General features: G+C 45.5%; 3 protein-coding genes across 3 annotated transcripts; all 3 read right to left on the bottom strand.

Annotated features, from left to right (window-relative positions):
- Positions 1 to 2,475: 2,475 nt before the first annotated feature.
- LOC149333414 (neprilysin-1-like) lies at positions 2,476 to 8,958 on the bottom strand. The gene is made up of 3 exons (XM_089557719.1): positions 8,530 to 8,958; positions 4,784 to 4,870; positions 2,476 to 4,542 (listed from the first exon to the last, which is right to left on the bottom strand). Exons 1-3 carry the CDS (start codon positions 8,956 to 8,958, stop codon positions 2,476 to 2,478), a joined length of 2,583 nt encoding a protein of 860 aa, XP_089413845.1.
- A 5,520-nt stretch (positions 8,959 to 14,478) lies between these two features.
- LOC149333413 (pancreatic triacylglycerol lipase-like) lies at positions 14,479 to 39,761 on the bottom strand. Its single transcript, XM_089557718.1, has 6 exons — positions 39,705 to 39,761; positions 21,938 to 22,233; positions 19,922 to 20,181; positions 19,261 to 19,449; positions 17,076 to 17,106; positions 14,479 to 14,728 (listed from the first exon to the last, which is right to left on the bottom strand). Exons 1-6 carry the CDS (start codon positions 39,759 to 39,761, stop codon positions 14,479 to 14,481), a joined length of 1,083 nt encoding a protein of 360 aa, XP_089413844.1.
- A 6,164-nt stretch (positions 39,762 to 45,925) lies between these two features.
- On the bottom strand, positions 45,926 to 68,530 carry LOC149333412 (pancreatic lipase-related protein 2-like). The gene is made up of 7 exons (XM_089557717.1): positions 68,475 to 68,530; positions 67,753 to 67,825; positions 59,519 to 59,661; positions 58,271 to 58,576; positions 56,429 to 56,681; positions 53,226 to 53,414; positions 45,926 to 46,179 (listed from the first exon to the last, which is right to left on the bottom strand). Exons 2-7 carry the CDS (start codon positions 67,820 to 67,822, stop codon positions 45,926 to 45,928), a joined length of 1,215 nt encoding a protein of 404 aa, XP_089413843.1. The 5' UTR covers positions 67,823 to 67,825; positions 68,475 to 68,530.
- Between the last annotated feature and the right edge of the window lie 2,793 nt (positions 68,531 to 71,323).

Below are 71,323 nucleotides of genomic sequence, written 5' to 3'. Positions count from 1 at the left end.
ACTACGGTATGAATGATCGACGAGTGCTCTAGGGAAGCTACACATCATTTTAATACGAATAATAGTGCATCAGGACACCAGTTAACTCGTTCGCGAAGGGCGAGTCAACGTACTGTGCACCATGAAATTGCTGTCGAGTAAAGATTTACCGTGGCGTCGTGGCGTTCGGATGTTGCCTTTACTGTCTCATCATTTACTGAGCTGTGCCAACTCTAACCAGCCAGCGATCTGCCAATTTAGAGAACAGAACTCGCAACATATACGCACGAAACTGCCGCTGAGCTCAAAATGTTAGCATATATAACTATTGAAAAGCATTACCACTCGTCCCAAGTATAGGCGAGAGATAGCGCACTCGGCTCGCAATGCAGAGTTTTCCGGTTCGAATCCTCCCTCTGGCGCAGCTTTTTCTCGCAGCCATTCGTAATAAAGGAGTGTTTCTACTCCTGCAGAGGGAGTGCGCCTAGCAGGAGTGCGGCGACTCTGGAAAAAGGAGTGAAATATGGGACAAGCGTATACTCCATCGAAAGGAGTTCCCCGCACTCCTTTTGTTCTTAGAGTGCATGGTTTGCTTCTAGCTAGTACACTAGAGCCCTTACTGCTTCCCTGAAGCTGAAATGGTCGTTAAAGGTAAAGACGGGGGGTCTTCTTACGTTCCAACATCTTTTAATGTTTAAGAAAGTCACAAGAGCTCCACTATACAAGCTAGAAGCAAACCATGCAGCCTTGTTACTTTTGACAAAGACGGTACATATCTGTGTTTACTTGCAACGTTTTTCGAGTGTTTTGTGCATTTATTCGTTTTGGTGTTGGTATTCGTAATTACTGTATTGTTTCGCTTTTTCGAATCATGTATTTTCTTGCAGCTAGTTTCATTTTTGCAATCATGCATATCATTTTTTGTAGGCATGTCTATGTATGCGTTACCCCCCTTTTTGTAACGGTTTCATTTTATATTTATGTACTACTCCACTCAATAATGCCCTCTGGGCCATGAGGGCATCGGAAATAAATAAATATTTTTTATCCATTTAGAAAAGTCTGCACACGTAGCCTTCAAGGTTTTAATTTAGGCAGCTGGGAGGTTCAATTCTTAAAACCGTCAATACAGCTCGCGAGAGGTAAGGCTAGAATACAGCCAGTTTCAGCGTCTGTGCTGTCAGCTACAAAATCTGCATTGATTCAGCCAACAGCAATCTTGACCATGTGTCGTAAGCAGAACTTTTCTTCCTGTAACTGCTTCCAGGAAGCGTTCCGTGCTTACGTGTGCTATTTGAATATCTTCTTGTATTTTACTATCTAAATAATGCACTCCAGCAATTTCCAGCACGCATACCTGTATCAACAAATAGATCAAGAACCATCGAATGCTCACCACAATCTATACTATACGGCACTCAGCCTTGCTCGTTGGCATGCCTCAGTGCACAACAGGCTCTATTGTTCAGAGAAAGTGGGTCTTACCTGGACCACCAAAGAATTCACCTCACTTAATGATTCTTTCCTCTGTTGCTTCCTTGTACAAATCTTGACATCTTTTTCCACGTATGCGGACCTTCATTTTTTGTCTAATTTTTTATATTGATAAAGCAGCCAAAAGCCTTCATTACGCCGAAGCTGGTATTAGAACGCCTGATCGTAAGTCATGACAAATCCTCCAAGAATTCAGGAGGCAAGCTACGGGCAGGTAAATTTTTATTGCGCCTGTATGGGTACGCAGGTGAAGATTGAAAGAAGGTTATTCCGAACGGGAATGACTGATGCATACCCTCGACGCCTAACGAGGCTCATCCCAGCCAATGCCTCAATCCTAGGAATCAACAAAAAGGGCCTGAAGCATCAAGTGGATATTGTATGGGGATCATGCGCGACTTGAGTAAACAAGGATTTCAATTTTCGTAAAATTTTAGTGCTCTATACTGTACTGTCTTTCGATAAAGAAGCTCTGCGCATTCTTGTTCTCACTATCAATAGTACACAATGCGTCTATAGTGGAGCGATGCGGAACGCGACCCATGCTCTACTGCTGGTTGAGATTTACGCAATGGAGTCATATGTCATCGCTAAAGGTTAACTGAAAGCAATAGAAGAGCATTTTTAAATGTGACACCCACGAACAGGCAATGCCGACCACACTCAAGAGAGAGAATGAGGTAGAGCCGTCTCGTGCTGAGCTCGCCTAGCGGACCCAGCCGGGTTTAATCGCCAGTTGTATCAAGGCCATTGTGTGTAATATCGCGTAATAGTTATTTAATAAGAAGCCAGGGGCAAAAATGTTTTGCGCGTATAAAACGGAGCAGGTTCCTAGCACCAGGACATGACATAGGGCTGCAAAAGACGGCTGATGAGCACCAGCACACTCATACTCTAAAATATTCCTTTCTAAATAGAATTAAAAAAAAAACATTTGGCTAATTCATCCTAACGAATATTTTTAAAAAATCAGCGCTGAAAGACAACTGAGCTGTGCGTTAATTAATGTCTGTTTTGCGTGAAAAACGTGCATTTCTTCGCAGGGTTCATGGGCGAGTTTTTGGGGCACTTAAATGCAGCGGCAAATGGCGGAAAGTTCTTCAGCGGGACGTTGCACTCGTCGCCACCGGTCTGTGGTCGTTTGGCGCACATTGTGTAGCAGTACGTAAGAAAGAATATCTGTTCGTCCGTGAAGCCCTCTAGATGAGCCACCTTTAAGTCCTCGAGACCGCGGTAGTCACGAGCTACGGCGGATAAGTAGCCCTGGAACGCTATCTCCAAGCCGGGTATGAACGGGAACAATCTCAGCGGCCGTGAACCCGGACTGCCCGAGTAAGCGCGCACGTCGCAATGGGTCTTCGCGGAGTAAGTGGTTGAGGGATCGTTCCTGAGCCAGATGTTGTTGTTCCCCATTTCGTCCACCGTTGCGCCCAACTCGTCGAACGCTTTGACCATCTGACGAGCCGCGAAAGATCCCAGGCCACCGTATCTGATCGCCAGAGTAGCGTTGTTGTAAAACACGGGCGCGTCAAGGTTTCCGAAGGCCAGGTTCATGACGTTCGACAAGTACAGGTAAGACTCGCGGCCAAGGCGAGAGAACATGCGAAAACTGTAGACGTCCTCAAAGTGGTCGTGACTGCGGAGCTCCCGATACACATTGGACGCGTTCAGCAGGTTTTCCATGAACGTTTTTCCGGTCATGTCGGGAAACACGCTGTACAGCTCCTCCGTCTGCTCTTTGTTGAAGAATCTGCTGCCGGGGAGTATTACTCGAGTCATTCTGTCCAGTTTGAGGAAGGCCGTCCGTTTGCTCTGTTCGCCCACCCAGGTCAGGTCGTTGATGAGGCGCTTGGCGTTCTCATTGACTCGGTGCAAGAAGCTGGAGATGTGCAGCCGATTCGCGGCCAAGCCAAAGCGATCGTTCATCGTCTTCCTAAGGCTGAGCAGTCCGAGGCGCGACTCGACGTATGCCACACATCCGTGGCGCTTCAACTTCGTGAGGTCATCGGACATGCCCTCGAATCTAACTGACGGCTCGCCGTAGACCGCCCAGAGGTGAGTCTGAATGAATATCCATGACAGGCCAATCAAGAGCTTCTCGTGGCCGAGGCTCCTCAGCAACTGTTCTAAGGTCTCCAGTATTTTAATGTCTTCGATTATGACGATGCTTTCCGCCATCCATTTGAACTGTCTGTCGTGTTTGGCGAGCAAACTGAGCCATAGATTTGCCGGTAGTCCCCGTGTCTTCGTTCCAATTGCGCCAAGGCTGAGCCATTCTTGAAGAGGTGCATCGTAAAGGAATCCGATTTTTGCATCTAGGATGGCTCTTTCTATACTGAAAAGCTCACCCGCCGATATGTCCATTTCCGCGTCGCTAACGCCAAGGATTTCGATGTGTTTTTCTAAGTAAACCTGGTAGTGCTCGGGCGACCTCGGCTTTCTCATACTCAGCTCCCAACCGCTGTCAAGTGGGCCACGAGAGACGAGCAGCGCGGTCGAGTTGCGCATGGCCACGGTACTCAGGTCAAAGAAGAAGTTCATATCCCAGTTAACTGCGAGATTTATCATGACGTCAAGTGGGTGTATGTTCTGAGACTTGTGTTCTGGCCAGAACAGACCGACGGAATTGCGCAGCTCCGCGAACGCCTTGAGGTTTTCTTTCTTGTGCAGGTTCGCCCGGATACAGCTTTGATAAAACTGCGTCGCCTTGCTGTGTTGCGCCTTGTCGGCTTCGATCTCGTTCAGCGCCAGCTCGGTAGCGGCGCGCATCATACGAGCTTCTGTGGACTCTTGGCGCTTTGGATCGTCCCAGGCGCCGCACACAAAGCTGTGGAAGTCTTCGCACGGGTTGGCGGCGTGGTTGATGGCTGCGCTGACCTCCTTGCCGAAGTGACGACAGTCAACTGTTAGGCACGCGGCCACTTGCTTGGTTGGAGGTACCGGGTAAAAGATGTACCACGCAAGCGCCATGAAGAGGAGGAGCAGCAGGATAGAGATGACAATCAACAGCGCCAGCACTTGGCCGCGGTATCTGGTCTGGGCCAAGACTGCTATCATCACCTGTATGTACTGAAGAATAGAAATCAATGAGTGCGACTGTGAATCTATTCTTCAGGTTGGTTGGGCTTTGAGCTAAAAGTTCAGTTGATTCATTAGGAAACTGGAGATAAGCTATACTTTCACGTGCCGTTTATTTTCGAGGCTAAAATTTCTTTTATATTGCTGAATCCGGACCGTAATTCTACTTCCTCAAATAGTCTAGAATTGCCTATGAATCGCATTATTTTAAATAAATAGTAAAACGGCATACCCTGCTTTTTGTGCCGAAGTCCTTAAGAGTCCAGGGCTTTTTGGAAGTCACAGGAATGCTGGCAGATTTTTCTCCTGGAAACAAAACCTGCGAAGAAAAGAAGGATATATTTAACATCTTGGACCTATAAGTGTATGTTATGCCTTTTAATAGCAGTTTTATTTCACATGTAAACAAGAAGGAAATTATCTGTTTTCTTTGCAACCTAACGGCATCAAAACAGCTGAGCAGAAAACTATCTATCTGGGCTGTTAGTATTGACTAATGCACTGCAGTGAGGAAGCTTGGCTTGAAAGAAGGCAGCAACGAAGAGCACCGCGCACGCATTGATTGCTTTGCTGATTTGACTTTAGCAGACAAGCTCCGTCTGCAGTAACTACTTGCTTCGACCCCAAGCGCTTAATGATTGATCGCTGATTCAAGGTGGAAGAATAACGGGCTGTTTCTTTTGGTTGTAGGATCCTGTTCACTTGTCGTGAAACCTGAGTTCGCTATTATTCTCCGAGTCTTTATTAAAATTGCCATAACAAAAGCCAGTCGGAAGAATATGTTCGTTTGTGTGTTGTTCCTTGTGTTAGCATTCGGCTCTCGTGATTTTGTAGGATTGAAATTAGCAGAACAATGTAAAAATATCAGCCAACACGAATGAACTTCAAAAGAAACTTAGGTTCTTTCCGGTATATTCTATCCGTGAAGTAATCCTTTAAAAAAGCTGAGAAGCGAAAGGCGTGTATTCTTATGGTTCCACGTTCTCATCAAAAAGGGATCTCTTACAAGTTAGAGACTACCAAAACGAATACAGGTACCGTCATCACGGGAGATTTCAAGGGTATACTGGTTGTTTCGACACCAATATTTCGCCGCCAGTACCAAAGGCTACGCTATATCACTATTCACTTGAAAACGGGAGCATTCAGTCCTTTTCAGTGCAGGCGTCGCGACATCAGTGGGGAATTTTTTTTAAAATTCAATTGTCTTAGCCTCAGATGCGGCTCTTAAAAATAGGCGAAGAAAAAGTTTTTAGTAAGGAAAATATTTGAATGGAGTTACCTTTAGTGTCCCATTAGCAATGTCGGGCATCTGGCCAAGTCAGCATAAGAAAAAGGGCACAAGAAAAAAAAACACTACCCTGCCTTCCCCGTATTTCATATCGACTCTGTATTGTTGGTTTGGTCGAAATTTTTTTTTTACCTGCTTTTACACTCCTCTAGGAACCTGCCAGTTTAGTGACCCTCCGGTTCCGTACTCCTTGCCACACCCTCTCATTTTTTTTTCTTTCTTCTGGACTCTTCATAATTTCATATCACACACTTCATAATTTTTTCGTCCTGCAATGCTGTTTTGCATGTTTATTGCACTATTGCCAATTGAATCCGACTTTCTACCTACAATGCATGTGTCGCAGCCTCTGTGCCTTCCCAAAAGCTATGTCAAGTTCACTTTCGCCGATTCCCCATGCAAAGGCCTATGTAACTGGTTCCAATGATGGACACACCTGCCCACACGAAGTATCCTTGGCGAAACATAGTCTAGCGGTGTGAGTTTTTTCCTCGGCCCGTGCTCAATTTTCGCTAATTGTTCCTTCCTTTTTTTTCTAAATGGCACTTTCCTGTCGCACATCATTTTCAGGCTTCTAGTACACACATACCGCTATGAAATTTATTTTCATCTGCCGAGGGTCATTTCACTGTTGTCGAAAAAGTTATCTAACCTGGTGGCACCCGAGATATAGTGTTATTCCAAAAAGGATAGCACTAGCACCAGCGTTATTCCGTAAGACTGAAATGCTCGTCATCGGCCGCAAGGCACGTAAACATAAGCAGAACTGTCAATTTCTGCTTCAACACGGAACTTCAGACACGGTAAAGTTGCGTGAAAAGCACACAAAACTCCGCGTGCAGAGCGAGTACTCGCCCTGTACCCTGTCTTTTGCCTGTTATTTCGTGCAACTTTACCACGCCTGAAGAATTGCACCAACTAGCCTGACAACATGTCGTACTCAAAAAAAACGAAACTTCCTGCGTTTTTCTCACCTACACGCATTTTACAAAAACTTTCAGGGTGGGTTCTCAGGAGCCTTCAGGTCTTTTGTGTGAAATTTACCACCTGGGCGCAGTTTTCTTCCCACCAAAGAAATCAATTTTTGCCCTTACATAGCCCCTATACCGGCCGATTTCTACGGGCAAGACTGTGTGTGTCACGTCGTTAGCTTCACGGCTGTGGTTATTACCCCTAATTTTGCTGAATAAAAAAATTTCAGGTTTGTTTTTGGCAATATGAGGCAAATAATGACCGAAATGGTCACTCGTAATCGTCAGTCTACCCAATCAAGCCACACAGGAAATATTTTGAGGCAGTATCCCTTCCGCGGCAGCTTTTGAGCAAAGAAGTTGTTTTACATCCACCTCACATGCGGGAGGTGGGGGGCTCGATCCCCAGTGCGGCCGGTGTTCACAGGTGACATGCACAATCAGTACAAGCTTTTGCAGTATGTTTGTGGGATTTAACGTCCCAAAACAATTCAGGCTCTGAGGCATGCCGTAGTGGAAGGCTCCGGAAGATTTCGACCACCTGGGGTTCTGTAACGTGCACTGGCAAAAAAAAGAGCACCCGGGCCTCTAGTATTTCGCCTGTATTGAGATGCGACACCCCCGGCGATCGAACACATGACTTTCGGGTCAGCAGCCGAGCACCATAATCACTTAGCCACCACAACGGCTTCGTCTTGTAGTGTATTGCTTCATTCAATTGCGCAACGTTCTACATGCGTACGCATCTTTTTCTTCGGTAATTACAGCACTATTATCCGTGTGTTATTTTCACCGTACCTCGTCTTTTGTGTTATCTATGTAAGTTCATAAATCATCCAGACTCAAGCCCACTTCAGTGCCTTGCCTTTTGGAAATCACGTTGATAATATGAAGCTGTGTGTGTGACAGTTTTTTGCCGTAATTTCATTCGGATTAGAGTTGTTGTCTACTGTGCCGTTTCCTTCGGTCGGCAGCTAATTAGGCATGACCAATGTCGCCTGTCGGCAGTCAAACATCCTTCCGCGCATGGGCTGGATTCGTTTGTCACTCCGCCCCCTCAAAACATATGGAGTGTGAAGCACTCGGCAGTTTTTCCGGATTAATTACAGCAGCGGGGAGAATCTTCTGGTTTAAATTCTCCCGGCTTCAATGATCGACTACCTTGGACGTTGTGAGAATGTTTCTGCTCTTTCCGTGGCCATGATTCTCCTAGAATATTATATTTTAGCCGTAGCCAAGCGAAGTACCAGACCGACCGGGCTGTTACCTCTGTCCCGTCTGCTATTTCTTGCCCTAATTCTACGCTATTCAGAAGTTCGGAGCACTAAGCTTAAGAGATACGCCCGGCTTGACACAGCGAAAAGAGGACGCAGTGCACAAGAGCTTCCAGCTAGTGCTACTCAGGAAGATCTTCAAAACGGAAAAATAACTCGAATTTTAAAAGTGCTGGTTGTGAGGGTGAGGGAGCGCCTACGAGAGGAAGGCGAGGGAATTTTACGTAATGAGGGTGAAGGTGAGACGATTTAATGGTGACATTGAAAGAGAAAAGGCAAAAATGAGGGTATTTACATTCTCGAAGAAGCGCTGCTTTTTCAGCAGAGATTATGTGGTAGTAAGAGAGGATATAAGACCGCAGCTGTGGCAGTAAGAGAAGATGTAGGACCGCAGCTGTGCTTGCGACATTTTAAACAGAAAACCGAAAATTTCCACACTGACCTTTTTGGTGACTTCATGAATGCTAGGGGACCTCGAGAGCTTGCTTTTCTTTTGCTCGACATCGTCTTTGGAGGGCGCTGACTCGAACGACATGGCGGTTGACATTGACTTCACGGACAGTGCAGACATGCTGGACTTCCTGCGCCCTGGCTTGTCCAGCATCGCAGCTGAGTCCGACTTCGCGGACGAGTCAGCGACGATCGATGCCTTGGGTCTCCGCTTGTCCACATTAGCGGATGATGGCGTAGTCGTGGACGAGGGAGACGAGCTCGACTTCTTGGACTGAGGGGTGTCGATCTTGGCTGTCGAGGTGGACTTCTTGGAAGAAATCGACGCCCCAGACTTCCTGCGCCTAGACGGCTCCACGCTGATGGTGGAGAGCGACTTGTCCTTCGCTGAGGAGAGGCTGTCCTTCCTCGGCTCAGCCATGCCGAGATTATCTGCGTCGTTGAAGGCGTGGTTCTAAATTGAAGGACAGGGGTGGACCGCGAGGAGACAGCGTCACGACGGAACAAAGTAGGATCTTCTTCTTCAGCTCCAGAGACATCACGGGCGAAGCCCTCGTGCTACAAAAAGCATAGGCGGCTTTGAACAGTAATATAGAAGACAGTAATAAAGTAGCAGAAGTTCCCATGAGCACTCCGTAAAAACGCTGAAACATTTTGGAAAAAGGAGGGCTCTAATGACAGCTTGTTTTCGTTAAGAGAACAACTGTCTATCTGAAATTCTCAGTGTTTGTTATAGGTACTCTTATGAGTCCTCGTTTTCTTCAATTGTACGCCTCCGTCTTTTTCGAAGCAGACACGTTATCTGTGAGCGAACAACTCTTTATTATTTGCATTCGCTGTTTGTTTTACCCTCCTTTAAAGAAGATCAGAAATGCTGATCAGTGGTGCTTCTGGAGTTTAGGTGACAAAAATACACGTTGAAAAATTTCACTGTGAGCAGGCTGTGTATAGCAGAATAGAAAAATGTGGCATTTCCGAGCCGCACAGAAGGCATAGAGTCCTCCTCTGATCAGAGTTTGTGTTCTGTATTTACGCTAAAACGTGCTTTGCCGCCCCGCGCAAATCACGTGAATTCGCTTAGTGTTTTGGCCTCAACCGTGATATTTGCTGTTCTTGACTCTCAGTTTTTAGACAGGTCCACAAGGGGACGGGAACCATGTGACTTCGGCTTTACTTACTTCATAAAACTGCACAACGTATAAAAGAAGCGTTGAAACTGTCATATACGCGACGAAACTTGCTTTTATGGCTGGCGCGCCTGAGCTTGCGTTGCCAAATATAATCTACAATTTTCCCCAGCGATTCGGGAGTTTACAGATACCCTCCTTATGCGAGTGTTTTCGCTAATATGGCAACGTTTTTCAAAATCCCGTCAGACCTTTATTTCCATTAGAAAGAAACTGTATCTAGACATTCATTTCACGCTTTTTTTTTTTGAAGTCTGTTGTGGTGTAACCGCCCAGAAGTCTTCGTTTGTTTTGTTTTGTTTTTGGGGGGTTTTACGTCCCAAAGCGACTCAGGCTATGGGGACGCTGTAGTGGAGGGCGTCTTCCAATACTGAATATTGGTGGACATCAGAATACTGTTCCGTGGCTGTAACTGTCAGAGGTTGTGCGTGTGATTTGTCGTTCCTCACTTCCCAACTTGACGAATGATAATTGATGCTGCGGCTGTTGACATCTCGGTAACTGCGCCACTTCCACCAGCACTGGATATACGTACTTCTCCGGTGGACACAACAGACGGTCCCCCTTGAAGCATAGAGTTTCTTACTATTACCTAGAAGGAAAGCTGGCAGCCCGTCTATGGGAGTTTGCATGGAGACCCCTCGAGACCACTTCAGCCACCATGGGCGCTCAAAGCATCATGGGGCGGTGAGCTACTTGTTGCGGAACTACAACTTTTGGCCAAAAAATAATGCAAAAATAAACGCTATTCGATAATCAAGGATGTCCTAACATTCAATATCCCGTATGCAAATTGCAACAAACGAGCAGAAAAGCATTTAAGTGCAAAGTTCGCCCAAAATAAGGCATGGCGAGCTCTCCTATTGGCCCAGTAATGAATACTACAAAAACTAATATTTCGTAATTAACAGGCGCACTTTTAAAAGTAAATATGTTTTCAAAAAAATGTTGTTGCTAAAACATTATAAGAGGTTTTTAATGGCATTTCAGAAAAGTAAAGCCTTTTATTGGCGTCGTGTGTCGTCGCGTTTTCACTACTATGAGTTTTGCACACTGCGTTCGCGCGAAAGTCGTCTGCGCACTCACGAACAGCGTTTTCGGAATGAAACGTCTTAGTAGTGCCACTCCGTGTTCCCGAAAAATTACGACTGTGCCGCAACAAGTAGCCCACCGCCCCATGATGCTTTGGGCGTCCATGGTGGCTGAAGTGCAGCGCCGCCAGCTTTCCCTCTAGGTAATAGTAAGAAACTCTATGCCTTGAAGCTTATAGCGTTAAGGTCTGTCGTAATGACTTCATGTATCAAGCTGTTAGTGTACAAGAAAAACAAAAGAAAGGAATAAGTGTTTAAAGTAAGCCACAGAGAAACACGGCACTCGACATAGGTACTAGCGTCAGGAGTTTGTATTCGAGTCCCAGTGGGTCCCATTTGCCGCCCCACTGCAAAGAATGCAAGTGTGAGCCGGTGCTACATGACATTAAAATTCTAAACAGGTGTCGCGATCAGGTAACCAGTGAAATAATGGAGGCTTTTTTCATTAAAAACGAAGGATACACATCTGTAAGCGACACTTCTGGAGCTGCTCTAAGCAATGGAATGACAGTTCTCGAAACCTTCTTTCCGTTGGCATGGTCTCGTTAAGAAACCTTCGACTGCTGTTTTTAGGTTTTTGATACCAAAACGTGGAGCAAAAAATGGGGTTATTTGTTGTTCCGTTTGTTATTGCTGTCGGCTTTGTTGCTAACTGGAATTTTTGTTTCTTTTTTAATTTTGTTTTTCGCTTGTTAGCATTCTGACTGCTTTCGCTTCGCTTGTTTGAGACTGCTTTTGCTGCGATTGCTTGACACTGACTTTGCTAAGAATTATCTTCTTTTTGTTAAAACAGCAATAGGGGCGCTTTATACACAAGCATTTAGCAGAGTTATTCATGGGTACGCAAGACGTCATGTTGCCGGCTGTTTTCGAAGCGATCATGCGATGTTTCACGTGCTTCAGTTTGTTGTTTTAAATAAACCTCTTTTTTTTGTAAAATGAACGCAAATGAGCAGTGTACGCATTTCTCGTGTTCTTGTGCTCTGTTACTTTCGCCTTGCTTCTCTTTTAAAGCGAAGGGAAACCTGATCGAGAACTACCAAGAGCAACGTAAAAAAGAAGGAATTCATAATCTATCTTCGCAACGTAGCCATAGTAATGAAAACTCGCTACGTTGAACAACATAAAAGTGTAAAATTAAGCAATCAAACTATGCAGTTTCTTTGCAATTGTAATTGGCTGTTTATACAAAGAGGCCCATAATAAATGCCTCAGAAAAGTCACTTAATAATAAACCAAACGATTTCGTGATCATCGATGACTACACAAAATTCTAGCAAAGGTTGACAGACGAGTGATCCGTTTCCTCAGTGCAGACGGGTGGAACACCGGTTCTTTTAAAAAACTTTATATTCTTCAACTAGATCACGCATTCATGGCATGTGTAACATGTTTCCGTCAGCATTAGCACATCCATAGCTTGCAGCGTAAACGCGTGCTCAATTCCAGCTGATTTAATCTTTAGAGATATCGTATTTAAATGCGAACAGTGCACTGTGATTTCACTTTTCACTTAATATAATGCCTGATATGTTCATGTCATCGCAACCAAAAATGCCCAGCACATTGATAATTATTCGCAGCCTCAGATTTTCAAGTCAAGCAAATCCGCATGACACTCGACAATGTTTGACGGTTCCCCGGCTCGGCGTTGAATAAGCACTCGTCGTCCTCTGTGCCCTGTGAACTGACAGTTTTTGTTTTTCGGCCAGGAGTTAGCAGCTCAGAATAGATCCGGTTTTTCTAAGTCATACATGTTCTCCAAAATCTATTTCCTCGAGCTCCCACGCTCCCACGCCGCGCACATCGCCGGGGTGACTCCAACTCGCACTTAGCATGATGTTCTAAAACCGTATCGCCTTGAAACGACGTTTCGTACTTCCACGTTTAGCTCTAGGATGTACTCGGCTTTTCTTCTGTAAGAGAGGACGCCATAGTTGCTCTATAAAATTAGAAACACAGCATTGCAAGCTTTTGCTTACAGTCGAGCCCACTTATAACGGCCATAGATATAACGGACTCTCGCTTATTGCGAACGACAGCAATGCTACCGTAAGAATATGCATAAAGAAAATGACAATTCGTCTCATATATAGCGAACAACTGTGGCCGCACATGTCGGTTACAGCGAACGAGAAGGTGCCGTAAACTCACCCCCCACCCCCGTTTAAAAACTTGCGCTGTCATAAAACGTGGAGACCGAAGAGCGGCTTCAAGTCGCCACACCACCACACAAGAAAGGACATGGCGTCCAGAAAACTAAATTCAAAAGCGGTGTTTAGAGCAGAGTAGACGACCACCGGCCAGAGGCAGGTGAATTTCATAAACGATCAATCACTAAGCGCGTGTGTTTCAGCTGAGCAAAGCATCCAAAGCTGAACCAGAAGCGCGGGACGGCGCAGCGTCGAAAAGGGCTAGTCCACACGCTCTTGTGTCAATTAACTGCAGCGATTTGAGAAGATTTAATGCCTTGCAAGCCACGCTGTTCACGTCATATACGTCGCCTGTCCAGTAGTAGGCTGTCCGCCTTTTTCGCTGCTATCACGGTCAGGCAGGTAGCAGACAACCGACAATCTGTCTGTACGTGCGCTGCTCTGCTTTCGTCGCATGGGCCCGGGCATGATACCTCGCATGTCGAAAACACACGCGATCAGACCTCTTATATCACGTCCGTAAGGTACACAGTTGGCAGCAAGGGTATTGGCTAGGAGTACATCACCACGCTGGAGAGCTCTGAAAGTGCCACAGTTCGGCCCGCTTTGCAGAAGTAGACGCAGATGAAGCATTTTGTAGTTATGAGCCGCACCTTTGAGCGAATTAGAATTTTTGGCTGAAATATTGGAAGCCCACTTTTTACGAACACCTTATGCAACGAATGCAATCTGCGTGGCTGTCAGGTTTGCTACAAATGGGCTCAACTGTGTACGTATTTATATGAGCCGCAATCTCACCTTTTACCGCCAGACGGCTCCAGCGTCCGCGACTGCTCCTTACGTTTATCAATACGGTGCTCACCTACAAAAACCACTTCTTCACCTCGGGAACTGCAAAGCTTTTTTATAACAATGGTTCGAGTACTTTAGCACTCAGTTCATATTCTATGAAGCATATTTTTCCTTAAAAGAACAATTCCTTTAATTTTCGTGTTGCATCATTCATGTCGCCCTCACGCCACTGCGTAAGACCAATCTTGATTGAATATAAGAAAGTAATTCGTCTCTCATAGCCTGAGTCGCTTTGGGACGTTAAGCCCCATAAACCAAACCAAACCATCTACACAATTGCATCAGGCAGCTACAAAGGAAAGCGGCACAGCTTTCACAGGAACTTCATAGTCAATAAGAAATTCGCCTTGGTGCGAGGACCAAACCAGAGACATTACCAGGGCCGGGTAGAAACTCTGCCTATTTAGGGCGATAGTTTTACAAAGTAAGCCCACCAGGGCGGCTAACTGAAGGCATAGTGGCGCAGTATTGATCGACAGTTTAATTTGGTAATGATGTGAGTTAGGTGCGTTTAGGGGTACATATATTATGCGAAATTTCCTGCATAACACATTAAAAATTTAAAACAACTCCTTCATTTCATTGCTAAACAGAGGCCGGTCGGATGTACCCAGTATCAAAGACGCAACATATGAAAGTCAATTTTTAATACAAGGCATCAGCGACCAGACCAAAACCTTTTCGAAGGTATACAGTAAGGGGGGCTCTGGTTAGTTCTCAAGTACTGGTTCCCCCTTCCATAATGATTGGTGCTGTTGTAACCCATTTCGCCTATGTCCTTGGGCGAAGCCCTTTCTTGACATTTGCCACTCTGATATTCCGCCCATCCTCCTCTGCAAAAATATGACTTGAACCTGCACGTTTTTCTGGTTATCGACTCAATAAACATTGCAGGAGCTCGGTAGTGACTGCAGAAAAAGGCACCTGTAAGACAAAAAAAAAATAGCTTAAAGGGTAATTCAGCGAGTTTCCAGCAGTTCAAGATGTAAATGAGGCGCAAAAGTAACACACTGCGCAGGAGGTTGGCAACGCACGAAGGCAAGCCTTGACTCTGAGCTTCAATTTATTGTACATTCGATAGTATGGACCCTGATATTACTGCTCATATCGGGAAGAAAATCATTACGTGAAAAGTAAAAGACACATAATGGAAAGAGACAACAACGACACTTGACGGCTCCTTCAAGAAGCTGAACTTCGACGTACTAATTATCATTCTCAGGAATTGGGGACAAGCGCTTCTGGTTTTCCTGGCTGGTGCCGCATGGCTTTGAAGATTTTAAAAAAATGGTGGGGACTTTTACGTAGTTAAACCGAGTAGGACGTGCAAAAGCACTTGAGCCCACCGCCTCAAAGGCAACAAACACCATGCAAGATCTTATCATCAACCGCTATCGGCAGCTGCGCGCAGGAAGGGGGTTAGGGTGGTTATGCGCATTGACGGAGCAGCTCAGCAAGGCATCCGCCGCTGGCGCTCCGTCAAAGGTTGAGGCTTCGCACATACCTCCGGTTTTTCAGTTTCGCTAGTGATGTACCGCTTTCGCGCTACAATAGCGCGTTGACATCATCTGTGACGACATAGAAAAAAGACCGTGAGCGAGTGGCTGCACAACAGAACGTCGAATTCGGCCCTGGCTGGAACTGCCCCGGATTCCTGGTAACACGTGTTTTCGGGGAGAACGCCACATACTTAGGAACATTCCCTATTAGACACGCATATCGCCGCAAACCTTCGCTACGTTACTTTGTTTATTCTGAAGACTGTTGCACACGGCTCTGTTAGTGGCGAGAGAGACGAGAACGTTTACATGTCATGTTCCAGCCGAGCGTAACTGGTTCTACAGTTTTCGAGATTATTGCCAGTACTTTAAGCGCGTTATCCATCTCGAAAGTGCGTTGTCGTGTTTAAATTGAACGCGACCGGGAACAGTGGTCATTCCGTTCTTCGAAGACCACCGAGCACGCTTATTTCTGTGGTTATCGCTGTCGCAGACTCTTTGAGAACTCAGTTCAAAGCAATAAAGGCTCCATCTCAGCACCACATCAGTCTTCTCGCGGGTTCACTGCGTTGTCGCCACCAAGCGACATCTGGTGGAGTTGTTGGACCACGGACCTGCTGAATTTCTGAAGAGGAAGCCTTGCGCACAGCCAACGGTTTTTGTGCTTCGCTAACCTCGTGAGCCGCCAACATTCCAAAGGCCCATAGCACGAAGATGTCGAAGAGTGATTGGACCTATTCGGTGAGTGCCCTCACTGAAGTCACTTGGCAAAGATATAAAATTAAAAACGATTTGTCCTAAATGCAAGGCCCAGTACGCACGTGGTATCAGAATCACTTGGCCTCTCTGGAGATGCAGGAGAGGTTCAAGAGAGAACCCCTTATAAGATTCGTTAGCATCGTTGGCAAGGAAAGACCTTAGCTTTCTTTCCAGTTCCGCATTCAGCACTCCAACGAGAAAATGAGCGCCTACGTAGATGATGCGCCTTTTTCGTAATGCGAGTTAGAATCTCAACGTGTAGTGCGAGGAATCAAACAACAGTTCTTCCCCGGATTGATATTCAATCCACCAAAAATAGTTTTAGGGGTAGCAATCGAAGAGCGACCATAAAAACTTAGAGGCATGAGCACGCTAATGTCACCGAGAATTGGAAGGCTGCTACAGGTATAAAAGCCGCCTATTGGCCATGACGACCAGCAGCAATGGTTTACCTGAAATCATTCGTGGCATCGTTTAGGACGTGCAGCGCCGACTTTTGCCGTCTGCAACAGAACCCTACTTATGACACTTGCGTACATGGTACGCGAGAAAGTCTGGCAGGCCTTAGGCGTCCTGCAAGAAACGACGCGCGTGCCAAAGCCCCTAGCAATGACCTACCCCAAAGCAGTGCGCGGTCCTGGGCCAGGCATGACTTCTCAAGTACTGAGCGACGTGAACCTGCAGTGCAAGAACGCCGACCTCGTCCAACCACTCGCCCAGCCTACGAGCACCTCTCAAACGCTATGAAGTGTGACTGCTGGAAAACTCATGACATCTACTGTGCTTCCGCTCTTCTGAAGCCAGCCAAACACTGCGAAACTTACCGTGCAGGCTAATGGGCCTTCGCGCTTTCTGCTATGACGCACTGCGACCACGACGCGTACAGTGGCCACCGGAAGTTGGCGACTACTTGCGCCACTGACAGTACTTGCGAAGCCATTCATTGAGATCTTCATTGCTCTGAGCCTCACGTTTCGTACCGCCGAGCCGCAGATACGCACATAGGCCGAGCCGCAGATAGCCAGTCCCTGTAGGGGAAACTAAAGAGAACCGCCTTCAGAGGTCAGGTTGCTTCTCATCGAAACGACGAAGAACCTCCAACAACGACAAACCCAATTTCGGAAACGAAGTCCAAGACGAGAAAACCCTTGCTGAGGAGAGCAACACATTCGCATTATCAAACCCGTTGTCGCCCACCTCACTCCGCCTAAGTTCCGAGTCGACCTTCAACATTAACCCTGCCCCGCCTGACCACTGAAAAAAAAAATTTACAGCGACTACTCCTATTCCTCAAGGTTTGACGAACTCTTCTTGCTAGGCACCGAATTGTAACAGATGAGAATGGCCGACCTCTCTACCAAATTCCCTAACGTGCGCTGCCGCGTGTGCACAAGCCGTCCGTGACAAACCGGAAGTAGTGCTTCGAGACGACATTGTTCAACCACTTAATAGTCCGTTGGCAGCGCTGGTCGTCTTCGTTATGAAGAAAGGCAGTCCTCCTCTCTTCTTATCCGCCGATTAAAGCCGATTGGAGTGCAGAACAAAGAAACACGTCTACCTCCTACCCCGCATTTCCGTCATTCTGTCCGCTCTTGCGATGCTAAGTGCTTGGCGTCCATTGATTTAAACAGAGGGTACTGATATATCAACGTCAATGACAGGGACCATGAGAAGACAGCCTTTTTCATGCCCGGCAGCCTCTCTGAATTAATGCTAATGCCATATGAGCTCTGTTCTACAGCAAAGTCTTCCAGCAGTTAAAGGAGACAGTACTGGCAGGCCTTAAATGGCAGATTTCTGTAGTCTTTGTTTTCACCTCGAACTTTGACACCTGCCTAAAAGGGCTTCGGATGGTGCTCAAAGCACCCAAGTCTTCAGATCTAAAGTTTAAACTGCAGAACAGCCACTCTGCTTACGAGGAGCCGCTATTACTGGGCCACAGGTTAAGGAAGGGTAGAGTACGCTCAGAACTAGAGAAAACTACTCTTGTCGTACGGTTTTCCCAGGCAGCCGACAAGAAACCTGTGCGCACTGTGCGCTCACTACCGATGGTTTGTCCTGACCTTTTTCGAGCTTTGTAATGCCAAGGCAGGTTCCACATTCCACACTAAAATTATGCTTCCCGAAATTTCGCCTGTTATTCAACTGCAGAAACCTAAGTTTTGGTAGCTGCTGCAGACATTCCTAAAAAATGAAGGGATTGGGATAGACACACTATTTCAGCCGTTATACTCTGTGTGTATCAATGCCCGCTACCTGGCGTCAGATGAAGTTATTTTTGCTCATGCAGTTCGATCGGAAAATCTTAGCTGGTTCATCCATATTCACTCTGCTGTGTGCGTCTTTCTCTATCCCATGTCCAGTTTTGCGCGACCTCACATACCATGGATCACAGTTACCGACTCGCCCAAATTTCTACCCTTGTCACGGTATATGAAACGCTTTTCGTCGTAGAGCGGCTTTATACCGCCTTTTGTTCTTTCTTACGCAGTAGAAGCGGCATTTGTTTTTCCTTTAAATAAATTGTTTCATATATTTTCATTAAGCATAATGTTTCACAAAGCGCACTCAGACAGCAGAGCTAACATGCCTGCGGCTCGCCAAAGGTAAGCCTGCCCAGACCTAGAGTATTCGCAGCAATTTTTAAATGTATAGCCTCCGTCAAATGTTAAAAGCTACGGGAGATCGCAGCTCAGGCTTGTAGTAGGGTCTAGTAGCATACTAGCAAGGTCTAAGATTTGCATGGGGAGGAATGTAATTGCTTCTATCTTGAGAAGGTTTGGAAGGCTCTGATGTTCCCAGCTAGCGACACGTGGGGCACAGAAGCAACCCTCCTGGGCTGTAAACATTTGACAAGGGTTTTGCGTTCCAATTGTTTTTTTATTCATCGCCAGAAAGGTAAACATTCGGCCAGTGGTTTCCGGCTGGTTTGTTTATTCCTCAACTCACTGATGCACTTGAGATACTTAAAATTGTTACTAAGGAAACCTAGAACCTTTCATATATTTCTCAACTGTTCTGTGCTCACGTAGCTCTAAAGTGTCGTTTTCGGTAGATCAATTTTCATTCCGGAACTTTTTTGGAGGTCGTTCGACTAATGAGGACTTCGAAAGATACGAAAGGGTTGCGAATTAGAAACCAGGAAGCCGAAAAACAGGCTTTAACAGAGATCGCATACGTACTTGTTAGGCAACCTGGCTGGTCCGATCCTCCGTTTGGCCAGAAGTCAACGTCACCGACGGTTTGGTTAACTCCATAGTGCAACTGCCGAAGCGAGCCGGCGTTGGCATGGATAACATCAACGAACTGGGCATCCCCTTTGGATAGACACGCCCTGCTGCCTTCAAAAAGAGGACCGGCAGGATCAAGGCCTGCAAGAAAAAGGTTGTTTACAGTGAGATGTTTCTACAGCTTTACGTTTCTTCTTACTTTTGTTTGATATATATGAGCCAGGTTAAATTAGGCCCAGCTGCAAAGAGCGCCGTAGGACTCTAATAGTATTGATTCTTTATAACCGAGTTCCCCTGAGGCTTGGTTGAATATTATACAGAGACTACAGACATTTGTTCTTCCTTCAACAACCGCTTATTCCGAAATGCAGATAAAAGTACTGGCCTAAAAAAAAAACCTTTCATGAGAAAAGCCACACACAGTTCTGTGCTTCTAGGGATTTCTGTCAGGTTTTAGTTAGCGCTAAAAGCTTTGTTCTCTTTTCAGCCTGCCACTCTTATTTATAATAAGCCTCTCTACAGCCCTGCTTTTTAGAAAGGGAGCGTTAAACACTTCGATCTTACTTTGCATAAACGACAGCCGCGAAAGAGCTTTATCGTTTACTGTGCATACCTGTGATGCGTGCAATCTTGGTTCCTGTTTTCATTTGAAAGTGTCGCCCGCAAAATCCAGCGACCTGAGCACCTAGACTGAATCCAATGAGGTGAGTATTTTCAGCCCGGAGTGTGTATTTCGAAGACGCCATCATTTCTTGAAGCAGCATCGACAGTAGAGCGCCCGGCATCGGTGTATTCCTGGCTGCGATAGGGTAGAGAGGTGCCGCGGCTCCCTTTGCCCAGTCCACAACCAGCACGTTGCAGTCGAGGAACAAGGAAGGCAAGAGCGGGCGATGTGGTAGTTAATTATTTGCTCATCGCTTCTGCATATCTTTTTTTTTTTGATGATCGCATCATTTCAGAAGTTGTACCATCATCCCGTACTGCGCGATCGCCTTATTCCACAGCCAATTTATGTATCCCATCGTACTGACCATAATCATAAATTCGGTTTAGTTTCTTCTAATACCAATATTTTTCCCAGTCATTTTTGCTGCGTACCTCGCGTGACTGGAATCACCTTCCCATAGGTATTGCCAACATCAATAACTATGACATGTTCCGCGAAGCTATAGTTAGCATTGTATATTCAGGGGTTATTTAAATTTGTCTCTTTGCTGTATTTTCTAATCTTGATCGTGTGTTTTGCCACTCCCCCTCTGTAATGTTTCTGGCCCTGAGGGGTACAATAAATGAAAAAAAAAATGAAAGCGTCTTTTTCACCCATGCCGTAAAAGGACTGAAAATAGCGAGTCTGCTACAGCTGATCAGATGGCACTCTTTAGTGTTTTTGCGTCCTGTTTTTCTACACTTCTTGATTGATTCCGTAGCTTACTCTGCGGAGCAAATAGTTACGTAGAAGGCAAAGCAAAAAGAGACAAGACTATTTTATGAGGATGAAATGTCGTCCGCATTGCGCAAAAATCATTTCCCTTCTTCCTAGTTATCCTTTTTTCCCTCTTTCCCAACTTGTGCATAATTTTTTGCCTATGTACTGTAGTCTAGAGAATACAGCTCTGTTTTCTCAGTAAGCCCGACGTGAGTTAACAAAGCAGTGATCCCCACAGTTTCGTATTTCATTAGGTGAAGTTATTATATCGAGAGCCGTTATTGAGAGCCCATCCTGAGCTGTCGTGGGACTAAGTGCGTTGTACTTTTTGGCACCGATCCCAGCGGCCAAGAGAGAAGGATATGCAGAGAGAGAAGGGGTAAAAACGGAGGTACGCCACCGCAGAGAAAGAAGTTGAAAGGAGGAAATAAATTACTTGCTAAAACAGAGTACGGGTTAGGTAAAATATGACGGCTCTCGTCGGATATATTATCTAAGGCGTTGCCTTAGATAATATATTTGTAATTTTGTTTGTTACATTATCGTTCATTGCCTAACAGATTAGGCCATCCTCAGTTAAAGTGGAGTATCTATCCTTACGCACTATCCTAAATTCCTCTACTCTTCCTGTTACCGGTTCATTTGTGGGCCTCTTCCTCACTCGTTTTCTTTCTTCTCTTTTCAAATCGAGGCTAATTTTAAACGTCGCCTCTCTATGGACGCTACACCTCACTTTGGCTAGCTCCTCCACATTCCTCACCTTGCCGGCACTGGCTCGCAATATGAATTCCGTTTCATTATTTTCAATTCCAATTAAGGCGGCATGCGCATTTCGCAGCAGTTCTACTCTGACCTCTTTTGCCTTAATGCTCTGTCCCGCAGAGCCTTCAGTGTTAAAATTTGTTCCGCACGTATTACCGTAGGGTAAGTGTTAAAGGGACAGAAATAACCGACCAATTGCGCCCTGGCAAAGGAATGACTCGTAAAAGAATCGCTGCACAACTCAGCGCCCAGGTATTAGAAATACTTGTCTATAACTGCGCAGACAGGTTGTAAAGTGCCCTAAAAGTACATCAGCATTAATCGTACAGTCCGACCGAAGAGCACCTTCTAAACAGAGACGCACTTCCCTATAAAGACAGCTTTTAATGTGCACGAAACGTATACGAAAGGAAAACCGCAAGGTGACTTACAATGGTGCGCAGAGCTTCAGTCAGTGTTAGCACCCAATCTTTTTCGCCGCTTTCAGTAAATCCGTGTATAATGGCAGCGAGGCATTTCGAAAGATCCCATCCTTTTGTCCGATAGATTTTACTCCATGTTCGCAGAGTTACTTCTACCCCCCGGGGGCTATCTTGAGAATAGAAAAAAAAATTTGTTCCAACTTCTGCGGGCGTTTCAGGGCCGCCGAGATCTATTCTCATACGTTCTTCTAATTTGAAGCATCCTATGTTTGCGTAGCATGGGGATCCATCTTCTCCTGTCCTTAAATTCTCCACCTGCGAAAAAAAAACAACACGAAAACATGGTTGCCAAGCGTTACACAATAGTCGCATTCTAATGTTCATTGTTGTTGTTGTTGTTTACGACAGTCTGTTTATGAGCCCAACTTTGATACCTTTGTTTTCTTTCTAAGTGGTCTGCACTTTTCCTTTCAATAAAAATTTTTGTTCTTAGAACCGGTCAGCCATAGTGGTGAGCAATGTCCTAAGTAAATGTATTTAAGGCATTTTTGGATTGTTTTCAGCCTTTCTTTTTTATTATAGGTTGTTCGCCACACAACCTGTAGAACAGGATAGGAATATTTTATTGTAAGTGATACTCCACTCTTATGAAACCGAAAGGCCTTGAACGACTTAGCAGCATTTAAACTGAAATGAAATTATGCTGATGTGTAACATGCTACTGGTGAATTATTGGTATTCTTTTATTTATTTTCAGTAATAAATACACCTTTGATTTCTTATTTGTTCCAAGTGCTTAAATTTAAGATTCATTTTTTATCATTGCATATAAAAATTAGTCTATGAACCCCAATGTCAGACACTGCCTGATAGCGGTTGCAAGTACAATCGAACTTAAGCCTCTAATAGGGGCTATTCATATTAGATGACCAGTCTGTCTTGAGCAGCCTATCGTGGGTCAAAAGACTACATGACTAATGCTATTATTGCAGCAGCTTTTGGAAATTTTGTCCTCCTGAGCACACTTTCTGTTGGGTCATGCGTACAACTGCAGACAATTTTTATCACACGTAAAAATCAAAATTCTGATCCTTTCTGGGAGCGTTGATCTTTGCCCGGCAAAAAACGATGCATTTATTGCTCATGAAATTTAATTTCAAACGCTTTCCGACACTCAATTCAAACTCGTAACGTCAAGACCACAAAGGATTTAGATTACAAAAAAGGCAGTTCGAATAATCATGAATGTTCCATGCGACAGCCGCGCAGACCCTATATTTACAGAATCTAATATGTATCCCTGAAATTTAGAGAACCATGTTTATCAAGCGTTACGAAGCAGGACAATAAACAATTACAGAACAATGTTAATCAAGCGTTACGAGGCAGGCATTAAAAAAATTCAACAATGCTATCAGCAGTATTGCAAACCCAAAGTATGCGCACGCACCACTCGGCACCTTCAACAATGGGAAATTCTACGCCTGCGCACAACAAGTACTTAAATATCTCCTTCCATTTTTCCGGAATTTATCCATTTTTAGTGCTCTGTTAAATGTACTAAACTGCATGACTATGTATTTATATCATGTACCTGAGCTTGTTGTGTGTTGCCATGTACACGGGGCCGCGTCAATGCCATCTTGAGGCGGTCTGCGACCCAGTGAACACCGCTGATATTCAAAATAAACCTATTTATTTATTTACCGAAATATTGATTGATTGATTGATTGATTGATTGATTGATTGATTGATTGATTGATTGATTGATTGATTGATTGATTGATTGATTGATTGATTGATTGATTGATTGATTGAAACTTTATTGTTCTCTACGGCTTGATTTATCCTGCGGGGACACTGGCCCAAAGCCTTTGCGACGATGACCCAAGCTCCTGAATGAAGTCGGTATAATAATGTGCAGCAATTTGGAACAAAGGCATTTTTAGCAGGAAAGAGTTTAGGAAAGCAGTTTTTTCATGCATTGTAAGTTTTCATTATAACAATCAAGACGACCTCAGGTATTCCGTCAGCAGGCTTTTGTTTTCTGTTAACGTTTTTGCTATCGTCAAAAACCTTCCTCGTTTCTTAACTGCTCCATATGAGCAGCTAAAAAACTTCAAAAGATTTTCCTACCCAAAGAAAGAATGGATCATTACCTCAACTATTTCTATAAAAGTACGCTACAATATCCGAATATTCAAAATTTTTGTCCCAGAAAATTGGACATGGTAATACGCCAATACACTGTTGAGGCAGGCGTCAGGTAGTCAGTGTTCAGTAACGAAAACTACTAAGACGAAACACACTGCTTCAACCATTCTTACTGAAATGCTGGTCATATGCCTAAGCAGTATTTCCTGGCGCAGCCGTTAAGCTATGCTATGTTTCCCTCAGAAGACACTGTGCGCCTACATTTTATCATGACTCGCTACTTGTCGTCACTTTCCATAGGACATTACCTCAGTCGCCAAGCATGGGAGACACCAGTTCCTTTAGCTACTGGCAGCAATGCTATTTCAAGTACACCTGCGATCAATGGCATCTATAAGAGAAACACTTCATGCGTGACGATACCTTCAAGGTTTCTTCGACACTGTAGAGATGCCAGTTATTACCACGTCCTTGATCAACTGCTACTCTATTTAAATTGAAGCGGCGACGGTTGCTTGGCTTTCGTCGATGACCATCCGCAGCAGCCACACAAAGCAAGGCGATTGTCACTGCAAAATAATTCAGCGGTGCTGCGGTATAAGATTGTGATCGGCTACATTCACGCATCTCTCAGGATTTTACATGCAGCTCGAGTAGACTGTGGTCTTTACTGCCGCGTTTTTAAGGTGTCCATAATGAAGAAAAGGTAAAAGCGTTTTATTGTAAAATCATCAGACTAGGATATTCAGTATATCATGAGCATACGAAAAATTAAAAAGGCTGTTTCGCTGGCCTTCCTGCTAGAACACATATCAGGCCAAAAGAAAAAAATACGGTATTCTGTAAGACAACATTGACGAATCGATCAACCAGAGCATTATTGGTTTATTTGGGTTTAACGTCCCGAAGCGACTCATGCTATGAGAGACGGCGTAGTGAAGGTCTCCGAAAATATCGGCCACCTGGGGTTCTTTAACGTGCACTGACATCGCACAGTACACGGGCCTCTAGAATTTCTCCTCCAAAGGAATTCCAGCCGCCGCGGCCGGGATCGAAGCCGCGTCTTTCGGGTCAGCAGCCGAGCGTCGTAACCACTGAGCCACCGCGGCGGGGCCAACCAGAGCATTAGGCTTGCGAACTATGCGAAAAGTCAATGCTACCGCATTAAGTTTGCACCTTCCATACAAATTTTAGCCGATCGTGTAGACATCATCGGATGGAACGCGACAGTCCGAAGCCTGACCTTGCGTGTCTTTAACACCTCGTAAGGCCCGTTAAAACTAATTTAACAACAGAAAAAAGCCTTTCATGGAGAAGCATGTTGGCTCCACCACGGAGCAAAAATGTGTCAATGTCACGCGCACTCGTTATAGCGTTTTACTCGTTGGGGATTTTGAGTATGCCTAGATGACAAAGTTTTAGATTGATTTTAGCTTGAAACTACAACTTCAAGCAATATCATGAAACAACCGCTAGCTCGATGCGTTTTTCGCAATCTTCGCCAATAGATTTTCGCGTCTTCGCGTGGCAATTTTAGAAGCGATATATTATTTATATATTCGAATGTTGTCCAGATGTAACGCACCGGCAGTGAAGGCAAATTCCTGAATTCATTAATTTTGATACACAAGGGTGAACCACAGGAATCGTTTGCATCATTAGGGGATACTGACGCCGGTAAAAGATAAAATGGCAGCTATGAAAGTGCATCAGACTATAGGGTTTCTTGCTATTTCCTACAGGCAAAGCTGGCGGCGCTGCCCTTCAGCTACCATGGACGCTCAAAGCGTATTGGGCTGGTGAGCTACCCGGTGCGGGACAGTCGGATTCCGAAAACACTGTTCTTCTGATGGGCGCGCATACGTGCTGCTTTAGAGAAGAGAGGTGATACCAGCTGCTCTTCAGGATCGTGTTGGAAATATCTTAAGCGACAGTTATGTTACCCGCAGGAGAAATTTTCCCGCCGATTTCGAAGCAGGGTGGTGACCGCCCATTGCATGCAGACGAAACCTCATGAATCCACGGAAATACCCGCATGCTGTGCAATTGTCAGCATACACCCCCGGCACTTAGTTGTGGTAGGACAGGTTTCCGTTTCATACTTCATGGTTATCTTTGCAAAGTCTGTACGCGCAGCGATAAGACATGCTAAGAGCCGTCAAATGGCGCGCCAGCATGCAGACAACTTTAACGCAAACGTAGTGCGCAAAAGCAATAGTAGCGAAAACGCAACTGCTCACGACGACAATAAAAGGTTTCTCTTTTCCGAAATGCCATTAAAAAAACTTCTTCAAGTGTAAACATCTTTTCTTTTAAAAGTGCGCCTATTAAACACGAAATGTTAGTTTCTGTGGTGTACAATACTTGCCCAATAGGGGAGCAAGCCTTTAATGACTGATCGTTGTCCGTTAGCGGAAACGGTCAAACTATAGCTGTCAATCATCCTGATGACGTGATCAGGGATGTAATACGCCATAACCACAAATCATTGATTTCATCGTGGAATAGTACGTCGTAACCATTAATTAGTAATTAGTCAGCAATTAGTAAATAGTCATTATCTATTCCAAGATTCAGACAAATGCATCAGTAGCATGATCTAGCCAATAAAGTCACTAGAATTGACAACAGAAGCGTAGTCTTTCATTCACAAACAACGTGCAATCAGCAACAGAGGCAGTCAAATCGGCGCAAAAAGGCTTTCGTCTCGCCCGCTTTAGACCGTCAAATTGTTATTTTTTTAGCCAAACTTTGCATTTACATGTTTTTCTGCTCATTTGTTGCAATTTATAGTAGGATATTGAATATTAGGACGCTCTTGATTATCGAACAACGTTTATTTTTGCATTATTTTTTGGCCCAAAGTTATAGTTCTACAGTCGGTAGCGCACCGGCCCATGATGCTTACAGCGCACATGGTGCCTGAAGTGTTCTTGAGGAAGTTCCACGCAAATTCCCATACACAGGGCGGCACCTTTCCCTCTAGGTAACAATAAGAAACTATAGACATCAAATGAAACTACCGCTTCATTGTTCGTTATCACCATGCTCCCGTTTCTCTGCGTGTGGCTGCCTGCTTCGCGCACGCTTATTTCTTTATCCGGGAAGCTGGAAAACCAAGTATTTCAGCAATACTACCAAAAAGTAGACTCGTTAGGAGCATCTATTTTTACTTTGCGGCAAACGAAGCGGCCGAACGCTCTATAGAGCATTCTAAGACACTGATGTAAGAAACGGAGAAGAAAGGCGTAGGGAACGTGGATGGAAGCGCCAAAACAACGAAATGGTTACGCGGCCACGCAGAATGAATATAATGAGCCATGATTTGCTTTTATCTTGAAATAAATATTAAAGGGATAACTCTCTTAAGCAGTAGACAGTCAGGTTGTCAGACGATGCATCCCTAAGTGAAATCCAAAAAAAAATTTAAGTAGATAGCCCGAACATTATGTATTTCGGTGCTCCAAATCTATTGAAACCACATTCCTATCCACTCCAAAAGTTGTGATTTTGTACGGATGCTGCAAGAGGCCCCTTAAACGACTTAAAAACAAACTCCTTGGGCTCTTTACTTCCGACAAAGAATCTGCCGTCTAAACGATATTTAGCACGCTCTTAAGTTTTTAATTCTGTATAGAACTCTCTTATACTAAAAAAAGCAGACGAGATTAGCGCGCCTGGTTTATCGAGTGGTGCCTCTTATTCTTCTCAAATATCATGCACAGAGTTCATTATTCCCAGATTTTATTGCTGAGTCACTTGCAAATTGAAGGATATACGAGAAAGTATTCGAGGACCGTACAAGTGAAAACATGTGCTTACCTGCAGCATAAGCTCTTGCCAGTGCGAAAAATTTGCCGGGCACCAACTTCATGCTGAGTGAGGATTTGTAGAAACAATGTAAGCAGTTATAATTCATGACGGCGTTTTTCATTAAACCTGACGTCAGGAACTTATGCCTACGCTATACCAACCTTTAAGAAAAGAATGAATTGTTCTCCTAAATATGACGCTTTTGTTATAGCCGTCAAATGCGATAGACAGGATTTTCTGCCATTTTATATATTACAAGAAATGGCATAGCTTCGGAACTTATACCGTTTGCTGTAGCCACATTTCCCTCATACATATATATCATTTAACGTAAATGTCTCAAACCACAATACATTCAGAATATGTACAGAAAGAACAACTGACCAGTCGATGCATGCAGAACACTGGAGGGATCAATCATCAATCGAGCTTTTTTTCTCAATTTGTTCTGCATCGTTATATGCATCGCAATATTTAATACTTACATATATATCGATCTCGTTAATATTTTCTTCCCGTGCAGAAAGAAGCCTTTATACTCAATGGGTGCTCTCCTTGCGGCTCAGCTGCGTGCGCTTTATGTACCACACGGAAATGGCTTCTGTAACAATGGATCGCGCTCCTGCAGCTGTATTATTGGTGTAACTGTCAGTATGTATCAAATTCGACGATATCTCAAACCACTCGTACATTTTCATGGACGTCTGAGGCTGTTGCACCTCGTTTGAGCAGAAAAAGGAAATAGCCTTAGTCGCTTTGGGACGTTAAACCCCATAAACTAAACTAAACTAAACTGAAGTAAGTTGCTGACGTCATGTTTTCGGTATTTCGAATGTTGATTGATAATTTGGCCGACACAACAAAACTTTTTTGGGCACTTCGATCTGTCGTAAAATTGCAACGGAACACTTTTGCATGACCGTTGTTCTTCTGTGCGGCGATGATTTCATTAGCCCCAGTCCCTTTGGCAACCAGTTTCGCCTTCCTAGCTCGCTGGCCAAACCATCAACAATGGTCCCATGGTGAAACAGTGCGTAAGAGCCACATTGGCAAGGCACCAAGCGGCCCAGAATCTCTGTAATATGGCCATGCTGTTTTTTTAGAGGTGCACGAAAAGAAACTTATGTGCTGAGGAATGGACCATCTCGAGACTGTGTCAACAACAGTTCTGCGATCCAGACCGGTTTTGAAGTGTGCTATTTCTTTTTAGAAGGGATGAGGTGTGCCATCACCACAATTGCATCTAGTACTCAGATCCGAGGATTAAGGAAAAGTTTGTAATATATTCTTGCTTGTTCTAGCGATGTGCTACTTAAAATCCAGTTTTTTTCGACGAAGTGTGAAGTCGGCGTCACCAATCATTTACTCGTGTCAGTGCCGCAGCGTCGTGTCGAATCGCCATATATGTGGCAGTTATAGCAGAATCATGCGCAACATACACATGGAAGCGGCTGGCAGAAAATCCTGCGATTTATTTTTGGTGCTGTGCTTGAGAGCTATAATACGGCCAAGCTTTCGTCACATCGAACTGGCTCGTGAGCGGGGTAATTGTTACAAATTGTTAACCCTAAAATATTTTGCACAAAATCTCTGAGAGGGTTGCAGCGTTTCACGTATAGGAGCTGTGGACGCTTCGTTTAAAGTACTTTTTGATTTACAAGTCAACCAATGGTGAGCATCATATAGACTAAAGGCGCGAGAGCGAGACCAGACTTAGTTATCAAAAAGGTCATTTGCATCCAGTATAGCACTCTTAGCTTGGAAGCAAAATTATTTGAAAATCAAATGGATGGGAAACGCAAACGAGGCGACCACGAAAGGTGAGGGAATAAGATGACACAAGCGCTATTCACAACAGCGCAATTTTATTTTTAAAAAATGCACTTATGTACCATTTCGGGAAACGGCCAGTAAAGAGCAAAGCAAGAACTGCAAGAAAAACCGATAAGAGCAAAACCTAATCAGGCGTGGACCAGGAAAAGGTTACAGATGTGAGGTGGCAAAGAAGTCAAGTTGTTTCTTTTAATATACTATCGAAGGCTCACTTAAACAATAGGGCCCTTTGTTTTCTGTGTGGAAAGCCTACTTATTTCGCGTGTGCGCTCGTCCGTTGATTGATTACAATAATTCTACACGATCTCGACCAACTCACAGTCCTCAAAGCATCATAGGGGGTCCTGACAGCGTGACACCTTTGACAAGCTAAATGTTTTTTCACATTCATGCCAATAAAATGATCACCGGAGCGACAAGTAATTCAAATAGCAGATAACCGACTCTCCTCTAAAGTGGAGGAATTGATTGAAAGGAATGGCGACCATAGCCGGGAGTGGCAGAAAGTGTTGTGGGGAGCAGAGGTTAAAGGAGGGAAAGGAAGAATTCGCGGCTGCAAAGTGGACTCGGTCGGATTAGGACATGGCTATTTGCAGGCTACTGGCGCAGTCACAGTCAGAGATGCATTAATTGCTTTCGGTGCCATGCAATATGAGAAGAGGTTGATTTCTTTTCATCAAATTATAAAGTTGGACCAAATAGCAGTGTTATGGCTAAGTAGAACGTGTTTTCGAGTTAGTTGGTAGATGGTAGTTGCGCGATACACACACACTGGACAGGGTACGGCACGAGCGCTCGGTATGTCTGAAGCATTGTTATGGCACTACTTAGTTGCTATCATTAAGTTTGCGCTTCCCTAGCAAGAAATTCATAGCTCCAGTCATTCATTGCATGAAGCAGACTGCTTACCGCCGGGGCTACTGCGCTTCTGAGTTTCATCGTAAAACAGTTGTTGATTGTTATTTCTGCTGCTTGCCGGTTGACTTGCTAGCTGGGTGGGATGAACGGACTGCTAATGATCATCGTATTTAAACAGTGCAATAACGTTGAAAAAATGTCTGACCTAACTCCTGTTTCCTTTCCCTGAATATGATATCATGTGACTTCTTACTCCCAAACCACGCAAAAGAAAATGACTTACCACATTAATGAGAGCATTCTTCATTGAGTGAATCCACTTTCTTTCTCCATTTTCGGAAAATCCGTGTATAATAGCAGCGACTGGCTTCGTGGGACCCCAGCGTTGTCTCTTGTACTGGCGGTTCCACGTTTTAAGGCTTACTTGTACCCCGCGAGGATTGTCTTGTGAGTAAAACTTAAACTTGGCTATTTGCAGGCTACTGGGAGAGACCTTTGTCTTCGTGGATGACGCAACTGGGCAGTTGATAATAATGATAAATATAAGGTAGTCGACAGATATAGTTGAACAGCACAGCCTATCTGAAAATAAGGCCATTTTAGAGCTTTTAGAATGGACTGTACATTAAAATTTCATTAGAATGAAGCCACGATAACTTGAAACCACTGGCTTCACTGTCAAGGAAATTTCAGCTGTGACAAACCTCGGAACGAGGCCGTACATCAAAAAGCAGTCTTTTTTGTATGATATTAAAAGCCCATAAAGTGAGAAAGCGTCATTTTATTATAGAGCGCTGACCAAGCATTTAGTATAAACTGCGCACGGTTGGCCAAGGCGAGGTGGTCGTTCAGCTGCACTCACAAAAGCCGGACACACAATAGAAGTCGTAAAGAGTAGGAGATGGGGAATAGAGAGGCAGGTGGTTTGGTGGTGGGTGGCGCTTCTGGAGGGTAAAGGTGGGCAACGTGGGTGGGACGGTGGAGGTTTGCGGTAGGTAGGGGGCTGCTCCGTAGCTAGAGAGGTGTGGTGAGGAGGGGGCTAGTAAGTAGTGTTTCTTAGGGGCGAAGGGTGGTGGTATAGGGCGGAGGTCCTGGTTTGGGTTGTCGGCTTCACTTTATTTGACGACAGATTTCTGTGAGAGGGGATGATAGTAGCTCTGCTTTATACAGTGCTTAGATTTAAATAGGCAGCAGACCACTTGGCATAGGTCGAAGGCAGAACGTAGTGAGGAAAGAATGAGTCAAGACGCTGTAATTACGATGATTGAATTGTGGGAAGTATGTGGTATGTGGGGTTTAACGTCCAGATCAATATATACCACCTAGAGTTTATGGACGTCAGTTAACATCGCATAGCACATCGGCATTCCTGCATTTCACCTCCATCAAAATGCGCGACCGTCACAGGGATAAAACCTGCGAAGCCAATTAGCCACCGCTTTGGCAAAGTATGCGCGCTTGTTAAGGGTAACAAGTGGCTTGGGCTGAGGTAGGTGTTTAGATGTAGTTTTCAGTTGTTGGTAGTATTTCATATCTGAACAGCCCCAAGTCTGAGGGCTTGACCAGGGTTCACAGGTGCCTGGATGTGAAATTCAAAGGCTACCTGATGAACCAGCTCACTTCCTGTTATGCCTGCATGGCCAGGAACCCATAGTATGGTGACTGACGATGCGCACAAGAAGTGTTCTTCATTTCAGTGTTGCAATTTGCCGCCGCTAAAGGAAGCGAATCGCTGCATTGACACTATGTGCATTTTGAATACAGTATGAAGAAGCTCGTATAAAAACACGATGGCTTGTGAAAAGGACACTATCTGAAGAGTAGAGATTTTGAGCATTGCTGCACGGGCCACGAGTACGAAGACAGAGGTCTGGCTGCGAAGGTGCGAAGATGACGCATACGGCCGACTCTCTCTCATGGTCACGTCGGTGCATGCTGTGGTCTGTGTGGGTGTAGGTAGGTTAGAATGTAATACCCATGGCTCTCTGCACCCGTTATTCACACCAGGGCATCTGTGATGCGGCAAAAGGGGTGGTTGCATGGAAAGAAACACAGCTCGGAAAGTACCTTGCTTTCTTTAGGATCTAGCGACCTAGATACTGGAGAGTCGAGCTAGCTGCCGGCCTCTACGGAGACGAAGTAATGAGGCAAGCTGAAGTAAGAGGCCCGTGTCGTGGAGCGTCTGGGTAGAGTTGAGTACAACGACATTCAGAGACACTTTTCGGGGAATGTTTACAGCCGAGGAGACTGCGTTGTACAGAAGTACAAAAGGGAAAATAATTTTTATAAGCGGGACTGCTTGCACTAATTGACTACCTTGATTTCGCTGCAACCTGCACTGACGTTTGAGAACAGGCCATACCGGATGTGGGATAGATTTACATGTTTTGATGACTGAGTTAACATTCAGCTGATGACACTTCATGCACATGAATGCTTAAAAGTTTAGGTGAGAAAACTACTGGATTTTGATTCGGAGCTAAATAAAGCATCTGTTGACAGATATATATTTGTTACTTGGATAGCAAATAAATCTTGCTTAGCCGAGCGGCACGATGAATGACCAGCGCCAGCTCATTTCCGAAATCATTATCACAATGATGCCGCCAAGCATTCTGCTTTTCTTTTGAAAGATTTCTGTGAGCGCTTTAAGGTATGAGAAAGGTGTGGGCATGAACGTGAGGAGCTTGTGTAAGAAAAATTGTGGGCTGACACCCGGGGGAGTCTGTCTACTGCTGGACCCCCCGGCCCTCCACCATATTTGTGCTTATTTGGTGGTAGTCTGTTGATGACACCTTTTTGGACATGCGACTTCGGGCCGCACAGATTTCTCTGAGCCCCAAAATCCGCGTGATTGTGAACCAAACAAAGAAATGTATAATTGATTTGAAATATATACTAAACGTCAGTAGGAATCGTTCAGTGGCGGGAACGCTAAGGATTATGCATAGTGTGTTTTGAGAGCAGCAGTGAAAATCTGTAGAAGTTCATCTCCACAGCATTTCCGACTCCAATGTATTACTGCAATGGAGCCAGGGCCGGGAAACGATCTCAGCAGCTGTAGTTTTGGAAGAGAAACTCTGATATCAGGTTAGTTCCATAATATTGAGGATATCATTTGGCCTCAAAACAAAGTAGTGTAAGTGAAATTTTATTCCTAATAAAGGTTGCGAAAAGTGTGAGTGTGGACTGAAAGTGAGCTGTAATCCTCTTCTTACCGACAAAGGTACAAAGTTATAATCGCCATAAAGACCCCAGTTTAAATAGAACAGCCTTATAACAGCGTGAAGTGGTAAGCAAGGCCAAAATAACTGTCAGCAGGGCAGGATTTTGGTCACCAGAACTTGATGCAATCCCTCGTTGTCGTGACATCAAAATCCAAGTAAAATGTGCTGAGGAAATGAAGAACTCCCTGCTACCAGCAACAATTATGGTTTATCGCTCAGCCCCGGTATCAGGCGCCGTGCCTAGAAATTTAGACTCAAGCGTGCACAATAATAGCATTCGTCTTCGGAAATTAAAGAATAACTCTAATCCGACTGTATTCGGTCTGAATTCATCATAGCTAAGAAAAGAGCCGACAGGGAGATTTGGAAGAAGGTCATTTCAACAAAATATCCCACGTTTCTTTCAACACAAAAAAAATGACGACACAAAAGGAAATAATGTATTGTTATGAGCTGCACGGCTTTGCAAACAATATCAGAACAATTGAAAGCACGCGTCATCACTGCAGTACTCTGCAAACAATTCCGAACCTGGAGTGTTGCCATTGTGCGGCTCCTCCAGCTTTCCGGGAATTGTGATTTTGCAGCGTGCCCCGCAGAGCACTCGCAATGCAGTTTTTCACAAGCATCAACCACCTGAATACACTTTACGCAAAATCAGCTGCTTTTTGTGGCTTCTGTACATATACCCTCCAATATTCAACGCCATCTGCTGCCTTTCCTCGCTGTTGTTGTATTTTGGTGCACTGTACAAGAATTTTTTTCAACCCTTTCCAGATTTGTATTTTTAAAAGCAATGAAAGATACGTTGTGCGGTCTGTCTAGGTAGGTTGTAAACAAGGCGATCATCATGCGCGTCGCCGAGCCTAAAGGTTAAGCAATTTTAAACTAGAACTCACTAATAAACTTTTTTACCTTCTATTGTAAGAGGCAATATTATATTGCTAATCATCAAAGGTCCCTATTCCTTTCAAATTTTTTGTTTCGAAATATCGAACGTTAAAACGGTGCCTTGTAAGCTCGCTCTGTGCGCTTTCCTGCATTACAAATATGTAAAATGGCGTCGCTGAGTGCGCTGTTAATTGGCAGATGTCTTAGCTTCATCTACAACATGAGCACAGAAATGGCGTCTGTATTTGATGCATAAGGTATTCGAGCGATGTCATTTTATAAACATGAAATGCTGTAGAATTATGTTGAAAAGCGCATTTCTGACGTTCGATACTTCGAACCGCATTACCGATTTTAAAAAATAAAGGGCTCACTCTTGACCCTGATGGCCTTCAATTTCGCAAAGTGGTATTCCATATTAAACTGTAAAATTAAAAATATTGTAAGGAAGACGACGGGCATACGCGCGAGCCGTATTGCCATCGCCTGGTGCACGCTCCTGGCTCGACTAGCTGACCTCGGACTGCTGTTGGCCCTGCTCCCATTGTGAAGCTTCACCGAACAAATCCCACCTTAAAATATTATTAATTATTTCAAGTTCATTAATCGCCTAATCATTACGCTTTATCTTGCAGGTGCACAATCTTTATCTTGCAGGTGCACCTTGCTACACAATCTACGTGCACATACCGCACAGGCATACCTCTCAGTTTTTAAAAAGCTAATCTGCAAAGGCTAAAAAAATCAGCCTATCAGCCATGTAATGTGTTATCAATAATCCCAAACTGTCCCATCAGCAGTCGCTTGAAATGATGCTTGCTGCAGCGACGAGCTTCTGGCGCCTCGTCCACAATTTATTTAGAAACCCTCAACCAATTTTAAATTCCAAATGCGATATTTGTTGTATAAATGCAATAAATATAAGGAGCTCCTCTCAAAACAGCTATCACCAGTATAGAGAGAATAGAGACACAAAGTGAAATGAAGCATTCATTACGCTTTAAGAGCGCTTTAAGGCAATAATTTCTAATAATTTTACAAATGTAGAAGGAAAGGATGGAAGGAGGTTTTTATTCCACGCATGTGTACATACTTGAGGGGGAGGGCAAAAGGCATAGTAAGCCTGAGGAGGCCCGTCCCCCCTGGTGCACGTGACAAAGCAACACAGCGTAACATGTATAACAGTAATGTCACATAAAATCAGCACGAATGGAGTACGAACGAAGGAAATTGCAAGGAAGAAAATTCTTGAAGGAATTCTGTGTGCCATTTTATGCTGTGAAACAATGCCGAGTTTCTGGCAATCTTGCCATCGGAGCAGCTGCGGCTACGTATTCTATACGACTGTAGATGTTCTCAAACATTGCTCTTATTTGGCTCTCGTAAACAATATCGGCGAATCAAGACACAAAAGAGAATATTTTTTCAGCCACGCTAGTTTTACTTCCTTCATTCCGCATTTTTTTTTTACCTGATGCTCACTGGCATTGTTAGCGCAGAGGCCCACTAACTTTCGTGCCACAATGCATGGGAGTCTTTTTTTTTTAAATATAAACGTTTTCATACTCAATACTTCAATCTAATAAGCGATTCATCGCTATAATTCCCAAAGCTGGGAGCACCTCATTGGAGGAAACAGAACTTAAAGGCGCTTAAAGTAACAAAAAATCGGATATATTATTTTATTAAACTATAACCTGTGTTCCGGTCAAGTGTCGAACGAAAACTCGTCCACTCGGCGACAATCTAATTAAAACATAAAGATGCATAAGTTGCAATAGGATTTGCCGGGCTAGTTAGTTCATTTTTGAATTAAAGATTTAACTGCGCGAAAGGGTTAGGACAACAGGAGACACATTCACGACACTTGGAAGCGCATCTGCGCTTCTAAGTGTCGTGAATGTGTCTCCTGTTGTCCTAACCCTTTCGCGCAGTTTAATCTTTAATTCAAAGATGCATACCTCGGCCACAAAAAAAAAAAACATGACAATTCTGCTATTATGTGGGAGCTGAAGGTCATTTGCCTTAATTCTTTGTTAACGTTTGCATCAAGGATCTCCGCATGCTGGCAAAACAGGGCAGTGACTTAATTTCTAGGGGAAGAAGGGTGAAAAGAAGCGGTAGTCATTTTTCATTTCTATTTGTGTCGTTGAGCTATCGCGCAATCCTGGCAGCGCTTAGAACTTCAAAATTCATGACAACAATTCCCCACCCCTCACAAGGACTGAAGCCGTAGTTATTAACAGACAAAACTCAAGAACAAGGACTACATAAAATGGGTCAAGAAGCTACGCAGAAGTTCATATTAATAGTAATAAACCTTATAAAAAGACTAGTTGTTTAAGATCAAACGCGTAGTGCGTGCGTGGAAAACGCCGTAAAACGTACGGAATCCATGGTTGCTTCAGCCAAAAGCCAGCTATGAACCATATGTCCCTTCGCGTACATGTCCTTTTTCCGATGCTATTAAACAAAATCTCATGTTGCTTGTTAAAAAAAATAGCTACGATTTAAGGGGCTGCTGTCAGGAAAACTAAGAGGCGTGTCCAGCTTCACTGTGGGGAGGTCAGCAAAATCAGTGGTTGGCATTATTGCACTTTAATAACTCATTTCCACACGCGTATAATTCGTAGGGCATTTTGTGCAAAAATTTTTAAAGTGTAATGAAATTTAAAAGCATTCACGCGATTCTTTTCGGAAAATGAAATTGGATCAGGTACGCTTCGTTCCTAGATTGGAGAATTAATTCACAGGCGCGGTGTTCAAAGTGTAGTGCGGTGTTCATTTATTTGTTCATTACATGCTGCAGGCCGTAAAGCCCAAGAAGGAGCTTGCTGCAAGCAACGCAAATCGAAATGCAAGCAAAAGAAATTACGAGCAGCAGAAAATGACTGGTAACTCAAGACATAAAATAGTAACTGGTCTCTTATAAACTCAAGAGATTGTAGACAGCTGACGAACTATCGAAATCAATGATTGTCAACGGGAAAAAAGAGTGATGAAATAAACTAGTCGTAGCACAGTATCGGGCAAGAGAAAGAGGGTGAGAATGGCGGGTTTTTCGAATTCTTGATAACGTCTGGTAAGGTGAGTTCTTTCGAAGTTCGTGATTAAATAACAAATATCAAAATTTCAATCGAAGTAATTTGCGCCGGGACTGAAGGGTAAGGATTAAGTGGGATTGCATCAGTGAAGACGGTACCATATCGTACCCTGATTGTATTGCATGGTTAGGGTACGATATTTTACGGCATAACTGTCCAAACGATCACTTTTACATTTCGCCTCGATGACAAGACGTCCATTGTCGCTGGGGATGAATTCCCTAACCCTGTCTTCAGGCATTAGCTGAACCTTTGTAGCGGTCGGTGCTGAAGGAGTTAAATACGCGTTGCTCCGCTTTGCAAAAAGAGATGCGTCCGATCATTTGGGGAAGGTAAGAAAATGACGAACTGCTTGTTTCCATCCACAGGATTTGTAGCATTAGGACCACGTGCTCTGCACGAGGTGATCGCCTGGCGAACGCATGCAGGTCACGTGGCAGCCTCACGGCAAAAATGTCTTCGTACTTCGCGTCATGGAATGCAAAGTTGTCCACTGCCATACGCCAAATTGGCACGGTTTACCAAGTAGACCTTCACGAGAGATCCGGAGTCTTTTCGGGAATTTGAGGCTCCGCACAAATGTCTACTGTCTCTCATCAGGAAGCTTTCCCTGGTTGCCGTCAGAAAAGACTCAATTTCCAAGAATTTTGTGTTGTGAGTCACAACTGTCAGTGAATGGATTCACCTTCTAACACACCTGTCCACGTGTGAAGGGGTTGGGCTTTGAGTGGCATTGAGCAGGGTCACGTGATCATTTGATTCGTTGAACGTTTCCCCAAAAAAATGAAGGGCCTCCCTAGGCGTCGTGCGCTACTAAAAGCCTCTGTTTTTCTCCTGTATAAAGCGCTCCCATTTTTTTTCATTCCTGCCATAAAAATGAGGTATTGTTACGTTATTTCTTTCACGACCCGTCTCTGCTACGGCAGCCACCAGCCGATGTCTCAGTCCCAAAGGCCCGACTTGCTGAATAGTAAACGCGACCCTTGGTCTCCACTCCAGCAGTTGGCCCAATGCAACAACTGGTTCGCAGCTGCAGGGTCCGCGCTACAACATTCTGCCGGCGTCTGGATGAACTCCACTGGAATCATGACTGCAAGGTTTGGTTATTGTTTGTCACGAACATTTTACCCGGTTTTGTTCTTAGTCCAGTTAACAAAGGCATTGCCTATGGCTATTGCTTGAGCGTAATTCCAAAGTCATTTAAATACACGATTAAACAACGTGCCTTATTTGACGTTAACAGATGATTAGTTTAAAAGCAGCGACAGGTGACTAGGTCCTGTCTTTACAGGTAAATTGTGCAAAAAGGAGGACATTATTTCTATTGCAACGTACTTGTTGACGAAAGGTGCTTTAATACCAGGAAGCAAGACGGACAAGGCCAGGCAAGCTGAGGCAGCAATGGCGACCGATCCCTGACAACGCGAGCACTACTTCGTCGTCGTCAGCTATGCGCAACCTGGCAATACTAGGTGGCAGTATTCCCCCCTTATGAAAAAGAAGAACGTTGTCGTGATTCCGACAACATCGCTGCCGACGTGAGCGTAAAACAGAAAAGAAAATAAAAATGAGCAAAGTGTATCAGTAGAAGTGAGTGACGACATCAATACGTTTGCGTTACGGTGTATAGTACAGCTTAAGCCGCACACCGTACACAATGTCAGAGCTGGGCTGTAGGCGTCGCGGTTGCGCGTCACCGTCCGGAAGCACTTCATAATTAACATCACTCACACTTTGTATCGGCCAAAATAGCGGCAGAGTAGTCTCTCAGACAAGCCTTGGCGACAGACAGGAGTCCATACCCAGAGTTGGTCACCGGGTTTGTAGTCAACCTGTCGGTGGGGAAGGTTGTAGCGGCGCGCATTCGTGCTCTGCTGTTGCCCGATGTGCACGCGGGTCAGCTGACGGGCTTCTTAAGCACTTTGGGCAAACTGTTGGGCGTCTGGGGCGAGTTGGTCACCATCTGGACACGGCAGCATGGCATCAAGCCTGCTCTGGACTTCACGTCTGTACACAAGGCAAAACGGGGTGAAGCGCGTATTTTCCTTCAGGGATGTGGTGAAGGCGAAGGTGACATACGGCAGGACACCATCCCAAGTTTTATGCTGGACATCTACGTACATTTACAGCATGCCCGCAAGGGTCCTATTCAATCGTTCGGTGAAGCCATTGCACTGAGGATGGTAGGCTGTGGTCTGGCGGTGCGTTGTGCAGCTCAGCCGAAAAATGTGGTTGATTAGCTGCGCTGTAAACGCCGTTCCTCTGTCGGTAATTGCGTGCGAAGGGTCGCCATGTCGCAAGATTATGTTGGGCATGAAAAACTCAGCGACTTCGGAAGCTCTTCCACGAGGGATCGCCTTGGTCTCGGCGTAGCGAGTCAAATAGTCGGCAGCAACTATGATCCACTTATTGCCACAGTGCAGCAACGGGAAAGGGCCGAGGAGGTCCATGCCGATTTCGTCGAACGGAGCGCGAGGGGCTGTAGCGGGCTTGAGAAACCCCGCCGGATTAGGTAGCGGCGTCTTCTTGCGCTGGCATTCTCGGCAGCTTTTAACGTAGCCTTTGACAGCAGCAGGAAGTCCAGGCCAGTAGTACATGTTCCATACTCTGACAAGCGTTCCTGAAAACCATAAGGGGCCAAATGTGGGCTCATCGTGCCATGCGAAATGAATGTCAGCTCGGAGATCAGAAGGAATTAAGAGAAGGTAACGTCTATTGTGCCCTCTCGAGATCTTCTTGCACAAGAGACCTTTCCCATCATTGTGGCCTCGGCAAAGAATGCAGCAACAGTCGACGGTGAGCTGCGTACGAGGCCTGAGAACAGCTGTTCTTTGACGCCAAGCATCAAATGCCGGAGTTTCTTCGGGTATGGACGGATCAGCTCTCTTGAAGAGATGCGTCATGTCCTCGACGTGCAAACGCTTTCGCTCGGCAGCTGGATCCGGGATCGTAGTGCACGCTCACCTCATTCGCGATGAACCACGCTGGTTTAGGCCTCCAGCACCCGACGACGGAACTCTAGCCACAAGATTAAACCGTCTTCTCAGTTACCAAACCAGGTGTAAGCACCATCTTCGAGGCTGAAGTAAACGTTGCAGAGTTTGCCTGTCTCGTCCCACTGGTTAAACGCAGTTACGCGCTAAATTTGAAGGTGGCAGTCCTCCGCAACCTCAAAAATTTACCCACGGAATGCCTTGAGAATCCGCGGAATCCGCAAGGTGTAGTGGGATGGCGTGGCAGCGGCGATTTGCAGAGAAGGAGCGGCTGTCGACATGTCACCGCTCTCTAATGGTCCAAGCTCCGGATGCAGTCCCCAGATCCTCCGACTGAAGCGATGTACAAGGGTGTCAAGAGGTACAGGGCTGGCGCGACGGCTGCCTGGAGGGGTTTCTTGCTTGGGCTAATGGGTAGCCAGCTAACTCCACAGATTGTAACGTACTTGCTGACGAAGGGTGCTTTAATACCCGGCAGCAAACTGACCCAGCAATGGCCACCTATCCCTAACTGCGCGAGCACTACTTAGTCGTCATCAGCATTGCGCCACCTGGCAACACCAGGTGGCATTATGATAGAGGTCAAAATTAGACTTTAACTAAAATTGCTTAAGCCATTATTTGTTTTTGACCTTAATGATTACGATTATATTCTGAAAGTGAAGGCCGTGAACATCAAAGGTGTGCCAAGCTCTTAAATTTTATTTATTTTCAATATGATCTGAATATCGAACAACAAGAGTGCGTATTTGAACGCTCGTTGAATCGGCATTCTCGCGTTGCAAGTTGATAAAACGCATATTAAACAGCGCGAAAAGACGAAGACAGAAACAAGCACAACAACACGAGCGCTGACTTTCAACGGAAGGTTTATTATCAGGGACGACATTTATAGGCTTTCCCGCAAAACGAAGCACATATACAAAAAAAAACACTGATTGCCATGCCAACCCTAAGACAATGTCTTATCAAGGAGAGCAGATTCGCGGATAAGACGTGGTCTGAGGATTATGTGAGACATTGTCTCATGATTAAGATGGGTGTCAGAGGATTTTTAGATGTTTTTCGTTTTGCGGAAAGTCTATGAATGTCCTCGTTTCAGAGTTTTCGGGCTGTGGTTACCTAGGAGTCTGAGAGGGGATTATACAACCAGAACTCTCTAGGCTATGGGCAACCAAATATCAAGAATGACTAGAAGGCTAACCTGGCATCGGAAAGCGATGGGGAAGGAAGACACCCTCCGCCTAGTACAAGCCCTAGTCGCAAGGGGGATTACCTACGGCTCCCCTATCAAGAGATCAGAGTCGTTAATAGAAGGGCCATTGATACCATCATAACGAGAGCGTATAAAACTGCCCTTCGAGCACTCGGAGTGCGAAACTTTTTCAAAGAGCTCAGAAAGGCGGTTCTGTAGGGTAAAAAATGCCTAAGCACAACGTAAGCACGTTGGGATATCCTGACGAGACTGGGGCTATTGCAGGCACTACGAACTAGTGAGACCAAGTCCAAAATTCTAACACCTTCCATAGAGAAGATCTATGTAAATTCGATACCCAGGCACATGCACCGTGATCGGCAGAAGGGTCGCAGGAGAGCCAGAACCAAAGCACTGGCAAAAAACTAAAAAAAACGGAAGCGGTATACGTGGACATCAGGACCTATACCGAGCCAGGCAGGTTCGCCATTGCTCGGTCGAGAACCTTAAGAGACCATCCATCAGGGCTTCAATCTATGCCAAAGATCCTGCGGAAGCGGAATCACTGGTCATAGCCATCATCATCAAGTCTCATGAACAACAGGGGAGGTGATCGCACATAGGGAGGAACTCCTAAGAAGCCTGCTCAGACTATCAAGCTGGAAAATCTCTCCGAAGGGCGAGCAAACTATTAAGTACACTCCCAAACTCACACAAAATAATATGAACAGCTGGTCACGAAGGCCTAGCTGGAAACAAGGTTTAATATGAATAAGCGCTGTTTAATATGACTAACAACCAACTCGCCGTTTTCTGCTCTGAAATGTGAAAAAAAAATGGTGTCGCTACGTGTAGAATCGTCGCCAGAATCATTTTAGGTGCTTCTTCGTCATAAAATGCACAGACTGGGTCGGTATTTGCTGCATTTAGAAGGCGGGCAACAGCTTTCAAAAATCTCCACCACGGAAAAGCCAAATCGAGCTTTCAAAAACATATTTTTAACCTTCCATGTTTCAGTATACGTTGACGAAAAGGAGAATTTCAAAACTGTGCTTACCTTCCATTATTACACCCCTCAATTTCGAAATACAATATCAACCATCAAATCAAAAATAATATTTTTATTACTAAATTTCAGCGATATAACCTTCTAATAATTGCGCTTTATCAGCTACACGTTCTCCATTTTCTTCAACAGACCACACTGACGTACGTGCCACTTTCTGAAATACCATTCTGTAAGTCTTTAAAAAATACTCCAATTTGAAGAAGTACCAGCACTTGAAGCCACCATGAATATAAAGGCGTTGAAGTGGCCCATGTCCTCTGTATGGCCCATGTGGGAACTGGAAATAAATAACATCAAGGGTGGTTCATTGCCACTTGCGCAGTACTGGCGACGATGACTCTTCGATAAGTAATCAATGAAGCAGCGAGGCGAGAGGTTAGGTGATGATGTCCTCAGGCTTAATAGCACAGGTCACATGGAGCAGTTCTCGAGCCCGAGCGTCAGCCAGTCGCCGCAAGACCGCCGTCTTCGTTGACCGTTAATGATACTCTTCTTTGAAAAATAAATATGTTGATGATGACTCTTTTTACCTCAAGTCCAAACGTATAACCACGGAATTGCTTGTGCCAGAATGTTTTAAATCACTTTCAATACGCCGCCTACCCACTAATGCCTCCATAAGATTCTCAGAAAGAACTTCACATATTATGCTAATCGCACCTATGGGGCTTATCTTTGTTGAACAAAAATATATGCCGCCACCGTCTGGAAGACGTTGAAGTAACGAGCGTCAGCTGTCCGGTAGCGCCATCTATCGTCCATGGGATGTACTGCGAGGTGATTAAGCTACTTTTTTCATATCTTACGGTGAGCGGGCTACTAAGGCTTTGGGGCGAAAAAATTCTCATGGCACTTGTCTGCTTAGGTGAGGAATGCGAAAGCACGTGTTTAGAGGAAAGCCAGAAAGGTTTTTGAGGAAAGGAAAGAGCGCAGTAGCTCTCCAACTCGATATCTCGGTGGACGCAACCATGCCTTACAGCATGCAACTGAAGGTGCATGCATGTGTCATCGGTCCGAACCCCTGGCGCAAGCTAGCCTCCAACTTGACTAAAACGCGTAAGCTAAATGCAAAGAGAAATGCTATGACACCACCTGAAATGCTGCACGACGGGCGGTTGCAAAAAATTTTCGGTAATACTGCCTCCATGTTGTGGTCAGCCACTGATGAGACCGCTGGGGTTTCGTTCAGAGCTGCGATATCTGTTCCTCAAAGCAGTGGTGGCGCTACGGCAATTGCTGACGTCACTGATTTTGTGACGTAATCATTAACAAATTATATGACTGTTTAGCACTTTTTAACTCAGTAATTAATGAAGCATCATAAAACAAATTAGTATTTGGAATCCTCTGTTTGGGTAGAACATGTTAAGACACCAAAATGAACTAACAAAGTCAATATTTCGATACGGTTATGCTTATATTTAATTGCTTATAATTAACTAAGTGATAACGTCATGACCAAACTAATGGATATTCTTAACAGGTTCAATGAGTAGGACATGTTAGACACCAGTATTGTATAGGTTAATATTTACTTACGGTTAGGCTTAACATGGTGGCCATGTCGTCAGCACTCGGCAGCTCACAATTTCATACCTCACGGCGAACGGGCACCTACCGCCTTGAGGTAAGGCAAAATGGCCCTCCAAAGAGTCGAAAAACTTCTTAGGCCCAAACTGGTCAAAAATATCCGACCTCAAGGCGGTAGGCGCTCGCTCGCCGTGAGGTATAGAAAACAGCCAAACCACGTGACAATACATCACATGGACGATAGATGGCGTTACCGAATAGCTTATGCTCGTTACCAACGTTACTAGATTGCTCGTTACTACAACGTCTTCTAGACGTTGACAGCATTTTTTGCATCAACAAATTCTGTCTACCGTGCGAGTAATGGGATCACATAAACCAAAAAATTTGCTCCAGAGCACCTCTCACCAATTTTCAAACCACGTGGCAGTATATTCATATTTCCGGAAGTAGAATCGTCGTCATTTCCTGCTGTCTTCAATGTGCGATACGCAGGTGAGCCATATCAACTTCGGGTGAACTTCACTGCGAGCTATACTGCGAGCGTAGGTGGAAAAAGTCCGCGTGCAGCCAGTTGACTATGGACATACCTGTAACTCAAGTCAAGTCAAGTCAAGTCATCTTTATTTCAAATCCCAAAGATGCTAGGGGCGCAGCCAAAAAGCCTATTAAAGGCTTGACGAGGGGCTGCGCCCCGTACAAAAACTTCGTAACTTCGGCGTAAGAGTTAGCTATACAATGAAATATATTTTTAACAGAAACAACAGGGCGAAATGGCACTTTCATATAATGTTTAACTAAAGACTGTAGAAAAGGTGACGTACAACTGCGGCAAAGAAAACATACACGCAGTGTGGAAAACATTTTTACAGAAATGCACACTTTCAGTGAGGTAATAAAAATAATAATAGTGTTATCTGCACTCTGTAAGTAATCAAATGTGTTTAGAAGAAGAGGCAAGGTGTAACCAATGCTTTACCGTCCGTAATTGGTTCGGGTTTTGCGGAATGATGAAATGATTTTTTGTTCAAGTCTGTAGAGTTCCTTGAAGAAGATAGCTGTGTTTATGGCTGTAGTCCTGTAGCGTCTTAATAAGGTTTGCTTATATTGCTGCGGGATAGGAATTATATTCAATTTACGAAAAATCGCTTCTGTTGGTGCGTCTCGAGAAACGTTGACGATGATTCTAAGGGCTCGTTTTTGTAATCTATGAAGCTTGCTAACATTCGAAAAGTTGGTGGTCCCCAAAACCAAAAAGCTGTTAACCTATATAGGAAGTTAACTGACAACAACATCAAATATTTTAGAACCCACTTTATTGAAGCCTAGCAGCACACACATCAAAAGCGACTTTGAGGAATGCAGTAAGGCGGGCGGCTGTTAGTTCTCAAGAACTGGTTGCCCCTTCCTTTTCTTTTAATACTGTAATAACCCATCTCGCCGACGTCCGAGGCTTTTGCCCTTCTTTGACAACGACCGCTCTTGTATTCTGCCCATCCACCCTTGCAGTAGTAAGACTTGAACCTGCAACGCCTGCTTTTTATGGACTCCGTGAAGAAATCGGGGGCCTTGAAGTGGCTGCAGAAAAAGGCGCCTGAAAAAAGAAAAATAAAGCACACATAAAGCGCACATGTTGGTTCGTAAACATAGAGCTTGAACCAAAGTATAGAGGTATGCTCATGTACTACATGAGGACAAGGTTAAAGGCGTGCTGAAGGCCCCACACTGGAGCGAGCCAAGGCACGTCTGGTATGCTGCGTATATTCGCTGTCGGTTTCCTTCCAGCACTTTTTAATTCATAGCCAAGTCTCCGATCACAGTGCTGTAAAACATCATAATTAAAGTACTGCACACATTCGACTAAAGCCCGCAAATGTTTATGAGCCGCTCTCCTCCAATTCAGAGCCAGGATCTTCTTCATCATGTGAACGAGGACCCCGATTTTTTGCCCAGCACAAGGCGGCAACGCTGCCTCAGCCCCCATAGAGCCTCGACTTGGCCCCGCCAGACTTTTTTCTATTCCTGAGAATAAAATCGACGCTCGAGGGGAAACATCACGGATCGGTAGAGGTGGTTCAACAGGCCGTGACGAGGGAGCTAAACAGCATTCCGGTCCAGGCGTTCCTGGAGGCGTACGAAAACTGGAAAACTCATAGGCAGCAGCGTGTAGGTGCGGAAGGGTGCTATCTTGAAGAATTGTAATCGTTTGTACTATTCTCTTGAATAAATTTTGTTTAAAAAAATGAGTCCTACTACTTTCAGAACAGACCATGTATGTCTTGTGGGGACGCCTTCGTCCCCTGCGTTCACTTCCCCGCATTGCACCCCCTACTGTAGTTAGCGCCCCCGCAACGCACCCTTCTCAGTTGGTTACTTTAGCTAACAGGGGAGGGCGCTCGCGTCGCAGCGACACCAGCGCCACGGATGGCGTTTTGCTGCGCGCTCGCGGGGAGTGACGGGCCCTCTTCTGCTCGGCACCGGGATAACTCGCGGACGTTTCGCGAGCCGCTCCGCTCCTCGCCGCGGGCAACCTCGTGTGGAAACATGTTCCCCTCAGCTCGTCCCGTCTGGCCTCGGAGTTTTTCCCCCTGCCCTACCGTGGACGAACGTTCGCTCGTAACCGTGCCGGTGAGTCGGACATCCTCGATTCCTCAGTGTATTTTGTTGCTAGCTGGCGTTATTGTTGTTATAGCAATAAACGCCTTGTTTGTGTCAGCCAGTGTGTCGTTCCTTTGTTCCCATAGAGCGAGGCCCGCCGTGGCCGGCGTGCGCTCGGTAGCGCTCGCGACTGAGGGATGGGGTCCGCGCGGTTTTGAACTGGGTCAGCCGCGCTTAATCGGGGAATACGTGTTTATCTCCCCTTTGCAACCCCACAGTCTCACTGCACGCTTTGCGAGCAACTGCCAAAAGCTGCTTGCTGCTATCATTATGATCACATTTGCAGCATGTACCACAGCAGCAGTGTGTCATTTAAAATAGAATTCAGACGTTTAAACTCCAAGTGGAAGCGCAACGCCAGCCAAGAATTGTCCCCGAGCAGGCGGCAGCTCTTCAGTTTCTCTGCTCTTCGATCATGAATTTGCCGCGCTTTGTGTCCTCAAACATTGCTGCTAACAGTTTTAAAGTTAAAGGAGTTTGGAATACAATGGATGGAACCTAAGATTTATTTATTTATTTATTTATTTATTTATTTATTTATTTATTTATTTATTTATTTATTTATTTATTTATTTATTTATTTATTTCAGATACTGTCAATCCCATTGGGATTTTTACATGATGGGCACATAGTAAGAAGGCACAAATCGAATACAAATGGATGGAATACATTAAGAAACACTGTTTGTTGCAAATAATTACATGATTATGGGGGAAAAATACTGATAACAGAAAATAAAACGCAAAACAATAGAGCATTTTTCACAGAAACGGGTGCAACTTTATACATTGTAAGTAATGTGTTCATACAGATGCTGTTAAATGCCGTGATATGAGTGGTCTGTTGTACTTGTGTAATTGTTTTAATTATCGCGCCACTATTCTTCTACCATAGTTACAAACTTCTGCAAAGATGTGTTAGTACTGATAGAGCGGTTCAAACTACTCCATTTTTTTTTTGGCAAGCGGGAAGAATGAATATCTGAAGCAATCCGTTCGGAATGCGTACTCACTAAGGGTTAATGGGTGCTTATGCCCAGATGGTCTGGATTCTTCCACGGATACATATAACAAAGTATCTATGTTTAATGTGTTATGAACTAATTGGAACAATAATTTTAGTCGTGCTAGTCTGGCGCGTTTCTGTAAAGTAAGAATACATGCTTGATTTAGTAGTTGGGATGGTGAATCACTGGTCCTGTGTTTGTTAAAGATAAATCTAATTGCCTTTCTCTGCACTCCTTCTACTTTGTTAATGAGCAGTTGTGTGTAGGGAAACCAAATCGTGTTTCCATATTCGAAAACTGATCGTATAAATGTGTTATATGCTAACAGTTTGGTCTACGATGGCAATGAGGAGTTTGTCTGAAGCAGGGGCAACAGTATTAAAATTCCGCAAGTAGGCGACATACATAGCGTCAGGCTTGTGTCAGAGTAAGGTAATTCCCCCTGGGATATTGTTGGAAAGCTGACTTCGCAGGTCGCATTCATGGGACGGTGTCATCCCCGTCAAAACAAATCACGGCCTTTACCAGCTTAAAGCAGATTACTATCAACGGCATTAAAATAAAGCGAGCAACTTCTGTAGGCATCCCGCTGTTTACCTAATGCGCTGACTGGGAGATTAACTGGGCTGCGACGCATGCGCTGGCGTCGAAATTTGCACCAATTACTGATTTCACACCTACAGAGCAAGGTAATGGTTGAGGCATTACAAAAAATGTAAAACCATTCGAAGGGTGCCTGAAGCCATCCTGGTAGCCGAAGCGATAGCCTGCGTGAATTTCCTCCGAGCTCTTTCCGCGGGCCTTGACACATTCTCAATGCCAGCGGGGTATACTGAAGTACCTATTTCAGTGGCTTCGAGCGCCAGAAGACAGCTTCCGGAGCCCGTGTTCTATAATCTGTCCATATTCCATTGTCCATTTTCGGTCCATTTGTTCTCTGCCGGAGATACCCGCAACTTTCAAACACCTGTGAGAAGCGACCGGCCACTGAGTGGTTGGCGAACCGACCTCACCATCGCCTGTCAACGGCTGCGATGTACAGTCAATACTGAGGCGCATCGCAGCGCTCTATCAACAGCAGGCGACCGCACCTGACCACTGGCTGCCATTGGTTGTGACACGAAGCCAACGGTGACGTCCAGTCTGTAACCATCCAATGGCTGGGTCGCTTCCCACGGGCGTTTCAAAGCGGCGGGTATATCTAAGTAACCGATGACAGAAGACCTAATGGACGCTAAATGAACAATAGAAAATGTGAAGGTTATAGAATTCGGCCCAGGCCTGTTTTGGCTCGTGAGCGCTTGAAAATACTGCTTTTGTGGCAGCCGTAGGCCCGAGCTCACAGCATCCGCGGCTGTGCCATCGAGAGGCCTTCTCAAAAAGCGTTGACTGCACTTAGCCATGTTACTCACACGTCGTAAGCTGAAATAAATTTCTAGCGCGAGAAAAGAGTGCGGAAACAACATTTAGAAACGCAAAAACTGTGCTTTCAATGTATACAACGCATGACCGGCCAACGATCGCTGATAAGGTAAGTGTGGGCGAACCAGCTGAATGTAAAAATCATTTTCTAAAATACTGGATGTCGTAGGTGATTGAAACCAACTTAATGTGGTCGAGGCTCATGTGTACAAGTCTGCAGTATTTTTTTTCGTTCTGTACATTTAAACAGTGTATACTAGTTCGGTAACTCTTTTTGTTTTCCGAAAGAGTATAATTTCGAAGTGTAGAGCAATGATCAAAAAAGCGGTCTGAAATGTTCACAACGACGTACATTTATGACCATGGTAATAGGTTCTTGTGACTCAGGCGCATCTTTGTCTAAAGAGCGCCAAACATAACGTGAACATTTACGTACATCTTTTACCGGCCGGTAAAGGAAGCCCCAATGAGCTAGCAGTTACTGGAGCACATCTAGCGAACAATACAAATGCAAAGCCGCGTCGGGGATTTTATGGTCGCAGAGCCTCTGGGACTCTGAAACAGCCCAGCTATCACGTGGTAGTTTTCACATTTTCTGGGCTTTTCTTTTATGTTGCTGAAAAGATCTACGCAAATGCACTTTGCTGCAAACATTTCGTTCTGCTGTTTTTCAACACCTATACAACTTCTGGTTTGGAACTTTTTTCCTCAAGCCAATATTTTAACGAGTTATTGATAAACTTGTTAAATCGAAAAAAATGCTGCAGGCTAGGCCTCACGGCTCTCAACAGCACTCGATTGCTTCCACTCGCCTAACACACTCCGTCGTTCTTTAAAGCGTTCGTTATATTTAGGTGTTACACAAGGTCCATGAGGGGTGGCCCACCGCCGTTCGGAGAAATAGTTTCCGGTAGAAAGTTCTCCAAATGTTGGCCCCCCAAACAATAAACTGTGCAGCTAAAGCCACAGTTGCATTTAGGTGTTACACCTGGCATATAGGGATGCCCCAACGCCGTGCAAAGAAACAGTGTCTTGGAGAAATTCCTCCAAATGTGGGCCGAGCAAACAATAAACAGCGAAGCTAAAGACTTGGTTGCATATAGGTGTTACACTTGGCGTATGGGGATATCCACCGCTGTTACCAGGAACAGTGTGGTGTAGAAATTCCTCCAAACGTCGGCCGAGCAAACAATAAACTCTGCAGCTAAAGACTTGGTTACATACAAGTGTTACACCTGGCGTATGGGGATATCCCACCGCTGTCCCAAGGAACAGTGTCGTGTAGAAATTCCTCCAAATGTCCACCGAGCAAACAATAAACTTTGCAGCTAAAGACTTGGTTACATGTAGGTGTCACACCAGGTGTATGGGGATATCCCATCGCTGTTTTAAAGAACAGTGTCATGTAGACATTCCTCCAAATATCGGCCAACCAAACAATAAATTGTGCAGCTAAAGACTTGGTTACATTTAGTTGTTACACTTGGCATATAGGGATGTCCCACCGCCATTTGGAGGAACAGTTTCACGTAGACAGTTCTGCAAATGCCTCGCCGCGGTGGCTCAGTGGCTACGGCGCTCGGCTGCTGACCCGAAAGATGCGGGTTCGATCCCGGCCGCGGCGGTCGCATTCCGATGACGGCGAAATTGCTAGAGGCCCGTGTACTGTGCTATGTCAGTGCACGTTAAAGAACCCCAGGTGGTCGAAATCTTCAGAGCCCTTCACTACGGCGTTCCTCATAGCCTGAGTTGCTTTGGGACGTTAACCCCCAATAAACCAACCAAATCAGTTCGGCAAATGTCGGCTTGATTATTTACTTAACGCGAAACCCTTATCTGGAGCTCTCGAGATGCGTGCTCCTGGCTGCGAAAGCAGCCAAAGCGACGAAGACATGAAAAGACGATGCGGTACAATGAGTCTAACTTCTCATGTTCACATCCGCACCATTTGTCATCTACTTGATATCGAGTGTGCTGTCAGGAACGCCATCAATGTAAGTAGCTCAGGCGTTGCAGACACGTATTTTGTCCCTGGTACAGCCTTTATCAGAAGCTTAGAGCCCTGGCAGCTTGCTTCTAAGCCGTCTAGTGGGGCTCCCGTAGCATTCGTGGAAGTCCTACCCGTCGAAGAGGGCAGAACCAAAAATATTTCTACCGTCAGGTGATTTTGATCATGAAGGAAGCACTACAAGCCACACGGTATGGCTCAGGAGCAAACCACCTGAACTGTAAAGTTCTGACAAAGAGTGCATGACCATACGAACGCCAGATTATGACGATTTCAGAACAAAGTCCTTTTCCATAGATCTGCAAATAGCCTTATACAGTTGGAGCCGTGGACACTTTATCACATCCTTCCAATTCCCATCTCCCTTCCTTGCTCTCGCCCCATACGGCTGTATTTTGCTAATCTTAGAATGCATCCTCTTACCCTTGCCGGACTTAGAATATCTAGCCTTTGCATTTGGCATCCCCAAAATATCGTCCAGTTGATTACCCCAGGATGTCGAATTGGTTACGTAGCCAGCGCTTCTCCGTAATTTTTAACTGTCCCCGTAAAACTTCCTCCGTTTCTCCGTAATTTTCTCTTTATAATTTAAATTCAGGCATTTCCGTAAATCTCTAATTTCCTACCGAGGGGTGAGTACGCGCTGGACACAACAATTAGACAGTTATCTTTACGGGATATCTATCAGTCCCTGTTTTGCAAGCAGCACAGGTAATCGGCCCAGTATTGGAAATGGATGGCTTTACTGTGGTCCTATGTAGTACCGGCCTTTACCAATACATTTCCAATATTTCCAATTCCACCCCTGTGCGGCCCAATCAGAACGCCGGATCGGTGACAGCGGATCTCGATATGGGCACTGCTCAAGACGAAACGCATAGCCGCCACCGTTCGCCACTGCGAACCGCCTGCCTATATAAATAGTTTATTCCCTGCCAGTTCTTTCTGAGCTATGAGCGAGGCAACCGATGGAAGTCCTTCGTGTGCCGCTGCTGCTAAACGAGCTGCCAGAGCAGAGGCCCAGCGCCATCGCCGCCAGAATCCAGAGGTGCGTGCCGCCGTCGAATTCTTTGCCTAAATCTATCGAAAAGTTGAAAGAGCTGATGAGCTGCGCTCGAATTTTGCTTTAGGAAGTGACGTAGTCGTCGGCAATTTTTTTTCTATGTCGACACCCCTGCTACATACCTCAAAGCGTGGCTGCGGTGCACATCGGCCCAGGGAGCTATTTATGGGCCTATAATTTCATAGGAGTCTAAGCCTTCCGCTTTTTTCGAGAAATGGAAAGGCACTTAACTGCCCCAATATGTAAGTGGACGCCGCCGCCGCCTGCTCACAGCGAGACTGAGGTGCCCACTGACCCGTTCAGCCCGTTATGTTTCCGACTCAGAGGCATCACACAGATACCGCCGAAACCAGGGGACTGTGGCTAGAAGTTCTTTCACACTAAAATTGCCATTATGCAATCTAATCATTTGTCATGGGGAAACTTGCAAAAAAGAAAAGAAGCTAGTATAGTAAATCCATGTCCGGATATTGTGCACGTACTTGTCAGGCAACCTGGCTGGTCTGATCCTCCGTTCGGCCAGAAGTCAACGTCGCCGATGGTTTGGTTCACTCCATATCGCAACTGCTCAAGCGAGCCGGCGTTGGCGTGGATTACGTCAACAAATTTTGCATCCCCTCTTTTCAGGCACACCCTGCCGCGCTCAAAAAGAGGACCAGCAGGATCCAAGCCTGCAAGAGAAAAAGTTGCCACAGCCGTGTATATTCCTTCGAATCTGATAAGCTGCTTTAAACCAAAACCACGTATGCCACGATCGTGCATATCTTCTTCATTCAAGAAACCACATTTGAGAAAATGAAGTGTGGTAAAAGCTCGAAACATGTTTCATTTCCAACTCCCTTCCTTTGCTGAAGCATCCACTGTCAGGGAAAATATGGTGGTTAAATTTGCGCCAATGCGGAATATTGCCCAAGCCAGAAGCAGCTGCTAAGAACGGTGGGCATTTCCTAAAATAACTGCTCATAATACCGAGGGCAATATTGAGAGTAGAGGTACTTAAAATACAAATTAAATGCATTGGTTACTGGTGGGGACAATGCATACAGCAATATAGAATGGCAGGCACGACTGCGACGAGAAAATAACTTGAACAAAAACAGCAGCATGCCCTCTGTATTTCGCTTATAATGATGACTGGAAAGGAAACTATCGCTAATAACAATCACTTTTGTGCAGCCTTTGTAGAATGTCTAGAGCCCGGCGTTGTTTGTTTCTGCGCAGCGCCGAATGGCTCGCTGTTGTTTATTCAGTCTATTTATTCCCTGTTCTCTCATGGCTCGCAGGACAATATTTAGAGTAGAGGTACATAAAATACAAATTAAATGCATTGATTACTGTCGGGGATAACGCAGAGAGCAATATAGAATGATAGGCACTATTGCGACAAGAAAATAACTTGAGCAAATACGTCAGTCGAAACCTCGAAAAGCACAGAGGAATACGTATGCAGTAAAAACAAGTTTGCTCCAAATGAAGCACAAGTAAGTAGCAAAAAAGCATAAATTATCAAAAAATAATATCGCCGTTAGTAAATGTACTGAACGCAGCAAGTGCGTACGGTGCAGAAAAGATAAATGTAACACAAGGATTGCTCATAAGGAGAAAAAATATACAAAGTCAAAGCGAGTTTAAGAGGCTATGGTAAACTAATAATTTCGCTAACGGCGTCCTAAATTCATCAAAGTCTTTCGCAAGTGCAACATCTTTTGGCAGAAGGTTCCGCTACGTCTTTTAAATAAAACTACAGAAGGAAATGTCTTTCGAATGAAACTGTTCAGGCTGAATGTTGTAAAGTACCCGGGAACATCGACTTTACTGGAGTGATCAATGCGAGGTGAAATTTATGTTGGTGGCGTGATGGATTAATTTCTGAGTATGGAAGCCGCATTGTTAGTTTCTTTAAAAACGGAGGCACGCTTCGTAGTTTTCTGCGCAGAAAAAGAGGGGTTAATGACAATATGTTTTTCACTGAAGTCACATTCTACAAACATCGTTAAGGACGAAAAACCGTGTTGCGCAGATCTGCGCTGCCTCGAGGCCGTCCATAAGACAGTTAGTGAAGGTGTCTGATACGGAATTAGCATACTGTAATTTGGAGTGGACAAGCATATAAAGGAAACAAACAATTTCAGAAGCCAAGGAAAGCATAGAAGAATGTTTCTATTTTTTACATGTGGGTGTTGATCAATGGCGATTAATGGTGTCTATAGTAAGGCTGAACTATAATTGAATATAAAGTAGACGTGAGACGATCCGAACCCACTACCTCCGACTCTGGAATCAGCAGCCGAACGCCAAAGCCACTGAACACCACCGGCGGGTGTTTATGAACAAGACTGTTTGAAAAATCCACAAAACCAGTGCAATTATTTCTCAAACACTATGAGTTACGACACCAAGACACCTTAACGTGCATACATGCTCCAGTTTTTGATCTTGGGTATATGTTGGAGCGCAGCACCAAGAATTTCTGACATTTGAAAATATTCTGCCCTCCAAACTGTTTTACAAAATATAGCAACCTACGAAAAAGCAATGTGCTTTGCGCTGAACGAATAAGCTAACGCCATCATCACCATCAGCCTGACTACACCCACTGCAGGACAAAGGCCTCTCCCATATCTTTCCGCTTAACCCTGTCGGCCACACCCTGCTACGCTACCCTTCCCTTAGAATCCAGTCTGTTACCCCTTAAGCACCCTTGGTTATTTTCCTCCCAAACCCATTTCTTCCTCTTGGTTTCGACTGCGATGTCATTAACCCGCGTTGGCAACCTCACCCGGTCTACCCGCTTCCAGTCTTTTAACGTTTAACCTATCATTTTTCTTTGTGTAGCTTGCTGCGTTGTTTTTAACTTTAGCTGCATGCTTTTCGTTAGCCTCCACGTTTCTGCGCCATATGTGAGTACCGCTAAGATACAGCTGTTTTATACTTTTAAGACGAAAGCCTTCAATGCCTCATACTGTCGTGACCAAGCAAATGTGTCCGCAAATGTTAGCAAATGTGTCCGCGTTTCGGCGCCACTACTTAAAAAGAAACCGTCTTGAGGCTGGGAATCGAACCAGGGCCTTTGGCATCTCAAGTGGAGACGCTACCACTCCGCCACGAAGGCTCAAGGTTTGAGCATGAATAAAGGCGCATCTAGTGAAAGCATGGGTTTCATAAATGGAATAAAAGAAATTAAAAAAGAAACATAACAAAAGTGAAATTAAGGGAAAGAACACAAATTAAAAAATAAGAGAGCAACAAAAATAAAAATAAATAAAAAATAAATATTAAAAACTGTGTGCCAGGAAACGCTTTCGCCTTGCAACACTTTAGTGAGCCAAAGTTCCCCCTCAATTTTTTCTCTTGATGGATTGCGAGTGCCATTCATGTTCCGAGAGAATGCGCAATAATAACTCCAGCCCATTCTTATTCTTTTAGTTATTTCGCTCTCATGTTCCGGATCTGCCCTCTCTACCTGCCCTAAGTTCATTTCAAATCCGAGAATGTTGAATATCAATGGAGTCACTGTCCAACAGCAGAATTTCAGTAACCTCTTTGCCTAAAGGACAAACCTAGGTTTGATCAGGGATTGGAAGTTCTTACTTTTATACCACAAATATCTTAACCTAATTTCCTTATCTTCATTATATGAAATCAATTACTCGCTTGCTTGCGACTCGAGACTCAGAGCCCATACCTGTAATTCTTCCAATCTTCTTCCAGGTCTTTCTGTAAAAATGTCGACCACAGAATGCCGCAACCTGGGCTCCCAGGCTGAATCCTATGATGTGAATTTTTCCAGGCTTGAGGCTGCCTTTAGAAGCCGCTATCATTTTTTGAAATAACAAGGAAAGGAGCACTCCAGGCACCGGAGTATTCCTCGCTGCTACTGGGTAGAGAGGCGCTGCGGCCCCGACTCCCCAGTCCACCACCACTACGTTGAAGCCGAGCTGAGAGTGGTGAAAATAAAAAAAAACATATATGTAAATAAATGAACACTTCACACTTGGCTTCTAGTCACACTTCAGAGCGACTTAGCGTCCCAAAGCGATTTAGGCTATGAGAGACGCCGTAGTGAAGGGCTCCGGAAATTTCCACCACCTGGGGTTCTTTAACGTGCACTGACAACGCACAGTACACGGGCCTCTAGAATTACGCTTCCATCGAAATTCGACCGCCGCGGTAGGGATCGAACCCGCGTCCTTCGGGTCAGCAGCCGAGCACGATAACCACTCAGCCACCGCGGCGGCTTTAAAGAAAAAAAGGAGGCGAACGGGGCGCCAAACACCTCGCCGTGGCTCATAAAATATTACAGGCTGGAAGCATCTATGGCCCTTCCTTGAATTGACGATGCATCTGGTTGTAAAAGGATGTTAGCAATGGAGTCCCCCCCCCCACTTTAGCTTTGCAGCATGTTTCATAACATGGAAGGAATGTTTAAAAGGGTTGAAAATTGGGCGAGTTGGTACGAATTCATACTGGTGTGGCACCACAGGGACAGGGACAGAGTGACAAAAACACAAGTGCTCACTAACAACTGACAAAGTTTATTAAAAGCACAAAAATATATAGACAAAACCTATGGTTACATGCACAGTCATAACACGGTTACAAAGGTTACAGGCAAGAGCACACGTTAAATCACGACGAATCTACCTGTTATCATGGTTTAGTGTTCTTTGAAGATAATCAACCTCGGCGTCAAGCAGTAGCAAGGATGGCAAACTCACGCATACATCTGCCGACTTCCTTATGCGGAAGGCCTCCATAATCTCCCGGGAAGTCTTATCTTTATGCTTCCAGAGAACGTGCGTTTCCTTGAACAATGGGGCACACTTGTGGCTTTTTACATGCTTAGTCAGGTGCGTCCCCGAACCCCCGTCAAGTGACCTGGCGTGCTCCTGGAGGCGTACATTCAGACAGCGTCCAGTCATTTAGACCACACCGCAAGCACAGTCCACAAACGGGTTGGAGTGCTTCACCCCACAAGCGTGGAATGTTTTATCGGCGCGATCACAGTCACGGATGCATTTATTGCTTTCTGTGCCATGCAGTACAAGAAGAGGTTGATTTCTTTTCATCAAAGCGCATAAAGTTGGACCCAAATAGCAGTGTTATGGCTAAGTAGAACGTGTTGTCTGGCTAGTTGGTTCAATACTTCAGGCGTGGTAGTTGCGCTAAACACACACACTAGACAGGGTACGGGACGAGCGCTCGTCACGTCTGAAGCATTGTTATTGAAGCTTAGTTGCTATCATTAAGTTTTGTGCTTCCCTCGCAAAAAATGCATAGCTCTTGTCATTTTTTTCATTGCATAAAGCACAGACTGCTTACCGCCGGAAGTATTGCGCTTCTGAGTTTCATCGTCAAACAGTTGCTGGTTATTTCTACAGCTTGCCCGTTGACTTGCTAGCTGGGTGGGATGAACTGACAGCTAATGATCATCGTATTTAAATAGTGCAAGAACATTGAAACTTTCCGGAACTCCTGTTTCCTTTCCCTGACTTACTCACAAACCACGCGAAAGAAAATGACTTACCAAATTAACGAGGGCATTCTTCATTGAGTGAATCCACTTTCTTTCTCCATTTTCGGAAAATCCGTGTATAATAGCAGCGACTGGCTTCTTGAGATCCCAGCGTTGTCTCTTGTACTGGCGGTTCCACGTTTTAAGGCTTACTTGTACCCCGCGAGGATTGTCTTGTGAGTAAAACTTAAACTTCGTCCCGATAAGTCCCGGGGCAAATGGCCCGCCGAGGGCTATTCTCATGCGGTTCCTTAACAAGAAGCATCCCAAGCCTTCATAGCAAGGAGACTTGTCCTCTCCCTCTTGAACGTTCGCCACCTGGAAATAAAAGAGAAATAACCCGTATAACCGACTGCTCGTTTGGAGAAGGTAGTCTTACTCACATCGTATTATCTATTTTGGGTTTTACGTGTTCTGCCGCTTAAAGCGCAGCATCGAATAATAAGAAAAATATTTTTTTTTTGCATTTTAAGCGCTAACATGTGATGTGACAGAATGCCCTTAGGCAAAATGAGCCATTGTCCGGTTGTTTGAAGTAGAAATGCTGGTTATTGAGTTTTCAAGACATCGAAAATAGTTTCATTTTTTCTGCATTAGGAAAAGTTGCATTTACCTATTTAGTAACTTTTTTATTATAAGTCATTTAATTCATTTTTCAGACCACTACCAAGGCGGTCCTCGTAGAAAACTTGCCTTTTTGAAACGTTACACAAGCCGTATCATTATTCGTTATGCAATTTATATTTACTACTTATTTGAACACTTAATTTTAGTTTTCCTTAATTCTCTAACACATTAAGGATCGCAATACTAAACAACTAAATAAAATTAACGCCAATCAAGACAGTGCTTCCCAAGGGTTATGCAATGCATTTACGGATTTGAACTCGTGTTACCTTCTTCCTGCCTTAGAGCACGAAGCACTTTTTGCACAGCATTTGAACCATGCTACGACTGACCAAGAATAAAGACCGAGTATTTTAATGCTCTTTGTCGACTCGCTTCTCTCAAAGTTGCCGAAGGAACGCAACGACTAGAATGAGCGGTTGTACGGAGTAGTTTTTCTAAAGACTTCTATTGCAGCGCGTTTAGGATATCATGAACCATACGGCCCCACCGCGCATCCCTGATGGTCCTGACGCTTCAGGTTTTCCACAGATCGCGGGCATGTGGCGCCACCTGACGCCGCAGCGCACGGTACGCGATAAGCGGTAGTGGTCACGGAAATTGATTATACATGTTCTTCACATTTGACTGTACCTTCGCAGCACCTCTTATCCCAGACTCCCAGTTTAGGCTCTCTTCATTTCCTCCTGCCGTACCACTGTGAAAGGACCTGCCAGAGCTCCCCGGCCTCCGGCGACGACCATCGGCAGTGGCCACGCAAAGTAAGAGGATTGCCACTGAAAAATGATTCAGCGATGTTATTAACTGCATTTTTGAAGTCATAGTTGATGTGTCACTCATGTCAGAACCATCTTATTCATTAACGTTTTGGATGTTGCCGGGACCGGATATCTCCGAATGCAGGCTGCTTCATTAGCTGCACTTATGGCAATTACTTAAATAAGGCATTTTTCTCTCGCACCTGGATTTCCGATAGCCATGTAATCACTATTTTATGGGTTTACTTTGATAATCAAGGAATAATTGGAGCTAAAATTTTTAACCCTTCATAGACCAACACAAGAAATGGGGAGGTTGCAGCCTCATTAGCGCATGACTAAGAAGGAAGCCAATACAGATTTAAACCAAGAAAATAGTGCCACGTATCATTGTAGCGTCCGTTCGTTCGCGCAAGGCCACAGAAAAGGGGTGTTATCATTTGTGTTCGTGACGCGAGAAGCGACCGGTCTAATCTCGATTGTTCACAGCCATGAACAGCTGCATCTACATGTTTCCAGATTACTCTAGATCATCTCGACCTGTTATCTACAAGTTTCCTTGCCGGCTTTAAACTGAACGATGCCGCGAGCAGCGGGGATTCGTAGTTCGACGACTGACGAGCACTTTTGTTGCTTACGCCGCCGCCGAGTGATTCAGTTCTTTTGCGGGCGCAAGTCAGCCCAAATGAAGAGCTTCGTTTCGAAGTCTTGGTGTTTTCGTGACCGCTGGACTGCCGTCACTACAACCTGACAACTGGTGGAGGTGCTGGGTAGCCTCCCATGTTCCGGACACCCCTTACAAATCGTGACGCCAGCCCTCTGAGTCATCTACCGCAGGACCTGAGTCCAGTCCACCGTGCAAGCCGACGCCTGCAAGGGGACGCACCTGAGTTCGGGATTCTGCCGGACCCTACACGAAAGCGAAAGCCAGCAGCAACGTCTACCATGAGCTTGCCCCAGACGATGACTCCAATCATTCTTCAGTAGGCCCGGGTGCCACCAACCTTCGACGCTTCGCCTGGCGCCGACCCTGAAGAATGGCTAGAACAGTTCGACCGTGTGACTGTTTTTAACCAATGGGACGATGCCACGAAATTAAGGTACGTCTTCTTCGCCTTGGACGGACCAGCAAGGATCTCGTTTGAAAATGAGGAAGCTAGTCTCACGAACTGGGAAATCTTCAAGGAGCAGCTTCTGAAGACCTTCACAAACGTCGTGCGAAAGGAGAGAGCCCAGCAGCTGCTGCAGTCTCGCATACAACACCCAAACGAGACCGTTGCAGTGTATACTGAGGAGATGAAGCGTCTCTTCCGGCGTGCCGACACGAACATGAAGAAAGAAGAGAAGGTGAAGTTGCTTATGCGAGGAGTTAAAGAGCAACTCTTTGCCGGCCTCGTCCGCAACCCACCGGAAACCGTTGCGGAATTCGAAGAAGAGGCATCCACGATGGAAAAAGCTCTTGATGCCCGAGCCCGCCAGTATGACCGCCAGCAGCCAGTTTTCTCAGCAAGCTGCCTGGACGCTGCTAACAACAATGACCTGCGGGAGGTTATACGTGGAGTTGTGCGAGAAGAGCTCCGACGATTGCTGCCAACAGGAACGCAGCCGCAGCTTACATCGCTCACTGACGTCATCCGGGACGAGGTTCAACAGGCCTTGGGTGTGACGCCGACCACCATGCAGCCTACGGAGCCCCCAGCCATGACTTACGCCGCAGCAGTGCTCCGTCCTGCACCTCGACGACGGGACCCAAGCCCCTATCGCCCTCAGCCAGCTGCGCTCGACCGCCGCCCTCTCGCCCCAACCCGCCCGTCCTACGAGCGTCGCAAACAGCCGAGGAAATGCGACGAGTGGAGAACTCCCGACCAGCGCCGCCCACTATGCTTCCACTGTGGCGAAGCCGGTCACGTCCTCCGGCACTGCCCATACAGAAGACTGGGCATCCGAGGGTTCTCTTACAACGCTCCACGACCCCGACCCGGCCAGCGACCAGCCCAAATCGAGGAGTTTTTGCGTCGAGAAGAATACTCATCGATCGCCGAGCCGCCTATCGCGTTCTCCGTCGCCATCGTCACAGCGCTATGTATCTCCTAACCGAGGCTACGCAGTGCGTGGATGCTCCCCCAGCCCCTGAAGGTTAAACTAAATAGAGCAGCCTCTGGAGATGAGGTTACTTCTGAGCGCAAGAACAAAGATCCTCCATCGACGAAAACGCAAGACCATGCCTCAACTACGACGACTACACCGACGACGACGACGACGCGGCCAGACTTGAACCTTATACCACCGCCCAGAGAAGTAACGTCGGAATACGCCCACCGCAGTCTCACTGCCCGACAAAGCCGAGACCGTACACCGAAGACAACGTGCAATACGAAAACGCGAACAAGTGACCTTGAGGTTACGGTCGACGATCACGCGATTACTGCCTTGATGGACACCGGAGCTGACTACTCCGTCATGAGTGGGCCGCGCGCTCTCCGACTCAGGAAGATAACAACTTGGGATGGCCCGCTCATCCGCACCGCAGGTGGCAACCTGATTACGCCGTCAGGACGCTGCACCGTGAGAGTTACTGTAAACGGGAGAACCTATGCGACAACCTTCCTGATCCTACAGCAGTGCTTCCGAGACGTGATTTTGGGAATGGACTTCCTGAATGAACATCGAGCGATAAATGACCTTCGATCTAAGTCGATCAAGCTTTCCACGGACAAAGCCATACCTGTTGCGACGAGCGCGACTCATCACGTTGCCTTAAACGTCCTCGACGAAGCATTGAGCGTACCACCCCGATCAAGTGTCCTCGTCGGCATAGGTACTGGAGACATCGAAAATGCCGAAGGTGTTATCGAGGGGAACACCCAGTTACTCCTGGATCGAGGATTGGGCGTCGCAAGGACAGCCGCCGAAATCCCACATGGCCAAGCCCAGGTGTTGCTAACCAACTTCAAAGAAGAATACCGGCATCTAAACAAAGGTACGACGATCGCTTTCCTCGACGAGCTGGCAGACATCAGAGACATTTTTGCCCTACCCGACCAACCCGTCGAACCATCTGACCAAGGCCATCAACCAACGTTTGATATCAACTGAGCATTACCAAGGAGCAGACAAGACCAAATACACAATCTTCCTCAAAAGTACAGCGATTGCTTCTCATCAGCATCGAATGTGCGACGAACCAGGCTTGCTAAGCACCGCATTGTCACAGACGAACACGCCCTACCACTGCGACAGAGCCCCTACCGCGTATCGCCGCTAGAACGCCAAGCTATCAGCAAGTAAGTTGAGGAAATGCTTCGTGACGACTTCATCCCGCCATCGAGGAGCCCCTGGGCAGCACCAGTCGTCCTAGCGAAAAAGAAAGACGGCACCCTTCACTTTTGCGTCGATTACCACCGCCTGAACAGCATTACGAAGAAGCATGTCTACCCCCTCCCCCGCATCGACGATACATTGGACCGGCTGTGCAACGCTAAGTACTTCTCATCGATGGACCTGAAGGGCGGCTACTGGCAAATTGAAGTCGACGAAAGAGATCGCGAGAAGACTGCGTTCATCACACCAGACGGACTCTTCGAGTTCAAGGTGATGCCATTCGGCCTCTGCTCTGCCCCAGCGACGTTCCAGCGAGTAATGGACACGGTGCTCGCAGGCTTGAAGTGGCAAATTTGTCTAGTCTACTTAGATGGCGTTGTTGTCTTCTCCTCAAGCTTTGAAGACCATCTCAGAAGGCTTCAGATAGTACTCGAAACAATCAAGTCTTGAGGCCTAACACTGAAACCAGAGAAGTGCCACTTCGCCTACGAGGAGCAGCTGTTCCTTGGTCACGTCGTAAGCAAGGATGGAGTTCGCCCAGACCTTCAGAAGACGGCTGCGATCGCAGAGTTTCCACAGCCTAATCACAAGAAAGCTATAAGCAGATTCCTTGGATTGTGCGCTTATTAATGGCGATTCGTGAAGAACCTTTTGCGCATCGCTGAACCTTTGACCCAACTTACCAAGGATGACGTACCTTTTAAATGGGAAACGCCGCAAGCGGAAGCTTTCAAAGAGCTGAAGCGCCGCTTACAGTCCCCTCCTGTGCTCGGGCACTTTGATGAAAACGCCGAAACCAAAATCCATACCGAAGCAAGCAGTGTGGGCTTAGGAGCGGTCCTCGTTCAGAAAAATGGAAGACAGCAGAAAGTTATCGCGTACGCTAGCCGTTCAGTGTCGAAAGCCGAGGCCAACTATTCGACCACCGAGAAAGAATGTCTCGCCATTATTTGGGCCACGTCGAAATTTCGCCCCTACCTGTACGGACGACCATTCAAGGTTGTGAGCGATCACCATGCTCTGTGCTGGCTAGCCAATTTGAAAGATCCCTCCGGCCGCCTTGCTCGTTGGAGCCTGCGCCTTCAAGAATTCGACATAACTGGGGTCTACAAATCTGGCTGCAAGCATTCCGATGCAGACTGCTTGTCCCGAGCCCCCGTCGACGCAGCACCGGAAGAGGAAGACAGCGACGCTTTCTTAGGACCGTTAAGCGCCAGCAGTTTCGCGCAGCAGCAGCGCTCGGATCCTGAGTTGCAAAGCCTAGCTGATTATCTGAAAGGCAAGACCGCATTGCCTCCCCGAGGGTTCAAGCGCCAACTGTCGTCCTTCGTCTTTCACAATAGTGTCCTCCTGAAGAAGAACTTCGCGCCCAACAGGACAGTGCATCTTCTTGTCGTGCCCAAAAATCTCAGGCGAGAAATTATGCAGGCACATCATGATGAGCCAACCGCAGGGCATCTCGGGATTCCTCGCACGTTGCACCGTATCCAGGAGAAGTACTATTGGCCGCGGCTAACTACCGACGTCTCCCTTTACGTGAAAACGTGCCGGGAGTGTCACAGACGCAAAACGCCTCCGACTAGACCAGCCGGACTCCTGAACCCCATACCACCGCCAACTAAGCCCTTTCAGCAAATGGGGATGGACCTCCTCGGCCCCTTTCCGACTTCATCATCAGGTAACAAGTGGATCATCGTGGCCACCGACTACATGACCCGCTACGCCGAAGCAAAAGCGTTGCCTAATGGTACCGCAACAGAAGTTGCAAAATTTTTTGGCGAACAAATTCTCCTGCGACACGGCGCCCCCGAAGTGCTCATCACAGACAGAGGAACGGCATTTACAGCGGAGCTGACGCAAGCCATTTTAAGCTACAGCCAGACAAGCCATCGGAGGACAACTGCCTATCATCCACAAACCAACGGACTCACAGAAGCGTCTGAACAAGACCATCGCAGACATGCTCTCCATGTACATCGACGCCGAACACAAGACGTGGGACTCCATTCTGCCCTACGTGATCTTCGCCTATAATACTGCCGTCCAGGAGACAACCAGGTTTACCGCATTCCAGCTGGTATACGGCAGGAAGCCCACGACAACACTCGACGCAATGCTCCCGCACGTTTCCGACGAAGACAACCTTGACGTCGCCGCCTATCTTCATCGCGCCGAGGACGCCCGAAGACTTGCGCGGCTTCGCATTCAGGACCAGCAGCACACCGACGCCCGACGCTACAATCTGCGCCGACGAGACACGCATTACAAGCCAGGTGATCGTGTTTGGATATGGACGCCAGTTCGCCGCCGAGGATTGAGTGAAAAGTTGCTGCGACGCTACTTTGGCCCGTACAGGGTTCTCCGTCGCATCGGTGACCTCGACTATGAAGTCATCCCCGACGACACGACAGCATCTCAGCGACGCCGCAAACGCCCGGAAGTCGTACATGTCGTACGCCTGAAGCCATATTATGAACGCTAAAGGACCGTGTTTATTTTCATTTTAAAACATCGAGACGATGCTTCTTTGGGAGGGGGGTAATGCCACGTATCATTGTAGCGTCCGTTCGTTCGCGGAAGGCCGCAGAAAAGGGGTGTTATCATTTTTGTTCGTGACGCGAGAAGCGACCGGTCTAATCTCGATTGTTCACAGCCATGAACAGCTGCATCTACGTGTTTCCAGATTACTCTAGATCATCTCGACCTGTTATCTCGAAGTTTCCTTGCCGGCTTTAAATTGAACGATGCCGCGAGCAGCGGGGATTCGTAGTTCGACGACTGACGTGCACGTTTGTTGCTTACGCCGCCGCCGAGTGATTCAGTTCTTTTGCGGGCGCAAGTCAGCCCAAATAAACAGCTTCGTTTCCAAGTCTTGTTCGTGTTTTCGTGACCGCTGGATTGCCGTCACTACAACGTGACAATAGTCACAGCATGCTAGTGGTTTGGTCCGAGGAGATTGGTGATCACAGACGGAAAAGAAATTGAGTAATCTTCTTGATTCCTGATAATTTCAACAAAAGTTAAAGTAAAGAGAACAACATGCCACCGGCGGAAGTCACACGCATGGTTTGTGCACGTAGAATACTTTGCTCTACCAACTTCTTGATGGTGCTTTCTCCTTGTACTATCGAAGGTATTAGCATTTCTATCATGAAACTTCTGCAGCGAAATTTCGAGAACGAAGCACTAGGAACCACCTGAGTGATTACAACTAGCGCCCTCCCCCCAACAGATCTTGTGCATGTTCTGAGTGCCTCTCCAGAATCCTCCAGTGGAACGAGCAAAACGCTATGCACTGATGCTGCAGTCAAGGAGGTCCTTTTCAACTTTTCCCAATTTAAACCGGAGCCTACAAATTTAGTAAAAGACTGTAGGGTATCGAATTGATCTCATGTAAAAAACATACCTTTTTAGCTTCCAACCGGCGTAAATAGGAAAGGAAGTGATATCCATGATTGGCAATGATTACAAAAGTTTTGTAATTTTAAAGCTATATAGGATGGGCGGCCATTCTATAAAGTATTTCAGATATGACCGTACTGCGCCCACCCTCGGATAGCATGCTAAATGTATGGACTTAAGACAGTCCTATTTTATTTTTTGGGAACCCAATGCTAAAGCTAGAGCCCCTTCTGTTATCGCCACTTTTACATGCTAAAAGCAAAACGTAACGTGCCGGGTGTACAACTTCCGTTTATCGAATAGAAAGTTAGCCTACGAAACCTACGCGTAGCACAACGCTACTATGGAAGAATAATAGTTATGAGCTGTAAGTCATGCATGTAAGTCATGACTGTAACTTGCTGAAAAAAGAGATTAAGAACAAATTATTACATGAGAATTGATTTTTCGGTGACATGTTTCAGCCCAAGAGGATTTAGAAGCCTTGGCGTTGCCCCCCCCCCCCCCTTTTGCCAAGCACTTATTTATTCTAAGAGCACTGCTCTAAATATTGCAAGCCTACCAGGGAGCCTCATGAAATGGTGTTAACCTAGAACAAGCTCTTGGTCACTAACACGTATCAAGCTTTTCAGTGAGGACATGAGCACGGAGTATTTAGCCGTTGGCTAGTACTACGGCTATAGAATTGAACAGCGGATATATTATGTTGAGGATCACATTTCGCCATCAAAAAATATCCGCTCAATCACTTAGCTTCCTTCACTAGGGTGCTACTATAAGAGTGGCTTTTTCGAAGCAAAATATTGAGAAATATGCTTATGCATTTTGCATGCACTCCACAGACGTCAAACCTTGGAAATTTTCTTCAAATAAAGCCCCGGCACAGCGAGATTACATATTTTTCTTTCAAAGGCACCTTCTAAACTAGATAAGCTGTCATCACTGCTTCCGTTCTCGTTATGCAGGGTTCTCTATATATGACAGTGTTGATACATATAATCTAGACAATTGATGGTGGCTGTCTTGATGCTTTCTCCACTAATCTATTCCTATTTTAATTTCGAGAGGTCAAATGTCAGCGTTCCAAAACTATCATTGTCGGCTCGCTAAGCACTGAAGTTGCAGCTTGTATGAGTCTGTGAGCTTCGGCAGCCAGAAGACCATGAATAACTTTCACCTAGAGCGCGCACATTTTCCTGGCAATAACCACTACCATCCTCATATATGTGTCCAATGGTTCATATATGTGTCCAATGGTGTGTCCAATAAAATAGGCATTTGAAATACCACATAACAATAATGTGTATCAACATACGTACTACAAGAACGCTCTTAAAAACGAATATAGAAAGCACTGAATATTATCTGGAGTAAGCATGCGCTTACCTGAAGCATACAATTTTGCCGTTGTCGGTGTGAGTAGTTTGCCTTGTTTCAAATTCATCCTCACCAGCATAATCTGTAAATGCAACATATTTAGGTCTGATCCGAGAATGTAATTTGGGTCATTGCTACGTTTTCTTGTTTATTTCGTGTAAGAAAAGCAACCCTAATTTAGAGCGAAGGATCCGACTACGTTGAATGCAACAAATTCACCCTCGAAAAAATTCTTAATCAAAATTGAAGGCTTCAAAATAACGAGGTAATCACCTTTTATTTAGAAAGTGCATAACGGTAGTCGACACAGGTGGTCAAGTTGTTTAGATGCGTGTGATCATATTTACTTATCGCTAACTGCGGACAAATTGTTCACAGTTCCCGTGCACATGCCGTATAAAATATATGATAAAAATAGCAGTACCTCAAATAGAGGCCACCGTAAACAATCCAGCTTTCTAAAGTGGGCAGTAATGGCGACATTGTAATCGTCAGCAACCACATGAGATTACGTTCACTTCACTTCACTTCACTTTATTACCTTTAAGGGCCCCAGGATTGGGGGTATTACATAAGGGGTGGGTTACATTGAAAAATCAGATTAAATAAACAAAGAAAAACGTAAGATACAAATATTATTCGCTGTTAAAGGTAGCAGTTAAACAGTTCGCAAATGTTGATGGGCAGGTGATTGCGGCGATGTCGTTTTACCAGAGTCCAAACTCACCTACCTCCGCTCACTGGCTGTCTTCTTTCCCATGTGGCCACGTGTGGCTATGAATGTATCCTCTTCTGGATAGACGGCTTCGTATGCTATGAATACGCCAGAGGAGCAGAGCTATACTCTAACAATGGAGTGCAACACGCCATCTGTGTAGATGTCCACTCCATCAACTGTCCATAGACCAGATTCTTTTACCCTCACACGCAGGCTGCTGGCGCGCCCCTACTCTCGACACCAGTCGCCATCTATCGGCGCGCGCGGACCGATGGACTGCGGGTCGCGCCGGCGCAGCGCGTAGAATGCATGTTTACGTGTTCGCTTCTGTCGTTGTAGTGCTCCATCAGCTAACGTATGAGGGTGTGTGCTGTGCGTCACTACTCACATTTTCCCTCTACCACACAGTACTGCAGTTATCTTGCGCGCAGTTAGTCGTTAACGTGACACCTCCGAGTTTTTTTCCGTTCATTTGGATGTGAGTAAGTGCGGCGAGGCAGTGCGCGTCTGCCTCGTTGTTTGTGCCCACCATGATGATATTGATATTGATTATTAGCGCTCGTGTCCTGTCTTCACCTTTTCTGTGTCTCGTTTTTCGGGCTACGTTTTTCAATGATGATATTCTGCTGGCTGGCTGAGGATTCTAAACACTGGCACCACAGCGGCGACGCTACTCCACCCAGCCGCTGGTGCGGCGGTGCTGCTCAGGGAAATTCTGGAATAGTATTGCAAACAGCAAGGATTTTTCCCGCGGTGTAGTCGGCCAGGTAGCGTACGGACTGGAAACCGGCACTTCTAAGCAGATTTCTGCGCTGGCGTGTCGTTTGTTGCCGTCTTTTACGTGCGCTATCATCTATGATAGTTTTAGGCGCAGGAATGTGGGTTTATTGATTTTAATCAGCGGTGTAGTAACTGGATAGGCGAGCTGCAGACTGAAGGTTATCCCGACGAAGCGCGTGTTTTCGATCACCTCCTTGCGCTGAGCTTGCTCTAGTTCCCATTAAACACAGTTCATGCACAGGATTGTAAGCACGACCGCTACCGATTTCAGTTGCTCTTTCCGCACGCATGTCATAGGGATCAAAGGGGGGGGGGGGGGGGGGGGTAAAGGGTTTACCGTAGTGTCTTTCTGCTTTTGCTATCTACCTTAATCATTAGAAAATGCGCGATTTTAATACATTCATTCACACTTAGCCAAACGCCTACGCAACGCTGTCACACGCGGCGAGAGCTACCGAATAAAATGAACGCGACTTCGGACCTCACAATTCGTGAAAGCTGGATTCGCTGCTAATATCTATTCAAGCTTTGATAATTTGAGCAAAAGTATGTTTTTATGCACCAGGTTGCATAAACCATGACAACTTTTGTTTTTTGTTGGCGCTGCGACTCAGTTAAGATCAAAGCGGTAATTTGTTGATAAACTGGCGCACCACGCATGCGACAAGAAAGCCCTGTTTGTGGGTCGTACTTTATGGCCGAAGGATTAAGAGTGCATGGGAATTGGATCTGCATGCTAGCCGCACACGTAATACTTGATATTGAACAAAAATATTTTATTTTTTTGCAGTGGACCACCAAGACGGTAGCGATATAAGCAGGAGCGCGTTCTAAGCGTCAGCACAATTCACGTGAATTCCAAACTAAATATCATTAAAACGCATCAATGTGCTCCCTTTTATAACGTTAATACTTCCTGCAACACAGAAATAACATTTCGAATGTGCAGCTGGGTTTTTGACTCCCGTAACATCTTTTATACTTCCTACGAGCACTAGAACAACGTCCTTATGAGTGCGCTGCACATTCATGTATACGACTAGGCTCAAAGGACAGTGGCGTATTATTCAGCTATCAACGCCACACAGATGAAAGTATTAAGCCTAAAGATTCAATGAGCAAGTGCAAACTTTATTAACAACTGCTCCTGCAGTGCAGGCACCTATCTCAGAAGCTCCTTGTAGGCAGGAAAATTAGCCGCAGGAGTGCTCACAGCAGGTGATAGCTGGGGCAGCGCATTATACCTGCCTGCAAAAAGAACAGCGCAGCATGATGGCTTGGCTTGAACCTTCTTTGGGAAGCAGTTCTCTTTCCTGAACCGCCGCTTCTCTGGGAGATGCGGTGCACAGGAGGCGGGGTTAAGAAAGTCTCCACGCCGGAATGCTGGCCGGTGGTTTCAGACTCCCGGTGGTTTGAGAAGCATTCCGGTATTCCGGCACCGACATTCAAAAGGAAAGATATTTACACTAGCCCCATTATGTCTCTTCTCGTACTGATCATTGCCTTAAGATTTTGGAATACCGCACCAGAACTAATATGCATGCAAATTCATTTTTTGTACGTTCTACAATGAATGGAATCGCATTTATGGTCAGCGAGTGTTCTGTATGAATGAAGATGTGTTTTTTCATCATTGTAACCCCCCTGCTGCAGCGACTTCGGGCTAAGCGGGGTAAAAATTGAATAAAGAAAAAGAATAAAGAATGATGCATGGTTACTGTTTGAGTTGAGAATAACAGAATTTGTGATGTATACGGCGAATGGAAAAATGCCATACAGATTTTTTTGCCAGTTTTATTGGCAAATGATCACGAAGTTACGAAACTGTTGGCGAATAGCTGAATGTTGTGCCAAAGATTTTGCGCCAAGTCGTTGATACGAATTGATAATCGGACGGCACAAAGAAGTGAACTCCAGACTCCTAGTGTTATCGGTATACAGAAGATAAGTTCTATGACTGAATGTGAACGATGTGAGGTGAATTCCGCGATGCATGGTAAAATACCGGATTCATGTTCAGCCGGGAACTTTTTAGACTACGCATTTTAGAAACCTTGCCAAACGTATTAACAATGTCTCAAA

This window comes from Amblyomma mixtum, chromosome 8 (assembly GCF_055824585.1).
Source record: "Amblyomma mixtum isolate Tamu chromosome 8, ASM5582458v1, whole genome shotgun sequence".
Classification (NCBI taxonomy): domain Eukaryota; kingdom Metazoa; phylum Arthropoda; class Arachnida; order Ixodida; family Ixodidae; genus Amblyomma; species Amblyomma mixtum.
This window is presented reverse-complemented; position numbering and strand designations above follow the sequence as displayed.

What these genes read in the sequence shown, in the direction of transcription:
- LOC149333414 (XM_089557719.1), bottom strand. Translation starts at nt 8,958, where the DNA reads ATGGCTGAGCCGAGGAAGGACAGCCTCTCCTCAGCGAAGGACAAGTCG. An exon ending in TTCATGAAGTCACCAAAAAG is followed by an intron (nt 4,871 to 8,529) that starts GTCAGTGTGGAA and finishes TTTTCTTCGCAG; the next exon opens with GTTTTGTTTCCAGGAGAAAA. An exon ending in ACTTCGGCACAAAAAGCAGG is followed by an intron (nt 4,543 to 4,783) that starts GTATGCCGTTTT and finishes TCTATTCTTCAG; the next exon opens with TACATACAGGTGATGATAGC.
- LOC149333413 (XM_089557718.1), bottom strand. Translation starts at nt 39,761, where the DNA reads ATGGTGACCAACTCGCCCCAGACGCCCAACAGTTTGCCCAAAGTGCTT. An exon ending in CCAAAGTGCTTAAGAAGCCC is followed by an intron (nt 22,234 to 39,704) that starts GTCAGCTGACCC and finishes TTTTTTTCGCAG; the next exon opens with GTGGAGAATTTAAGGACAGG. An exon ending in CTAACACTGACTGAAGCTCT is followed by an intron (nt 20,182 to 21,937) that starts GCGCACCATTGT and finishes GCTCTTGCCTTC; the next exon opens with CTTGTTCCTCGACTGCAACG.
- LOC149333412 (XM_089557717.1), bottom strand. Translation starts at nt 67,822, where the DNA reads ATGCTGGTGAGGATGAATTTGAAACAAGGCAAACTACTCACACCGACA. An exon ending in GAAGATTGGAAGAATTACAG is followed by an intron (nt 53,415 to 56,428) that starts GTATGGGCTCTG and finishes TTTCTCTTGCAG; the next exon opens with GCTTGGATCCTGCTGGTCCT. An exon ending in CCAGCCAGGTTGCCTGACAA is followed by an intron (nt 46,180 to 53,225) that starts GTACGTGCACAA and finishes TTCTTTTTTCAG; the next exon opens with GCGCCTTTTTCTGCAGCCAC.